This window comes from Hemicordylus capensis, chromosome 3, assembly GCF_027244095.1.
Source record: "Hemicordylus capensis ecotype Gifberg chromosome 3, rHemCap1.1.pri, whole genome shotgun sequence".
NCBI lineage: Eukaryota > Metazoa > Chordata > Lepidosauria > Squamata > Cordylidae > Hemicordylus > Hemicordylus capensis.
The window spans coordinates 88032862-88104950 of NC_069659.1; the positions used below are offsets into that span (position 1 = coordinate 88032862).

The following is a 72089-nucleotide window of genomic DNA, read 5'->3' on the forward strand; positions in this document are numbered from 1 at the left end:
TTTGCATGTATTCACATGATTTACTTATCATGGAAATGCACAGTTCACTTTAAAAAAAATTGTAACAGGCTCTGTGGACTAGGAAACTAGATATTCTGTCACATTTGCATTGGTAATGGACAAATATTAATGGAGATTGAATACACCACAGGGTCCTTCACATGACCAAAAGGAAGCCTACCTGCCTTCTCCCAGATGATCAGAGCCTGACCAGGGTCTTCTGGTTGCGCCCTGCCACATAAGTGGCACAGAAGTGAGGCAACTGGCAATTGGGGTGGGGGTGGGGAGAAAGACAGTCCTCCAGATATCCCACAATGCAGTGTGTGAGCAGTGTGGTGCATTGGGAAGGCTCCATGCTGCTTGACCACTCCTTCCCCTGCCTCTATGATAAAGATAATTGCTGGTAGCCCGGGAACAACTGCTGGTAGCGTGAGCAACCACATGACTGAGGAGTAAGGTAGAAGGCATGCGCTTGTCCTCCTACTTCACTTTAAGCCTGAGTTGAAAAGCAGGGCTGCCAAGGGAGGAGCAGTGGGATTGGGAGCAATCCTAGCACTTCACATGACTGGCCCTACCTGGGTTAGTTCTATCCTATCCCCATAGGTCTGGTTGTGTGACAACCTTTATGTTATTTAGGGATGGAAGGTACGGATTGATATGTTTCTGATGTAAATGATAAAATACAGTGAGGCTCTTCTCACGATCAGTGAGAAGAGCCTGGAGTGGGTTAGCAGGGAGAGCGGGCTTAGCCCACTCTCCCTGCACACGAGCAGGCAGTCTGCTCTGGGCGGCCAAAGCGGCCGCCCACACGACTGCCAGCTCCGTTACAGAGCTGGCGGGGGCTGGGAGGATCGGGGGTCACGTGGCCCCAGGAAGCTCCAGCATGCCCTGCGTGAGTGCGCAGGGCATGCTGGAGAGACCCCCGAGCTGGGAGGCTACTTTTAAATCTCCTGGTTGGGGGTCTACTCATGAGTTGCTGCACTGCAGAGCCATGCCGCGGCAACACACGATTAAAAAAAAAACGGGTTTGAGGAGCACTCGCTCTGCAAACCTGGTTTTAGGGCAGGGTTACTTTAGCAGGTTAACCGCTTGGAGGCCACCGGGTGGTTCTCACGGTCAGGCGAAATCAGGCTAGGCTCCCCTAGCCCGATTTCACCTGATCGTGGGAATAGCCTCAGTCTGTTGAGTGTATTTTGATATGTTTCTAACAGCATATTTTAAAGAAGAATGATGGTTGGTAGGATATTTGCCTTCTTGGTTCTGATTTTGTAAAGCTGCATTCTTATTAAACCTTCCTGAAGCCAATGGAATGATCTCCTCAAGTCAAAAACACGGTGCAGTGATTAGCTATGCCGGAAGCTTAGTCCTGTTCACTAGACCATGAAGCTATTCTCACGACCAGCAAAGACGGGGCTTGAGGTCTGAAGGCGGGGTTAGCACTACCGTGTGGAACCTCGGCATGCTCTCAAACAGGGCTCTGTCAAAAGAGGGTCACTCAGTTCCCAGCCCCTCCTCTAAAACCAGGTTCAGGAAGCAGGGGAGGTTGCCTACCCCCTCCCAGTGCCCATGTGGAGCCACGGAACGCTGTGGGACCCTGCTTGAGGCTCCCTCACCGGGGATACCATAGAGACTGGATAACAGAGTGGGCTGCAAAGCAAGCAGAAGTTTGCTTGGGGAAAGCCTGTCCAGCAAACAGCACTGAGCTTCCTTAAAGTGGCAGGCACCTTGCAAATGAGCCCAAAGGAAAATATGAACATAGGAAGCTGCCTTCCACTGAGTCAGACCATTAGTCTATCCAGCTTAGTACTGTCTTAGTACTGTCGACACAGACTGGCAGTGGCTTCCCAAGGCTTTCAGGCAGGATTCCCGCTCAGCCCGACCTGGAGATGCCAGGCAGGGAGCTCAAATCCGTCTTCCTATAGCAGCCATATTCCCTAAGGGGAATAGTTGCACAGACACATGTCATACTATTCATTCATTTTACATTTTACTAGCTGACCCTGCACAGAGCATCTGTGTGGTCTTGCACTGAGCCTGTGGCATTGCACCCCCACAACGCTCTTGCTTGCTCTCGCCGCCCCCCGCAATGCTCTCGCTCGCTCTCGCCACCCCAGCTCTCCCCCCGCAAGTCTCTCGCCACTCCCACAATGCTCTCACTACCCCCACTCTCCCCCGCAAGTCTCCACCCCGCAGGTCTCGTGCTTGTGCTCTCTGTCCTCCGTCTTTCTATCTCTGTCTCACAGTCCTTGCTTCCCCCTGCCACTGCCAGGGACTGTTGCCTGCTCGCCTGACAGCCTCCGAGTTCTCTGCCACTTCACGCTGCAGCTCAGCCAACCGTCTGCCGCCCGGAGCCCTCAGAGCCAACTGTCCAGCTCCCGAAGCTGCCCCCAGCATCCGAACTCCCTGCTGCTTCATAGCACCCCCGATCGAACTGTCAAACTGCTTTCCAGCCGCCCCGCAGGGCGCATGGCCTGTCTAGAAGAATTAATAATATAGAATATCCCACTCTTCCTCCAAGGAGCACAGAGCAGTGTACTACATAGTCAAGATTTCCTAACATGATCTTTTCATCTTGAATACGTTTCAGGTCAAAGGTTGTAGGTGCAGAATTGGGAGTGAGTCCTTTCTCTCTTACACTGGTTCTATCTCACTCACTTAGCATAAATCAGAAATTACCCAGGCTGATATTGTTTTGATTGTTTTAGTGTTGTTTTTAGAATATTGTTTTAAATTTTTAAACAGTGTTTTAAATTTCTTGCTTTTAAATTTTCTGTTTTTGTTTTTAATTAATGTTTTACTGTTTTTATTTGTTGTAAACTGCCCTGAGACTTTGGGTTAGGGTGGTATAAAAATGCACTAAATAAATAAATAAATAAATAAATAAAATATACTCTCTGCCATCTCTTAAGGTCAAGTCAGATGTCACCTTAAACCCAATTGTGCTTATTTTGTATCAGAACCACAGCATGGGTGAGAGGGGGTTAACCCTCTGCCTTCACCACTGTCCTGATCCAGATCAGGGCCCTCTCCATGGCTGCTGTTTGCCCTAGAAAAAAGCTCCCAGTGGCACCACTGAAGATTATTGCCCCACCCCCACCCCCGGACACACACCATTTTTATAGGCTGCCATTTTATTGTCCATAATGTTCCAGAACTGGCTGGGAACACTGAAAGAAAAACAAAATGGTGACCAGACCCAATCCTCCCTGGAAAGGCCCAAGAACAGGCAGTAGTTGTTAGCAAGTGGTGGTAGGCCCTGCTAGGATGCTGGGGCCCCAGCAGCTGCCCAAGGATGCAATGTGCTGATCCTGGGTCTGAGGCAGACATCTAGGGCTGGGCTGGACTAGAGTGAAAAATATTACTAAAAGTGTTCATGAAGAAACATAAAAGTACCAAGGCTGCAGCAGAACTGTGGGGTAACCTGCAGAAGGAACTTCCAAGCGCCTTTCTCTGACAGCAGAGGGTAAGCAAAACTACTGAGACCAGTGTTCCCTCTAAAGCATGCGTGTGTGCATGCACTCACACTTTTTAAATGTTTGCTCAGTTAATTTTAAAAACCACTCAGGTTGAATCAGGAAGGCCCCACTCTGTATGCATGCGCACACTGCCTTGATACTGCCTGTAGCAGGTTTAACCCAGCCTTTGTCTCAAAGCAAGCTCATGTGAGGGGAAGAAAAATGCTGAATCACCCTCTGTCTTGCTTTCACCCACAAAGGCTGTTCCTTTAAACTTAAACCACTCCTTTAGTAGCTCAATCGCTGCCACCATGCCCACTTTTTAACAGAGTTTAATCCCCCCCTGGTGTGGGCAAAATTCCAGGGAACTCTCCTCTTTACTATTGGAAAAGTACACAAAACCACCATGTGCAATCCTACACATGATGAGAAAACTTGGTAGAGTTGCTGAGGAACCAAACTGAGACGTGTGTTGCACCAGAGACAAAAGGCCCTTTCCAGCCCTGCTTTCCTGAGTTAAAAATGCACTCAAAAAGGCAGGTTAAAATTGCAAAGGACAAAAAGAAAAAAAACTTTATTTAAAATACTACAGACTGCTTCCGTCTGAGGCTCTCTCAGCTTTTAGTTACAGGTAAAAGAAACACTCAGTAACTACAAGAATACTTCAAAAAGCACCCTCAGATCATATTGGGGTGGCACACTTTAAAAATCGTGGTTACCCAGTTGCAAAGCACATAGATGTAAGAAAATACAAAAAGGCCCCCTGAGATGTCTGTTTAAAGAAACTTTTGCAACGACCTGCCAGAATGGTGCCAGATCAGTTTCTCTTAGCTTGTTATATTACAGATAAAACACAAAAGAAGAGTTATAAGGATTTTCTAAGCACACCAAAGTAAAATAAGAAGTCTAACGCAAGCTAACAAACTGTTCCCTAGACTAAACCTTTCCCCGAAGCCAAAGCCCTGGCTTCCTTCCTGAACTCACCAAAGCCATGGTAGAGACTTCAGGCCCCTACAGTCCTAACTTCCCAGGATTGCAGTAACTTCTGGTTCACTCTTTAGGGGAGGGAGGGGCCGTTCACTACACTGCCACCCAGAACTAAATTCATTCCACACACATATGAAAAAAATTAGAGAGAACACTGACTGAGACTAGCAGAAGTATGACTGAATAGAACTCAAGTCAATAGAGTGTGGTTCACTTCAACACAGTCACCGGCAGATTCCAAAGGCCATTAGGGATTCTAATTCCTCATTGTACCAGAGTAAACCAGGGCTCCAGTCCTTTATATACAATCTAGCTTTGAGTACTGATTTGGTACACCAGGTCATCTTTATTGCATATTTTTAAAATCAACTAAACATATGCTTTTAAAATGAAAATCCAGAGATTAATTTTATTTGTGGTCTTCTGAAATATTTAATAATATTTAAATATTATTAAATAATTAAGATAATTTAAAATTATCTTAAAGTATGTAGTAAGATAATTTAAAATTATCTTACTTCTGCTGGGAATTCTCTCTGGTAAGAGAAACCCTTTTTCATTATAGCAGAGTGCACAGAGGCACAACACAGCGGAATTTAGTTAGGCATGCATGTAAGCTGAGAGTAAAATAACTTGGAGCCAGTTCATAGTTTCAAATCAATATAAGTAGATTTTATTAGAGAACTCCATTCTAGATAGGAAAGTGAGGAGATAGAATCTCTAATCTATCTATCTAGCTGTATGCAGATGGAATCTGCATCTCTGCACACATGGTGCAGGGGAGAGGAGCTTGCATGTCGCAAGGTAGAAGGAACGGAAGAAAAAGGGAAGAGGAAGGAAGTGGCTGGAAGGAAAGCAGTCCCTAAGATTAGCAATCTACATATCAAAGGGATAGTGTCAAAGCAGTAGAGAAGGGATGACCAGTGTCTTGACCCTCTAGCCCTCTGACTCACTAGTCTGTCCTCCTATGTCCCTGAGACAAGAGACAGCACAAAGTCCTTCACTTCCAACACCCCCTCTCGATGTCTCATGACTCAGTTCACAAGATTCATTTTCTCTCTCAGCCTTTCAAAGCAGGGTCTTGGTAGTGGCTTAGTGAGTAGATCTGCAAGCATTTCATTTGTTGGGCAGTAGATCAGCTTGATTAGTCCATCCTTTTGCAGATTTCTCACTATATGGTACTTCACATCAATATGCTTGGTATGCCTCTTTACATCTTCCTGTTTGGAGAGTTGGATGCAGCTTTGGTTGTCTTCATACAATGGTATGGGCTGTGGTAAATCTGTACCTAGATCTTTCAGTAGTTGACATAGCCATGACAGCCCTGTGCAGCTGATACATATTCTGCTTCAGTGGTTGATGATGCTGTTATGTCTTGCTTGGTGCTTGACCAGCTTATGGCTCCATCTCGATAGAAAATTATGTGACCACTGGTGGATTTCCTTTCTGTTAGGTCTCCACCCTAGTCTGCATCTACATATGCTTCTAGTTTTGGTTCACTGTTCTTGGTTGATGAGGAAACTTCCATCTTTCTCTCTTTGTACTTGAATGCCCAAGTAGTGTGCAATGTTGCCAAGTCGCTTGACTTCCACATCTCTGTTCAGATGATGCATTATTTCCTTGCTGTCATCTGGATTCTCATAGGCAAGAATCAAATAATCAACATACGCCAAAATGTAAGTCCATTTGCCATCTCTGCATCTCGTGTACAGGCAGGGATCCGCTTCACTTCTTTTGAAGTTTGCTTGAAGCAGCATATCATTTAGTTTTGTGTTCCATGCTCTGACAGCATGTTTTAAACCATAAATGCTCTTTTGCAGTTTGCATACAAGGTCCTCTTTGCCTTTCTCTAAGAAACCTGGTGGTTGTTGCATGTAAATGTCCTCTTCTAGTTAGCCATGCAAGAATGCAGTTTTCACATCTAGGTGTTCAACATGCATCCTTTGATAGCAGCAATACCTAACAGAGTCCTTACTGTGGTGTGTTTGACCACTGGTGCAAATGCTTCATCATAATCTTCTCCTTATTTCTGTGAATATCTTTTCGCTACTAATCTGGCTTTGTAGCGCTGAATCTCACCATCAGCATCATGTTTGAGTCTGAAAACCCATTTGCAGCCTATAACTTTCCTTCCTTGAGGTAACTTAGTAAGAGTCCAGGTTTTGTTTTTCTGTAGAGCCTCAAGCTCTTCAATTGCAGCTTGTTTACACTTCTGGGCTTCTGGTTGTGGTAGCTGGGATATTTCCTCCCATGATGAGGGTTCTGGTAGTTCCGCCATTCTTGTGAGGTAGGACAGTCTCGGGGCTGGAACACCTCTGGTTGAGCGCATTGATCGCCTCACCTCACCCTCTGTGGTCCCTTCCATTATCTCAGGTGCGTCTGGTGAATCACTGGGGATCTCTGTGTCGAGCGTGGTTGGACCTGGATCTGCTGTCTCCTCCTCCTCAATTCCGCTGAGATCAGGAAGCATAATCCAGTCATCAGGGTGTTTGGTCTGGTTGCTCGATTCGGTGTAGGCCCCCTCTGAAGACGTAGCTCTAAATAAATGATTTACACCAACCCAGACAATATACAGGAGTTCATGCAATGGATGAATGAGTTTTACCCTCATCAATCCTGTATATTGACTGGATTGGTGTAAATCAAAACATTTATATGTTTTGGAGGTATTTGGATGATATTTTTTTGATTTACACCAACCCAGAAAATATACAGGAGTTCATGCAATGGATGAATGAGATTGACCCTCAGATTCAATTTACAGGCCAAATTAATGACCAGAATATTCCTTTTTTGGATACTAGGGTGCAATTAAATAATGAGGGGTATCTTACTTTTGGAGTATATACCAAACCTACTGATAGAAGATCTTATTTACATTATTCTTCATGGCACCCTAAACAAATAAAGGATAGTATCCCCTATAGTCAATTATTAAGAATCAATCGTATTGCCACTGATTCTACAGAATTGGAAAGGGAAGCCAACATTATGTTAGCTCAATTTAGGGACAGAGGTTATCCTCATATAGTTCTATCTAAGGCCATTACTAGAGCTAGATCTATGAATAGATCTGCTCTACTTAAATATTTTAGAAAACCTATTACACAGCGGCTGACATGGTCCCTAGAGTTTTCTAGGCTACCAAATTAAAAATTTGGTTAGACGACATTGGCATTTAATTGATGACATCCCAGGTTGTGAAAGGTTACCTATTGTGGCCTTTCGTAATGCTAGAAACTTAGGCAATATTTTGGTTAGAGCAGATGTTGACAGAACACCATGTCACAAAGATGATGTAAGGAGTATGTTTCCATGTGGCCATTGTAAGACTTGTGAGGTGATTCTGAATGATAAATCAGTCTACATTCCAACCATCAATAGAACGGTGCTCCTGGATTGTTTTGGGAATTGTAGTACAATAAACATAGTCTATATGATTACCTGTGCTTGTCCCATGATATATAATATATATATATCGAGAATCTCTGAACATATTTCTAGAGTTAGAAATTGTAATATAGAGGCTCCCTTAACCCCTCATTTCATTGACAAGCAACATTCTGAAAATGACTTCAATGTTTGTACTTTATTCAAATACAAATCACACATTGGCAGGAGAGAGGATGCACGGAAAGTCCTCATGCATAAAGAAGCTGAACTTATTTATAGGTATAGATCAGTGGAGCCAGGGAGCCTGAACATGTATTTGGACCTGGCATGTTTCCTCTAATGAGAGCTCAGCTCCGTTTTAGAATGGGTGATTCTGCCTCTGGTTGTTTGTTTTCTTTGATTGTTGATGGTTCTTTTTGGGATCATGTGTTGCCAGTCCTGGGTGGAAGCGGGTTGTTTTATTTTTATTTTTATTTGTGTGTGAATTTGCACTAAGAATGGATCTTTGCTGTGATTTCTTGAATGAACAATGCTGGTTGTTGGGTATTTGGTCTCCTTAGGAGTAGTATGACTCAGCTCATCTGGACTGACTGCACGCAGGAGTTTCAAGATGCATGATTGTAAATTGAAGCCCTCTGGGTGGCTTGTTAAATGTATATATAGCTTCTTTCAATGTGATTTCTTACATACAAAATGCTATCTTTAGAAAGAACACAGAGCTGATAAGGTATGAGATTTGAAATGCTGTTTCAATTTTAACAATGTTTATTCATATTGCTTATTATATAATTGATGATAACACTTTTATCCTGTAGTCCTTCTTGAGGAAGCCTCAGCAAAAAACACTGAATATCTGGACAGTTTTTAAGGACTTCTTAATGAAAGAAATATTATCACAAGCTCCAGATAACAGAATGGTATATTTTTACCATCTTCATTATTCTGTGCTCTGGGCTATTTTGTAGATTTTCTAATGTTCCTTTGAAATATGTATATTTAAAGAATTTAAGTATTATTTAAAGAATTTAAGACACACATATATAAAAGTATTATTATTTAATCTTTGAATTTGCATGTTTATATATATTTGCTGTCTGTACATGGTTTGTTGCTGGTTTTGGTTTGTTCTTTACACGTGTGGCCCTTTTGTTGGATGTTTTCTTTAGCATTTCACTTAGTGTTCTGTGTACAAAACTTCTGCACAGGTAGGAAAACTGCACCATGGTTTTTTACTTGAAGAGAGCACCCCATGGGCTTCAAGAAGGTTTCACCCTGTCTATGAGCAAAAGAGAGAGAAACTGGGAGATCTAGTCTGCTCCACTATTCTTATCCCAGACTTGATCCCTTCTGTGCTGGAAAGAAGTATCTTACCAGCAGATCCCTTTCTATATGAATGCCACTTAGTTTATGCTGGAGCATGACCATGGCTGGTAGTGGTATATCCATCTCCAGTTCCAGTATATTTCCTGCTCCTTTTTCCAACACCCACTCCAAGTGGTTTCTCCAACACCCATGCCAAGGGGTCACCACTGATATTTGCTGCCTAAAGAAAAGGCATTGTCTCTGCTTGGAAGGGTAAGGCTTTTACTTATGGGCTACAGTGGTAGCTGGAGGAAAGTAGTCTCCTTTGCACACGAAGTTGTCTTACACTGAGTCAAGTCATCAATCCATCTAGCTCAGTCTTCTTGCTTGACTGACAATGACTCTCCAGGGTCTCAGTTCCCAGTTTTGCTATTTGTCCTGCCAGGTTTCTGGACACTTTTCTAGCACTGCAGTACTGTCCCCACTCAAGATTAAGGGAAAGGTTGACAGAGCACTGCTTCCGGATGCAGATGGCTCTTGCAGGATTTGGGATTGCTGCTAAATGGTACCCGAATCAAGCAAAGGAGTTCAATGTGCAGAAGAGCAGGTTCCATGTTCACATCCTCTGCTGGATGGGGCATCAAGAGTACAACTGAGTGTTGCACATGTGGTCCCCTAACAGAGTTTGTGCATTCATGTTGTCATACTTTTTTTTTAATTTTGTGTAAATTAACTTTTTCTTTGCTTAGCACTGTGATTTCAGATTAATCTGAAAATCTGTTTGTTGCAGCCAGTTCTTTTTTGCTACTTTTGTTTCAGCCAATTCCTTATTGCTTCTTTTTATGCATACGATCTGTTCCTTATGTTTTATCAAACTTTACTAATCACCTGTGTTTTTCTAACAAATGTGTCTTTGCTGAATTATGTTATTTTAAGAAAAGAAGTGTCCATTCTCCCCTCAGGACAGTGAAGAACCATCACATAGTATGTAATGAAGAAATTTTTATTTTACTTTTGTTCTGTGAAATCCCTGGCACTTTAATGAAAATTCTGAACATTTCATTCCAGCTCCGTACACTAAAGGCTATGTGTAAGTACTGTCATTATGTATTCATTTCCATCCTCCAAGTTATGCATTTTAATCAGAAGGGGCCATATGTTCCCATGGACTATTCCCTGATAAGCATTGTAACTTACTACAAAAAGTGCTTTGAAATCCTGCATACAAGCCAACACCTCCTACTTGGTATGGTGCCACATGAACTTGCAACACAGGCATAAGCTCACAGAGGAGACCCTTTACAGATCCTTGTAAAGCAACAATGGAAAGGTGGCTAAGGAAAATTGGTAATAAGAGATAGGGATCAGAGAAAAATCCCATCAGTTCTTTCCTTACTCAGCCGAGTGGGAAAGCATAATTGGTTACAGAATACACAGCCTAATTATGTCTACTGGCAGATATAGACTGCATATTGTGGTAGCTTAAAAGGCCACTGCAGTTCCAAACACATTTGCCTGGGAGACATTTATTTGAGGATAATCAAGAAAAGTTCAGGGTGGAGTATCGGTTCAGGGCAATGGACGAGATGGCTTTTCAAGTCTTGCAAATACTTTTATCTGTGTTTAACATTCTTATGATTAGCTATGCTAAATTTAAAATGGAGATTTAAAAAGGGTCACACATGTGATAAAGAACCAAAAACAACCAAAAAACCTTGTGAATGCAAAAGACGCACACATAGACACACATACACACGAAACCTCAAAGCATAGTAAACTAAATATATAATGATGTATTTTTCAGATACAATAAATTATGATTCATAATTTACCACAGGTAAAGTGTTACCATGAAGTATATAAGTCCTTCATGAAGAAGCTATTGCGAAAACTACTGGAATCCGGACAGTTTTTAAAGGACTTATCAGTAAGGACTACTTATGAATCATCTCCAGGAGCTTCAGATGAAGTTGAAGATACTCATATCTCATCACATGTAGGAGGATGGACATTTTCAGGCTCTAGGAGACTAGATTCCTCTGTGATAAGCAATTGCTATTTCATCTACATAGTGGGTATTGTATAAGAATGTTTATATGACTTTTGGCACATTTTTGGGTTTTAAGCATTTGGATATATGAATCAAAATTTATTATATTTGAAAAATACATCATTATATATTTAGTTTACTATGCTTTGAAATTTAAAATGGAGACAATAGTCAATGCAACATGACAGCATAATGAGAGTAAAACAGAGTGCTTTCAGCACCAGGGATCTAAGTCCATACTGTGTGAAACTTTATAGAGCATGTCCAGATATTGCCATGAAAAATGAAGGAACTAGCTGTATGTGTTCTACGTTGTGCTAGGATGTTCTATGCACTTCTGCATGGTGTACTCCATGCAGTTCAAGTACCACAAGGCACATTCCCATTGTTCAGATCAGATCACAGTATTTTCTCCTCAGGCCCTGATTAAAGAAGCTTTACCAAACTTACTTAGGATGGATACACGAGATTCCAAAGGGGAAGCCATGTTAGTCTATCCCAGAAAATACACAAACAAATACCTAGTGACATGAAGAAGGTGATCACATTTATTGTGGCATACATTTTCATCAGATGTATCTGAAAAAGTGGGCTCTGGCCCAATAAATCTTATGCCACAATAAACGTGTTGATCTTTAAGGTATTTTAGTCTTTTGGTTATTCAAGGAATGTTAGCTCCTTTGTTGTATATATATAGTATATGTATGTAAGTCTGGTTCTTCCAGTCACAGGGTGATATTTTTCCAGTCAGTCCAATTGGAACTGGCCATCTGAATGGCCAATATACATTTGACGCATCGTATTTTTGATGAGCCCAAAAAGTGGAACTTATGAAAGTGTACACAGAAACTACTATGCCCCAGTTCTATATTGATCAGAGAATGAGGAAAAGGTAATCTAAGAACTAAATAAAATTATTGTGAGAACACTGTGGCTATTTAACAGCTCATCAGTAAGGTAACTCTGGTTCTTCAGTTTTGCCCTTAACCAGAAATGTCAGAAGATGACCATGAGATATGGAAACAAAGCCCCATGCTGACAATGAGATTAGCCTGTTGTGTCCACTGCCCACCATCTGCAGTGTATATGAGCAGGGACAATTGCTGCTGAGCATATCTAATCCTGAAGAATATCCCAAGCATATATACCCTTAGAGATGTTGGAGCTGCAGCTGCTGATGGCATCGACTCTTAGCACCACTAACACTATTGACTACTAGGGACCCTAGGGGTAAAGATAGTGAGCAAGTGAATCCCTTCTCTGATTACGCTTTCCTCTTCTCTACTTCTCCCTTTTTAGACTGATAGTCTTAGGTTTTATTCTCTCACCTGGAGAGAGGGACTTCCTTCTTCTGCCTCACCCCTCTTCCTATATGTAGCTAGCAATAAGGCATGTAGGCTTTCTCCATCTTCCTGATGGATTTCCTAAATCTTACTTTATTTAGAACTTTAACTCCATGTCTCCAGACAATATTAATTAGCAGTGCTCTCCTTACCTGTGCACTTCCACTGCAGCTGTAGTAAACTAAGAAATCTTCCCTCTGAGCTCTCTAACAGGGTTATGGGCCAAGAGAAACAAGAGAAAGCACCCAAAAGGCAAAGAAAGCCCAGGGAAAGCAGGAAAAAAGGCACAGTAAGTAAGTGGAAAGCCTGCTTGATTGGAAAGGAGTTAAAGGGGAAAAAAGACAGAGAGCTTTTTCACCATGGAGACAGCAGCACAGGGACAGCCTACAATCCTGAGGCTGGAGAGATTTAACTATGAGACCTGGTAATTTAGGATGGAATCATATCTGATGAGGATGGAGCTGGAAAATATTTTGCTGGAGGACAAGCAGCATGGGATGCCAAAAATAGAAAAGTCTATGGAGTCAACTGCTTGCATGTGAGTGACCCAATCATTATGCTTTTGAGAAAGACCAGAATAGCTAAGGAAGCTTGGGAATCTTTAAAACTCCTGTATGCTAGAAACAACTGATACTTGTGTTGATCTGATTGTCAGATTGTGTAATATGAAACATAGGGAGAGATAATTTAACTGAGCATGTTAATCAAATCCTGGACATTACACAAGAAAATGTAATACTCCCAGATGAAGCAATTGTTGGATTTATTTTAAATAGTCTGCCTGAGAGATTTCAAGTGATATGTTTTGTTTTAGAATCAAAAGAGGAGATTGATTTGGAATTTATGATTTCTGGACTTCAAGGTTTTGATATGAGATCAGATGCAGCTGCTAGTGAAGTCTCTGACCAAAGAGTCAGGTTACAGCATTTCATACCAAACAAAAGAGCAAATTGTATTGGCTGTGTAGGAAGCCAGGCTATTTGCAAATCAATTATCCTCAGCTGTGGCCACAGCAGAGCTGCTGAAAGTAATTTCAAGAGGGATGACTCATCACCCAGAATCTCTCCAAACCAGAAAAACAGAGCTAACAGGGATTCAAAGAAAAGGACAGAAAAAGGGCTTGGGACAATTTTTGAAACTTTTGAATTTGTTGAAGGAGATGTTGAATGTTAGTTGTTGATAGTGACACAACTGCAAATCTGTTTATAGACAAGGAACTGTTTAGTGAGTTGGACTTGAATTATAAACTCCAATAAGCATGCTGCATGGCAGAAAGATCACTGCAAAGGGAAAGCAAAAATCCGATGCAAGCTGCCAGAAGCATCACCTTGAAAACTGAGGAAGCTCTTTATGTCCCTGCTCTTGAAAATAGTTTACTTTCAGTCAAATATGCCACTCACAGAGGCTATGAAGCAAAATTCAAGAACAGTCACTGTTACATCAGAGACAAACAGGAGTTGTTAATGAGAGGCTCCTTAAGAGTAAGTGGCATGTTTGAAATTGATTGCATTAATGAGGAAAACCAATGTTGCAAAATAATGTTTTCATAAACTATGTGAAAAATTGTGGCACCAAAGATTTGCACATAGATAATTTAAAGTAATTTCTCAACTTGAGAAAGAGGATTTAGCAAGAGGCTTGAAAGTTCAGCCCTGCAAAAGTAATGACTCAAGCTGTGTGTGCTGTTTGAAAAGCAAAGGTATCAGTAGAAGCTTTCATCAGAAAACACACACACACACACACACACAGACAGAGTCACGTTGTCCCCTACAGTTGATTCATAGTAATGTCTGTGGACCAATGCAAATTGAATCATCAGGAGGAAACATATTTCTTGGTTCTCATTGATGACTATTCCAGATACACTATTACTTATATGCTAAAAGAGAAAAGTCAAGTTCTGGAGAAATTTAAGGAGTATGTTGCAATAGTGAGCAACAAGTCTGGCAGAAAACCTCAAAGACTAAAAACTGAAAATGGGGCTGAGTTTACATAAAACGAAATGACCAATTATCTAAAGGAACAAGGCACTGAAAAACAAACAATGCCTTGCACCCCACAACAGAATGGCATAGCAGAAAGAAAGAATAATTCCCTATTAGAGATGACAAGAAGCATTTTGCAGGATACAGGACTGACAAGCAAATTTTAGGGAGAAGCAGTCATGACAGCCAATTACCTACAGAACAGACTGTCAACCAAAGCAACAGATGCAACACCTTTTGAATTATGGCATGGGAACAAACCCAACTTAGGACATAGATTGTTTGAATCAAAAGCATATACATACATACAAAGAGAATATACATACAAAGAGAAAAGAAATAAACTGAACTGCAGTTGTGAAGAAGAAATACTCTCTGGATATACACTAGGAGGAAAAGGATGCAGAACTCAGTGGCCACTGGAACATTGAGAATAAGCAATGCAGTATAATTTGATGAAAGGCAAAAGCCAACCACATGTGAAGTGCCATTAATTGGACCAAAGATCCAGAAGCTTGGAGCTAAACCAGCAAACCAGAAGGGAAAGCAGAAGCTTAGCTTTTTATAATTTTCAGTTTTAATTTGAACCTAATAATTGTGGTTTTTAATTCAACTTAAAAAAAATTAGTTTTTAAAAAAACTTTTATTGTATCTGTGTCTATCTTATTTTTATGAGCCGCCCCAAGCAGTAGTGCACTGAAGGGGTGGGGTATAAATATTTTAAATAAATAAATAAGTTGAGCCACAAGTGAAACATTTACAGAGAGGTATTCCACCCTGGAGACTCTCCTACATGGCCAGAAATCCAGGAACTCTGCACATGGGAAGACATTGAAAGACTGTTAACATGTGAAGCTAAAAATTGGAGGAAAGCTGCAGAACAAGAGATAGAATCTTTACACAAAAATAAAACCTGGACACTTGTGGAACTACCTGCTGGAAAAAAGTCAGTAGGATGCAAATGGGTCTTCAAAATCAAATACAATACAGAAAGAGGCTACAAAGCCAGACTAGTAGCCAATGGAAATTCTCAAAAGTATGGTAGAGACTATGATGAGACATTTGCACCTGTCATGAAGCATACTTCACTAAGAACACTTCTTAGCATAGCTGCAGCAAGAAAGATTCAAGATGATCACCTAGGTATGAAAACTGCATTTCTGCATAGAGAAACAGAGGAAGACATCTGCATGGAGCAGCCACCACAATCTGAAGAACCTGGAAAAGAGAGTCTTGTATGCAAACTCTGGTAAAGCTTTTATAGCTTGAAGCAAGCTGCTAAAGCATGAAATGAGAAGCTGAAGCACATATTACTCAAAGAGAGATTCACGCAAGGAAAGGCTGACCCCTGTCTATATTCAAGATTCAAAAATGATAGGTGGATTTACATTTTTACTTAAGTTGATGGTTTGATCATTTTCTATGAAAAGAAACAAGACAGTCATGAGACTGTGAGGCAGCTGGAGTAGGAGTGAAAGAACTAGGAAGCATTTCCTATTATCTTGGCATTCAAATAGAAAGAGAAGAGGATGGAAGTTCTCTTCTCAACCAGAAACAAGATAAAGGATCTCCTAGAATGCCTGAAACAGACAGAAGCCAATGAGGTCAGTACACCATTGGAGACAAACTTCCAGAAGCAAGATCAGGACAGTGAGCCATTGCCAGACAAATGTTCATACAGAAGAGCAATCGGGAAACTTCTGTACATAGCAACAGTCACAAGGCCAAACATAGCTGCACCAGTGGGAGTTCTGAGCAGGAGTAAGTGTACCAACCAAGAATGACTGGACTGTAGTCAAAGGACTGGGAAGATACCTGAAGGGTACAATGTACTTCAAACTCATGACACCAGAAGCAGCAACTCCAGACTAGTGGGATACATGGATGCAGATTGAGCTGAAGACAGAGCTGATCACAAGTCCACAAGCTGTTTTTCCATGGAAGCGAAGCTATCATTTGGACTAGCCGGAAGCAGTCAATTGTTGTGCTTCCATCCACAAAAGCGGAGTACATATCAGCTGGCCAAACATGTCAAGAAGCCACATGGCTACAAAAGTTACTGTTAGACTTTCGAACTGATGAGGCAAAGCCAACTGGGATATTTGAGGACAACCAAGGGTGCATCCAACTCTCTCTGATGTAAAGGACTATGTCTCAAGCAAAGCACAAAAATGCAAAGCACCACTATTGAGAGGCCCAAGAGAATGGGCTAGTTAAGCTGAAGCACTACCCAACTGAAGATATGATAGCAGATGGGCAGATCAAGCTACCAAGAGACCAGTTCCAGATTCTTCAAGAGAAGATGGGAGTCGTGAATCAGTGCAAAAGACAATGAGAAGGGGTATTGGAGATGCAGCTCCTGATGGCATCCACTCTTAGCACCAGCAACCCTATTGACCACTAGGGGCACTAGTGGTAGAGATAGTGAGCAAGGGAATCCCTTCTCTAACTATGCTTTCTCTACTCTACTTCCCCCTTGTTAGACTGATAGTGTCAGGTTTCATTCTCTCACCTGGGACTTCTACACACAGCAGGCTTGACCACGAGTTTACTGGGTGGCTTTACTGCAAACTCGAAGTTGTCCCCCAAAATTGACGCAAATAGTGGATTTTTTCTCCCTGATATAAATCGGGCTGAACTCTAACACACAGTAAAAACCAGAATTGTGTGTGAACTGCTCCCCGATAACTCACAGGGACTTCAGGGTAATTCTGGCCGATATGTGAATGCACCCCCTCCATTCTGGAGGAGATGCGAGTAAAAGGGCTTTAAAAGCCCCATGTGAAAAACTTTCTGGAAAGAGGGATTTATTTCTTCTCCCTTCCCCCTCTTCCTGTATGCAGCTAGCAGCAAGGCAAGTATGCCATATCTATCTCCTAAATAAACTTTAACTCCATGTCTCCAGACAACATTAATTAGTAGTGCTTTCCTTACCTGTGTACTTCCACTGCAGCTGGAGAAGATAAAGAAATCTCCCCCCCAAGCTCTCTAACAAGAGATAAACTGCATTTGGTGTGTGGGTGTAGCCTAATGACTGAAAAGGAAATGCTACCTACAGAGGGGTTAACAGGGAACAGAGAAGTGACAGGGACTGAAGTGGGTGCTTAATCCATTTCCAAACACTGTTCCTCCACTCCAGATTGAGCCCATCCCAGCATCTTTCCCCCATGCTGGGTTTCAGATACACATTTAGGCACAGACCATGGGTCCGTGGCCTCATGCCTCCTGGGTGGGGCTCCAAAAGCTCGGGGGGGGGGCTCCTCAGAGTCCCGATGCTACACCATTATTTCCCTTTCCCCTCCACTGCCACCGTTCGCCTGCTCCACTCCACTCACCCACCCACCCACACTGGTGGCGGTGGCAGGCCTCCTTGGCCAGCAGGCCGGCCTCCTCAGTCTGCGCACATGTGCAGTAGGAGTTATGCAGTGTTGCATCTCATGACATCTCAGGATGCGAAACTCCATAACTCCTATTGTGCACATGTTACAACAAGCTTCCCAGTGTTGGGAGGCTCCTCAGAAGGCACTGCGCACTTGAGTGGTGCTTTCAGGGACTTCCAGGACCTGCGAGGCCCCAATACCCCACCACTCGCAATGGCTCTGTGACAGAGCTGGTAATCAACTGGGCAGCCAATCTGGCCACCCAGGAACGACTGAGCGATCATTTGCGGGGAGAGAAGGTCAAACCCGCTCTCCCCACAAACCCTCTTTAGGCTCTTCACACTGCTCGTGTGAAGAGCCTCATAATGTACTTAGAACATTCCAGATGTACAGATGATGGTACATGTGTGGCTTTTGTCTACATCAACAGTCCTGCATCTTCTCCTTCCCCCGCTTCTGATAACTGGAGGGATGCTGTCCTGGGGGTGGATAGGGTTAGTTGTTCTCCCCCTGCTAAATATAAGAGAATCACCACTTTACAAGGTGCCTCCTTGCCCAGTTACCAGGGAATTTAAATCAGTTAGCATTTAATCAGTTAGCAGAATTTAAATCAGTTAAACTCTCAATTTAAAGAGAAGGTTTTTGGATTACTAAATTTCCAAGCATTTTAAAAAGCAAAATCTATTTAGAAACTATGGGGAAGAGCTTACCCAAACCACAAAGTAGAACTTTCTGATATTGAACACCACAAACTTTGTAAAACCTTCAGCTAAGATAAGGCCACACTCCCCCCTCACTCCCCCCTCCAGAAAAAAAACACAATTAAATGAAATTAGTGGATTTAGTAATAATCCACTAATTATTACTGTGTGATCCCACCTCATGATAATTCAGCAGTGAATCAAGACACAAGAAGAAGCAGGTAATATGTGTTCACCCGTATCCAAAACTACAGATTCTCTTCCCAGAAGTTTCCTAAAAACTTCCTGCTTGGTTAAATTTCCTTCAGGATGGTCTTATCAGCAAAATAGTGGTAGGCCTTAAGCCAATCTGACTGAAATAGTAGGCCCTTAACCCTCTGAATTAGGCCTTTTAACCATATATATTGACTCACACTTTGTTTTATGAGCCCTCTAGAGAACAAAAGCACCCAAATCTTGAAACCCCAACTCTGTTAAGGGATGGAAACCTATAGGAGTCCTTGTATCCTTCTTTTTCTCCTTCCTTCACTCAGGACACACAGGCCTTGAGCAGCAGCCCTCTCCCCACCTTCCCAGGGCCTGTTCTCTGGCCACAGTAGAGCTCTGAGGAGCTGATATGAGCTCTTCTTCCTCTTTTAATAAAGTTGTATCATGTTTTAATGATACTGATTAGTGTCTGTCTCTTTTCCTTAAATTAAAAAGGGCATTAGGCATTCTTTAACAGGTTCTTTTACTTTCAGTAGGATAACTTTGAGTAATGTTCCTCATTATGACAGTCACTGAGGCATGATCGGTGTGTAGAGCCTTAAGGGGTTCTGCGGGGAGAGCGGGTCAAGCCTGCTCTCCTGAGAGACAATCTTCTGGCTAGCCCTGGGTGGCTGGATCGGCTGCCCACACAACTACTGGCTCCATCATGGAGCCGGTAGGGGCGGTGGGGGATTGGGGACCGCCTGGCCCCCGGAAGTCCCAGGGATGCCCTGTGCAAGTGTGCGGGGCATTCTGGGGAGACCTTTGAGGTCGGGAGGCTTGCTGTAGCCTCCCTACTTCCTTCTAGAATTGCAGGTTCAGTTATCAAAATTTGGAAAATGCATGTGTACTCCAGCTCAGCATCTTCTTTCTCAGTGCTCTGGTACATACTTCCAGAGAAAGTAAACTCCAGCAGGAAGGGTTTGCAGCAAGGAAACTCCAGAAACCATTTCCAGCCAGTGCCAACAACCTATTATTGTGGTGTAGACTAGGGATGTGCACGAACCGGTCCGCAGGCCATGTTGGAGGCCTGCAAACCAGTTCGCAGGTGGCCCAGTCCGGTGGTCCAGAGCTGGGGTGGCGGCTGTTTGTTTGTTTATTTATTTAATTTGTACACTGCCCCAAACTTTCGTCTCTGGGCGGTTAACAATAGTATAAAACAAGTTAAAATATATACACAAAACTTAAAACAATTTAACAATTTAAAAATCAGCCATGAATTAAAATCTTAAAATTTTAAAGAACAGAAACAGCTTGGGTGAAGATGTGGGTTATCAAATGCTTTCTAAAAATTGTCAGAGATGGGGAGGATCATATCTCAGTTGGGAGCGCATTCCACAGTCCCGGGGCAGCAACTGAGAAAACCCGTCCCCATGTGGCCACCAGCCGAGCTGGTGGCAACTGGAGATGGACCTCTCCAGACGACCTCAATGGGCGGTGGGGATCATAATGAAGAAGACGTTCTCTTAGATACCCAGGGCCTAAGCCATTTAGGGCTTTATAAGTTATGACAAGAACTTTGTATTTTTCCCAGAAACCTATGAGATGACCCAGAGACCAACCTGGCTGCTGCGTTCTGTACCAACTGAAGCTTCCGGACTACGTACAAAGGCAGCCTCATGGAGAGCGCATTGCAGAAGTCAAGTCTGGAGGTTACCAACAAATGTACCACTATTTTCAGGTCGTTCATCTCAAGAAACAGACGCAGCTGGCGTATCAGCCGAAGCTGATAGAAAGCACCCCTGACCACCGCCTCAATCTGAAAAAACAGGGAGAGGTGTGCATCCAGAAGTACTCCCAGACTGCGAACCTGTTCCTTTTGGGGAAGTGTGACCCATCTAGAACAGGGAGATCAAAATCGTCTCTAGAGTTCTGACCCCACACAATAAGTACCTCAGTCTTATCTGGATTCAGTTTCAGTTTATTCTCCCTCATCCAGCCCATTACTGCTTCCAGGCAAGCATTTAGGGAAGTTATGCCATCTCCTGAAGAAGTTGACATGGAGAGCTGCAGGAGGGGTAAGTACAACCCCCCCCCTTAACGAGCCAACCCTCCGGCCTTGGACCGCGCCTCCACAGTCTGTGCACATCTCTAGTGTAGACTGCCCTTGAACATGGAGTTTGTACATGAGAGCCAAACTGCCTGTGAATATGAAGGTTTCATTTCTTACGTATGGCCAAGTGAAGCTTCCATATCCATTGGCAGCTTGGCTTTCATGCAGAACCTCCATATTCAAGAGCAGTCTACAACAGAATGATGGTTTCTTGGTGCTGGGGGGAATGGTTTTTAGATTTTCTTGAGGTTTCTTCTTTAGAACTTCTAGCAGGGGGTCCTTGGTCCCAATATTATACATTTTTACTCAGTAGTAAGCCCCAGATAAATAAATGGGGTTCCCCCCTCAGAAGGGTTGCCTCCTTCTATTCATTGCTGAAGGCCTGGGTGGAAGTGGTGTGGAAGAGAATGAGAAGTGGTGAGGAAGAGAACCTACATTCTTGCCTAGGATTTCTGCTGGTCCTGATTCCTATGTGGGTTTATTCAGAAGTAAGCTCCAGTAGAATCAATGGACTTACTTTCTAATAATCACATGAAACTGATTGCCAAGAAATTTAGCACTGACAAATGGCAGTAGTTTTTCACACAATGCATAATTAATCTATGGAATTCTCTGTCACAAGATGTGGTGACAGCTGGATCGCTTTAAAAGGGGTTTAGATGAATTCATGGAGGACAAGTCTATCAATGAAGCTCTTCTCACAACCAGTGAGAAGAGCTTTGGGGCTAACTGCTAGGAGAGCGGGCTTAGCCCACTCTCCCCGCAGACAAGCAGCCGCTCGTAGATAGACAGCCAGACCGGCCACCCACACGACTGCTGGCTCTGTCATAGAGCCGGCAGGGGCGGCAGGGATCAGAGGCCGTGTGGCCCCTGGAAGTTCCAGGATGTCTCGCGGGAGCGCGCAGGGCATTCTGGAGAGACCCCCAAGCCCGGGAGGCTGCTCCTCAGGAGTCTACTTGTGTGTTGCCACATGCTGTGGCAACACACGAGCAAAAAGATGAGATTAACGGAGCGCTCAATCCGTTAACCCCGTCTTAGGGGAGGGGTAGTTAGGTGGGCTAGCCGCCTTGGGAGCACCGGGCTCGCCTGCAAGCCCATTGGTTCCCACGATCCCTGAAAAGCGGGCTAAGCTCCCTTAACCCGCTTTCCAGTGATCGTGAGAATAGCTTCAAAGGCTACTAGTCTGAGGGCTATAGGCTACCTCCAGCCTCAGAGGCAAGATTGCTCTGAATATCAGTTCCAGGGGAGTAACAGCAGGAGAGAGGGCATGCCCAGAGGCATCTGGGCTTCCCAAAAGCATTTGGTTCACCACTGTGCGAAACAGGATGCTGTACTAGATGGGCTGTTCTACTAGAAGGCTGCTCTTCTGTTCTTATGTACTTTTTACTTTATAAGCAATTGCATGTTCAGGGCTTATAATCACAGAATGTTGAAAACACTTCTCATCTTAATTATACTGGCACGACTGTGCAAGTATAATTATAGGGAGATGGGAGAGAGAAGGAGAGCTGGGTCTACTTTGGGTGGCATTTACTGTACATGTGTGCCACAGTATTTCATTCTAACTGTAAGATTGGTTCACCCATATCAAAAAGCCTCACAAAAACGCTACTCAGATCGACTGTGCCATGTAAAAATTGTCGTACAGATCAGCTCACAGATACACATATATATGGGAAGATTCTAAAGTTCTATGAGAAAAATGTTTCCTTACATAGCTCTACAATCCAGAGCAATCACTATTGTCTTTATGTCATTTGGTACTCTGAATAATCTTTTTGGAGATGAGCCTGTTTCATATTTTGTATAGGATTGTTTTGTATTTTAAGTTGCTATATATCCTTAATGGCAGTGGCATTGGCCTAGAAGCAAATACATTTTCTGCAGCACTTTTAGATTTGTCTTATAGATGATCCCTACAAACTGGAAGCCCCCACTTCTATCTGATTCAAAAAAAATAAATCTAGATTTATTTACTATTGATGCTTAAGCCACTAGAAATCTAACTTGTATTTCTTTCTCTTTTAGCAGTAGAGCAGAATACCGTTTTTACAAGTGCTCTGCTTCCTGGTCCAGTTCAAGAGAGGCTCGGGGTAGACGCACATGAGGTGCCTAGCAGGTGCAGACTGAAATGCCAAGCTCTGGAATGCCTTTCCCCCCAGCAGCGGCATCTGGGTTTATTACTGACAGGTTCCTTATTATTATTATTTTTGGTACAGTCCCTTGGCTGATTGCTTTGCTGACTATGTTGCCAGCCACAGCAAGCGCCTCAGGGATTGCAAAAAAGGTTTTGCTCCTCCTCCTAGTGATTGGCTCTCTTCAAGCTAGCTCAAGTTGGCTCAGTGCTTTAGAAAGCTTCTGTGCAAAATAAGATCTCCCATCAAGTCTCTTACTTAAGGGGGTGGGGGGAAGAAAAAGAAAACCACATGCCCCTGTGTCTTTTTGTAAAGTGAATGTGTATGGTTTGCAGTTATTGTAGCTTTGGACTTTAAGCCACCCCATCTGGTGGTGTTATCTGCCTATGACAGAAGGTCTACCTCTTGCTGTTAGGAAAAAAACAAAAACAAAACAAGTATTTTGATTAAACTTGCATGCACTTAAGCCATTCCTTTGAACCTTTACAATTTGGCACAGTGCTCACTGACTATGAATGTCCTCATCTGGATTCAACAAGTGGGACAATGTAATGCACTTAAATCCCTTAACTGGAAATTTCTTGCCTTTCATTTGTTTAGCCACAGTAGAGAAAAGACTAGTCACAAAACTTTCCTCTGTGCTTTAGAAGGCTTCCCCTTTGAAGTAGCAACAACAATAATACTGTAATAGAGGCAAAGTCTGCTCTTCATACCCTGAACATATTTTCTTCTGAAGAAACACGTCAAAATTGCAGTGCTAAAGAAGGACTGGCTAACTTGGACTGCTTCTCTTCTCGGCTTTGCGTTGAACTTTTCTCGGGCAGCCATAAATATGGAGATACCAAAGAGTTAATTTGTGTTTTTAAACCTCCTTCCCAATATCCTCTCTCATTCCTGCATGAAACCCCCATGTCCAGACATCAAATCAGTAAACCCTGTTGCCTGTCAGAGAATACAATGTCAGGCCATTAGTATGTTAATAAGTCCGGAGGGTGACAGGTGGCCTACTAGACAGCTCAATTAAGCTGCTCATTAAACACACGCTAACGAACAGCCAAGGCAGGGCCTGAACAGCACCATTCTGTAATGACATGATGTCAGAGTGAACAAATGAGGAAAAATAACAAAAACATTACAGCAGTGACAGACGCCACTAATAAGGCCTCCTTGCACTACATCAGCCCTCAAATCAATGAGCAACAGGGATCAAAAACCTCGACCCAATATTCTCAGGGGACTAAATGCAGCAAGATTTTGGATCACATTTTTTAAAAAATAGAAAACTAGAAATTATTACAGAATGCCACAAACTAACAGTTGGAGAGGGGGGAGAAACACAAAGAAGAGAGTTCCTCCCTCTTAGGACAGTCACCAAATAGGAAAAAAAGTATCCTTGTAGGGCTGAAAAATAATTATTTAATGGGATCATCACTGAAATTTGGATTGCATTACATCTTTTGTACCCTTGAACCTACAGGTGTGAGTCATGTACCGTACCTGCTCAACCTACTCACTTGGCAGAGGTCACACCAGCATTTAAAGAGCAAGTAGCTAACTTCTCAAGTATAGATTGCTACTTATTATTTTTTTAAAGGGTGGGGGACTTCTAGCAGCTGGTAAAGAACTCATTTTCAAGCAAGAGGCTTCCTATGTAATAAATTCAAGCACCAAGTAGTACTGATTCCAACATCGCTAAACTAATAGGCTGCTTGACCATTATAAGATCATGATCTTAGCTCTTCTACTATATGCAGAGCTGTATTAAGTTAGCAATTGTTACCCCAGTATGTCTCCAGAAAAATCTAGCTCAGGATTTACACTAATAACTGCAATATATAAGTCCTTATCACGCATCCTGGAACTGGACATAGTATACCCAGCTACCGGACAAACAGGAGTGCACCTGCTAGTCACGCCCACTGGTGCTGATGTGGTCTGTGACTACAATCTCTGTATCTTCCAGTACAACATTTGCCAGTCAAGCGTAGTGCTGAACCTAGAGATACTTTGGCCCTGTAATCTGGAATTCTGATTTGCCAGCATTCCAAATCACAGATTCAGCAGTGCCCTTACCAGACAGACGCTGTACCTGGGGGGGGACACAGAGGAGCATGGCCACAGAGTGGATCAGCATTAAAAATAAATAATTTTTTTTATAAAAATTGGCGGGGGGGAACGGCCACCACGCATGTACAAATGACCTCTGCAAGGCCCTGGGTCATGCCAGGGCTCACAGGGGCCATTTACACATGCACAGCAGTGGCCAAAATGGCCACCATGCAGACGTACATAGGCCTGAATGGGCCAAATACAAGCATTTTCCCAGGCCGTGACAGTGAATTAGGAGGCTGGCAGGGGAGGGGGAACCTTCACAGACAGACACACACCCACGGTCTACAAGAAGTCCCCCAAAGGGGCTAGAGGTATTTTTAATTTGTTTTTGTTTTTTTAAAATGTTTTTTAAAAATCACTAACTTGTCCGGACCGGACTGGGCGGGGGGGGTTCAATGGGGGCTGGACCAGACTTGGCCAGTCAGGTTCGAGTCCAGTCTGGACTCGAATCGAACCGGGCCAGCTGGTTCCGTGCACATCCTTAGTGGAGAATTGAGCAGCAAACTCACCAGGGCAGTAGACATGATTGCTCCTAAGCGTCCTCTCTGACCTGCTTCAAAATTGGCCCCTTGGTATACAGAAGAACTACGGGGGCTGAAGTGGTGAGGCAGACAACTGGAGCACAAGTGGAGGAAGACTCAACTCGAATCTGACAGATTACAACATGGAGCACATTTAAAGATCTATGCTCTGGCAATGTGGGCAGCAAAGAAGAGATTCTTTTCAGTCCGTATTGTGTCTGCAAGTTCACATCCAGCTAAGTTGTTCAGGGTTGTGAGAAGGCTAGTAAGTGCTCCTCCTGCCTTGAATCAGAACTTGAAACCATCAATTACTGGCTGTGACGTGTTTAATGAGTTTTTTGTGGATATAATCTCTCGTATTCAGGCCGACTTGGATTTAGACCACACAATTACTGCAGTGTCTGAATTGGAGGTGTCCAGTGACTCCTCTTATGTGGTCACGCTAGATCAGTTCTAGTTTGTGACTCGTGAGAATGTGGACAAGCTTCTTGCTTAGGGACTATTGTTCTTCAAAATCTGAACTTCGGTATGGTGTCCCTCAGGGCTCCTTATTGTCTCCGATGTTGTTTAACATCTACATGAAACTGCTGGGAGAGATCATACAGGGTGTTATCAGCATGTTGATGACACCCAAATCTTTTTCTCCATGTCAGCATCAAAAAAAGGCATAACCTCCCTAAATACCTGCCTGGACACAGTGATGGGCTGTATGATAGATAACAAACTGTCTAGATAAGATGGAGGTACTTATTGTGTGGGGTTGGAACTCAGGAGATGATTTTGAATTGCCAGTTCTGGATGGGGTCACACTTCCCCATAAGGAACAGGTATGCAATCTGGGGGTGCTTCTGGACACAAATCTCTCCCTGTTGCCCCAGGTTGAGGCAGTGGCTAGACGTGCCTTTTATCAGCTTCAGCTAATACGCCAGCTGCGTCCATTTGAGATAAATGACCTAAGAACAGTAGTACATTTGCTGGTCACCTCCAGACTTGACTACTGCAATGCACACTATATGGGGCTGCATTTATATGTAGTCCGGAAACTGCAGTTGGTCCAGAATGCAGCAGCCAGGTTGGTCTCTGGGTCATCTCGGAGAGACCATATCACTCCTATCTTAAAAGATCTATACTGGTTGCCGATAAGTTTCTGGGCAGAGTACAAGGTTTTGGAGATAATCTATAAAGCCCAAAACAGCTTGGGCCCTGGGTATTTAAGAGAATGTCATCTTCGCTATGAACCACGTCTCCCATTGAGATCACCAGGAGAGGTATGTCTGCAGTCTAGTGGATACTTGAGGACGGGCCTTCTCCATTGCTGCCTGAGGCTTTGGAACATGCTCTCTGCTGAGATAAGAGCCTCCCCATCTCTTACAACTTTTAAAAAAGCAGTCAAGAAATATTTTTTCACCCAGGCTTTTAATTAGATACTGTTTTAATAGTTTTATAATTTTTAATAGTTTTAATGTTTTAGATTGTAAATTGTTGTAACGTTTTAACCTTTATTTGTTTTTTGTTTTGTTGTAAACAACTTAAAATGTTTAAAGTCATAGTTTAAACTATTCTGCCAGTGGCTTGTTGTATATACTTCTGAAGTATTACATATACCAGTAGTACATTCCAGTACAGTACATTCAGCAATATACATATACTCTATTTGTTGAACAGGTACAATGTCTGTTTTCTTACTCTTTGAACTTAATGTGCACAAAACATTGGGTTTTAATTGCCTACTAAATCTGGCACAGTACTGTTTGTATAGGAATTGGATATTACCACTCTACAGATTACAGTCATTGTGAAAGATGAGTGTGATTGGAGTGAATAATGAGGCTGTTCTCATGACCAGCCTAACCCACCCTGCGGCAGCTCAGCTGGGGTTAGGTGGGTCTTGAGAAGCAGTGGGATCCTTGTGGATTCCTCTGCTCCCCGCCTGCCTAACCCTCTTAAGAAACCCAGCTGTTAGCCAAGGCTAAGGGTGTGCTTGCACCCTTACTCCGGCTACTGGGTATCGTGTGTCTCTTTGGGCTGAATTTAGAAATCAGGCTCCATGCACCCACATTTTGCCTTGATCTTTCAGTTAGACATTCAGCTGGGGAGGGATCCAGGCAGACATTTAACAGGTGCAGCTTCCCATATCACTTCCTAAAGATGAATTTCTTCCTGATACATCTCTGATCAAGGCAAAGTGGGGGTGCATGGACCCTCATTTCTGAAGCCATCATCATATACCAGACTGTACAAAGTCTTTACAGCTTGTATGGCACGGAAATTAAGATGGGCACCTTAACTTGCAATTTCCATTCTTTATAGAGCACAAGTGAAAATGTAAAGCATCTTAGCTCTTATCTTAAATGGAAGATTTTTGGATTGCTGAATTTCCAGGTGTTTTAAAAAGAGAAATCTGATTAGACACTATGGGGAAGAGCTTACCCATGCTGGTTAAGTAGAACCTTCCCATTCTTAGGCAGTATACCTCTGATGCAAAACCAAAGGCAGTCTGCCACCATCTTAAATGCCACTGCAAGGCCCTGTTCATCTCACCTCCACCTTGCATTCCCTGATAAGTACAACTGCCACCTCATTGCTGCCATACGTGCCTTCACAAGTCCATTCACCATCCTACCCCCACTGCATCATATAGCTTATAAGGACCCCTGCCACCAGCTTGTGCTTCCTCATAAGCAGGGGCAGAGCCACCATTGGGTGAACGGGTTCAAAGAAACCGGACCGCCACTAATCAGTGTGGCCCCAGACACACACCCTGCATCTGATGTCAGCTCTGACGTTTGGAACTGAAATTGGCCACAGCTGGAGTGACTCTCCCTGCCTTAAAGGCAGGGAGAGCTACTCCTGGTCTCTCTGCCAATGCAGCAGGGCCGATCAATCTCCCTCCCAAATGGGGCCACACATCCCGTGTCTGACATCAGATGCAGGGGGGGTGGCTAGCCATGCCCCCGTGTCTGACATCAGATGTGGGGATGTCATCTCCCTCTCAAACGGGGCTGCACGGCCCCGTTTGGGAGAGAGATTGGCCCATGCTGCGTTGGTAGGGAGAGCCTTTAAGGCAGGGAGAGTCACTCTGGCCCATGCTGCCCAACGCAACGTGGGCCAATTTCCCTTCCAAACGGTGTCGTGCGGCCCTGTTTGAGGGGGAGATGACGCCCCCACATCTGACGTCAGACGCAGGAGCGTGGCTGGCCATCCCCCTGCATCTGATGTCAGACACGGGAGTCAGGGCTGGGGGCCGCAGTGGTGGCTGCACACAGGCGGCTGCCAGCCTCCCTATGCTTCTGTTCACAAGCATTCACCCTAGCTTGAGCTCTTTTCCACAATCAGTAGCCTCCTCCTGGCTACTGGGAATAGTGCTGGGAAGAATATCATTCCCAGATGTCCCCATGTGCTTTCCCAATTTCCCTGTGTGAATTCACAGCCCCATGGGCTCTGCTGCTTGCAGTAGAGGCTCTTCCAGCACCCGGAATGTAGTGAACTGCACCAGAGATGGCCGTGGTGGAAGCAGCATCAGGAAGATGGAATTGCAGTGCCTAATGAACAGCCCTAGTAGCCAATACTTGTGTTCTAGTTTTGGACAATTTTTTTTTTAATCTTAGCCGCTTTCTGCACCAGATCCAGAAGGGTGGTGTCACCTACTTTATGCCTGCAAACGTTCAGGAATAGGCCAGACAATTTAGATTTTAGTACCAAGAGAATATTCAGGGCTTACAATGTTAAAATACTGAAACAACTTCCCCATCAACAGAACTATGACATAAGGAAAGGTTCTTTGGTAGGAGCTTTCTCCACCATAGAAGTTCTCTCTGTAATTGGAGGATAAATTTTCCTTTCTATTGGAAAAACTGCTGTTTTTGATCAGTATTCTTTTGAGGGTACTGTAGTATCTTAAGCTTTGTTTGACCTAAGTTACTACTAGAGATGTGCAGAACATTCTGAGGGCGGAACATTCTGACTCAGAACGGGTTGTTCCTAGTGTTCTGAGCCCTTTAAATAAAGGCCCTGTTCTGGGCTCAGAACGGAACAACCTTGTTCAGGGCAGCTGGTGAAGACCCTAAGGACAGTGTGTGTGTGTGTGTGTGAGTGTGTGTGTGTGTGTGTGAGAGAGAGAGAGAGGTACTTTAAACGTAGTTATTGCTGCAATGCAAGAAGCATTGATGAGTGGTGCCATGCTGCACAATGGAGGCCCCACCTACAGCATGCAAAGCACCACTACACATATGCAGCAGCCATTTGCATGCCCTAAGTGGGGTTTCTGCCATGCAGGATGCTGGCACAGTATGGCTCCTCACTGCTTCTTGCACTATTGCCAGTATTAGCAACTTTTAAAGGTACCTATTGCACCTCCCCGCACTGCCCTAAGGCCTCCCACCAGCCACTCGGAGTGGTGGAACATTCCAGGTCAGAATGGGCTCGTTCCATTGGCACAATTGGCTCAGCTGATTGTTTCCAATGGAACATTCTGGCACTTTGCATTCGGTTTCAGGCTTGAACAGAACACAAAATGTGTTCCATGCACACCTTTAGTTACTATCCATGCCTCTCCAGACCAATAGCATTATAGGCCTCAATAACTGGGTTGGGCACATAATTATCTTGAAGCTCACAGAATATCACCCTCACTTTAGTAGCACATATCTCTTTTTCTTTTTGACAACACATAGTTATTAAGGGACATTTTAACTCTGCACACTTGACAACACTACTCTCAGCCCAACAGAGTGATCATGAGCCAAATTGCAAAGTTTTCAAAGTTCTGTTTTGACTGAACTTCTATAAATTACCTACCAAATAATATAATCATGTGAGCTCAAACCACAAAGTAGAATTTCCTGATGTTGCACACCAAAAACTTTGTGACACCTTCAACTAAGATAAAGTCACACTTCTCAACCCCAAAAAACACAATCAAATGAAATACGTGGATTCAATAATAGTGACAGTGTGACACCTCAAGAATATTCAGCAGTAAATAAAGGCACAACAAGAAGCAGGTAATTTGTGTTCACTTTAAATTTGTACTACATTTTCCCCCACATTAAAAAAACACACTGACAAACAGCAATGTTAATAAGCTTCAGTTTATCCTCCCTTATCCAGCCCATTACTGTTTCCAGGCAGGCATTTAGAGAGGATATGCCAGCTCCTGAAGAAGTTGACATGAAGAAGTAGATCTGGGTGTCATCAGCATACTGGTAACACCCAGCTCCAAATCCCTGGATAATCTCTCCCAGCGATTTCATGTAAATGTTAAAAAGCACTGGGGAAAGTACGGAGGTACTTATTGTGCGATGTCAGAACTCCAGAGACAATCTTGATCTACCTGTTCTAGATGGGGTCACACTTCCCAAAAAGGAACAGGTTCGCAGTCTGGGAGTACTTCTGGATCCACACCTCTCCTTGGTTTCTCAGGTTGAGGTGGTGGCCAGAGGTGCCTTTTATCAGCTTTGGCTGATACGCCAGCTGTTCCTGTTTCTCGAGATCAATGACCTCAAAACAGTGGTACATTTGTTGGTAACCTCCAGACTTGACTTTTGTAATGCGCTCTACGTGGGGCTACCTTTGTACATAATCCGGAAACTTCAGTTGGTTCTGAATGCGGCAGCCAGGCTGGTCTCTGGGTCATCTCGGAGAGACCACATTACTCCTTTAGGCCCTGGGTATTTAAGAGAGCGTCTTCTTCATTACAAGCTCCACTGCCCATTGAGGTCATCTGAGGTGGTCCATCTCCAGTTACTGCCAGCTCGTTTGGTGGCTACACAGAGACTGGCCTTCTCGGTTGCTGCCCTGAGATTGTGGAATGTGCTCCCTGCTGAGATACGATCCTCCCCATCTTTGGCAATTTTTTTAAAAGATCTGAAAACCCATCTTTTCACCCAAGCTTTCCCAGATTTTAAAAATTGTCTGTTTTAATTTTATGGCTGATTTTAAATTGTTGCATTGTTTTTAACTTTTTATGTGTTTTAATTGTTTTTATGTTAACTGCTCAGAGATGAAAGTTTGGGCAGTATAGAAGTTTAATAAAATAAATAAATGAATAAATGAGTTTGGGTTTCAAGAATTGGAGGGCTTTTGTTCTAGGAGGCTTATAAAGCAGAGTATGAGCCACTATTTATGGTTAAAAGGTGCAATTCAGAGGGTTAAGGTCTACTGTTTTCAGCCAGATTGGCTTAAGGCTACCACTTTTTTGGTGATAACCCCATTCCGAAGGAAATTTAATCAAGCAGGAGAACTGTGAGGTTTATGGGAAATTTCTGGGAAGAGAATCTGTAGTTTTGGACATAGTTGTTAAAATATTTGTTAAACAGCTTTAACATTATTTTGTGACTCCTGAGGATGTGGACAAGCTGCTTGGATCGGTGAGGCCTACCACTAGGAGAGCTGGTCTTGTGGTAGCAAGCATGACTTGTCCCCATAGCTAAGCAGGGTCTGCCCTGGTTGCATATGAATGGGAGACTTGATGTGTGAGCACTGCAAGATATTCTCCTCAGGGGATGAAGCCGCTCTGGGAAGAGCAGAAGGTTTCAAGTTCCCTCCCTGGCTTCTCCAAGATAGGCCTGAGAGAGATTCTTGCCTGCAACCTTGGAGAAGTCGCTGCCAGTCTGTGAAGACAATACTGAGCTAGATAGACCAATGGTCTGACTCAGTATATGGCAGTTTCCTATGTTCCTATGTTCCACTTGTTCTCTTGACCCTTGTCCAACATGGCTTGTTCTATCTAGCAGGGAGGTTGTTGTAAACAGCCTGGTAGAAATCATAAATGCTTCTCTGAGGGAGGGCAGGATGCCTCCTTGTCTTAAGTAGGCAATCATTAGACCTCTTCTAAAGAAGCTTGCATTAGATCCCTCAGAGTTGAGCAGTTATAGGCCTGTTTCCAACTTCCCATGGCTGGGCAAGGTAATTGAGAGGGTGGTGGCCTCTCAGCTGCAGGCGGTCTTGGAGGAAACTGATTATCTAGACCCATTTCAAACTGGCTTTCGGGCTGGCTATGGGGTGGAGACTGCCTTGGTTGGCTTGATGGATTATCTCCAATTGGAAATTGACAGAGGAAGTGTGACTCTGTTGGTCCTTTTGGATCTCTTGGCGGCTTTCGATACTATCGACCATAATATCATTTGGGAACGTCTGAGGGAACGTCCCTCGTCCAGCCCATTACTGCTTCCAGGAAGGCATTTAGAGAGGATATGCCAGTTCCTGAAGAAATTGACATGGAGAAGTAGATCTGGGTGTCATCAATGTATTGGTAACACCCAGCTCCTGATGATCTCTCCCAGCGGTTTCATGTAGATGTTAAAGAGCACTGGAGAAAGTACGGAGCCTTGAGGGACACCATACTTAAGCTCAGATCTCGAAGAGCAACATTCTCCAATTGACATCATCTGGAATCTGTCCGAGAGGTAGGACAGGAACCACTGTAAAACAGTGCCTCCTACCACCAACACTCTCAGACATTCCAGAAGGATACTATGGTCGATAGTATTGAAAGCCGCAGAGAAATCCAAAAGGACCAACAGAGTCACACTTCCTCTGTCAATTTCCAATTGGAGATCATCCATCAGGCTGACCAAGGCAGTCTCTACTCCATAGCCCGCCCGAAAGCCAGTTTGAAATGGGTCTAGATAATCAGTTTCCTCCAAGACCGCCTGGAGCTGAGAGGCCACCACCCTCTCAATTACCTTGCCCAGCCATGGGAGGTTGGAAACAGGCCTATAATTGCTCAACTCTGAGGGATCTAATGCAGGCTTCTTTAGAAGAGGTCTAATAATGGTCTCCTTAAGACAGAGGCATCCTGCCTTCCCTCAGAGAAGCATTTATGATTTCTACCAGGCCACCTACAACAGCCTCCCTGCTAGATAGAACAAGCCATGTTGGACAAGGGTCAAGAGAACAAGTGGTAGGCCTCACAGCTCCAAGCAACTTGTCCACATCCTCAGGAGTCACAAACTGAAGGGATGGAAACCTATATGAGCCTTTATATCTTCTTTTCTCCCCTCCCTCCTTCACTCAGGACACATAGGCTTTGAGCAGCAGCCCTCCCCACACCTTTCCAGGGCCTGTTCTCTGGTTTTTTTAAATATCTACATGAAACAGCTGGGTGAGGTCATCAGGAGATTTGGTGCTGGGTATTATCAGTATGCTGATGACACCCAGATCTACTCCTCCTTTTCATCTGTATCATTAGGAAATGGAATTCATTCCCTAAATGTCTGCCTATAGGCAGCAATGGGCTGGATGAGGGATAACAAATGGAAATGGAATCCAAACAAGATGGAGGTGCTCATTGTAGGAGCTCGGAATTTGAGGGATAAGTTAGAGCTTCCTGTGCTGGATGGGGTTTCACTCTCCCTGTGTTCATTCCTTGAAGAGGATTATGTCAAAACAGTGGTGCATCCGCTGGTAACCCCCAGCTTGTCTATTGCCCCAGGCTTGTCTATTGTAATGTGCTCTGTGTGGGGCTGCCTTTGTACGTAGTTCGGAAACTTCATTTAGTTCAAAATGCAGCAGCCAGATTGGTCTCTGGGGCAACCTGGAGACTATATTATGCCTGTTTTGAAACAGTTACACTGGCTGCCAATATGTTTCCGGGCAAAATACAAAGTGCTGGTTATTACCTTTAAAGCCCTGAATGGCTTAGGTCCGAGTTATCTTAAAGAGCGCCTTAACCACCACACATTAGCCCTGAACGGCTTAGGTCCGAGTTATCTTAGAGAGTGCCTTAACCACCACACGTTAAGATCATCCGAGGAGGTCCGTTTTCAGTTAGTACCAGCACATCTGGTGGCAACTCAGAGGCGGGCCTTTTCTGTAGCCGCTCCTGGGCTGTGGAATGCACTCCCGGCAGAAATCCATAGTCTGAGTTCATTGTTGGCCTTCAGGAGAGCCCTTAAAACCTATCTGTCTGGCCTGGCCTTCCAGGGTTTTTATACTGTTCTTAAACTGTAGATGTTTGGCCTGGTTTTCCAGGGTTTTAAAAAAACTGTTTTGAATGTTGTGGCTGTTAATGGTTTTATGTTGTTTTTATAGTTTCTGATTTTAACTGTTAGTTGATTTTAGTTGTTTTTATTTTAATGTAAACCGCCCTGAGCCACTTTTGGAAAGGTGGTATAGAAATCAGATAGATAGATAGATAGATAGATAGAGCAGAAGAACTCTGATGAGCTTATAAGAGCTCTTCTGGCCTTGGACTTTCTTCCTCTTTTAATAGTTTTAATTTTTATTTTCACGTGCTTTTAAATTGTTTTTTATTTTAATGTAAATCGCCCTGAGCCACTTTAGGAAGGGCAGTATATAAATAGAATGAATGAGTGAATGAGTGAAGTTGTGGCATGATTCAATGATACGTATTAGTGCCTCTCTCTTTTTCCTCTATCTAGAAAGTAGTACATTTTAAACTTTGTACACAGATGACATAGCCTATGAGCACAGACGGAGTAACTTTCTTCCCTGTAAGCTTCAGCCTCCAGGTAATGGTTAATAGCTGATAGGATAATGGTTTACTCAAAGTAGTACTCATTGGAATTAAAAGGACATTAGGCATTCCTTAACATGTTATTTTAATTTCAGCAAAATTACTTTGAGTAATCATGACATATGGACTTGCTGCAGATTTCCAAATTTCAATGGTCCATGACAATGCGAGAACTTTATTGAGGCAGCTATTCTGGATATGTAATGGTGGAGGGATTTGAGCTCTGATCCTAAATATGCTATATTATGTGAGAATAGACTTATTTATGCCAGCTAATTATTTATCTTGCCTTAAAACTCCAAACTTGAGGCGGGTTTTTACAAAGGCTTGCTGTGATGTCTTACTCCCGGCTGTTTAAGATGGCAGACTTCATAACATCCCATATAGGAATAGACCTTGCCCGAAGGCTCAGAATGGAATTTGTCAAGGAAAACTGTGGGTTGATTTTCCCCGCAAACTCCATTTACCTGAATTTAGACGTTCGAGTTAGGAAACTGGAGGTGAAGGGGTCTCCAGTTTCTTGTTACATCTGAACCAGGTCTTTTTTTAAAAAAACAACAACTATTTTTCTAGAAGTAGACTCTTTTTAGGTGATGGTTTTACTAGTTGTATAATGATATACATGAATGATATTATCTCATGTTGTTTTATTGTATTTCCATAGTATGTTTATAACTACATTTGGTCTGGTCACTGACTAATAAAATGACCAACAGACTTATTTTGAGTAATGTTCCAATTATGTCAGTCACTGTCTCTTTCTTGCTATATTCTCTATAAAGTAGAAAGGATGGATTATTGGCAATTTTGTTTTAATTTACCAACAGAGCTTATGCCTTGTGGAATGCTTTGACTAATGTCAGATTCTATGAGAACAATCTATGTGCTGCGTGGGGTAGTGATGGGTTTAACTGACAGGATTTTTACATTGTTTCCCACTCATGTTTTTAAAATGACCTTTCCATTATTCTCCCCTCCCCCAAGGCCATTTATCGGGGATTGTTTAACTCTTCCCTCGTTATATGGAAGTAAGTCCCACTTACTTTAATGGAGTTTACTTCCTTCTAGGTGTGCACATAGAACTGCATGTACAGGTATCAAAATGCTTCTGGAAAAGGCATGCGTACTCCAGTCCAGTATCAGTGCTCTTGATTCCAGAAAGCTCCAGAGAAGTGCAGGAAGAAAACAACAGAAACCATTACCAGCCAGTGCCAACAAACTATTATTGTGGTGTTGTAGCATAGTGAATGGCAGATTTAAGCCCAACCTTTGTCTCAACGCAAACTCACATGAGGGAAAGAAAAATGCTAATTCATTCCCTCCATGTTTGCTCAACAAAGGTTGTTCCTCTAGTGCCACCATGCCCACTTTTTAACAGAGTTTAATCCCTCCCTGGTGTGGGCAAAATTCCAGGAAAACTCTTTCTTTTACAAAATGGAAAAATACAAAAACCTCCCACATGCAGCCTACACGTGGTGAGAAAACTTGATAGGTTGCTGAACAATTAACCTTGAGGTGTGTCTGTACCAGAGTAAAACCCCTCTTTCCTGAGTTAAAAATCCACTCAAAAGCAGGTGAAATTACAAAGCATAAAAAGAGAAAACTTTATTCAGAAGACTACAGACTGCTTCGGTCTGAGGCTCTAACAGCTTCCGTTACAGGAAAAAGAAACACTCAGTACTTTACAAGATTACTTCCAAAAAGCACTCCGGCTAGTTGGTTTTGAGTGGCACAATTTTAAAATCATAGTTGCATAGAACATAAATGCAAGGAAATACAAAATCTCCCTTGTTGGAAAGAAAGGGCTCAGGCTAGTGTTGCTCTTAGCTTGTTATGTTACAGATTAAAAAAACACAATAAACCAGTTGTAAGGGCTTGCAATGCACAAAATCAAAATAATCGAACACAAGCTGCCTAACACACAGTTCCCTAGCTAAACATTTCCCTGAAGCCAAAGCCCTGGCTTCCCTCCTGAACTCACCATATCCATGGCAGAGGATTCAAGCTTCCTGCAATCCTGTCTCCCCAAGATCTGCAGATGTCCTTCCCTGAGAGAATTTTCTAGGCTAGCTTTAACCATGAGGCGCAAAACTCCATTGCTCCCCCACTAAGCCTTCCACCCATCAGCAGAGATCCACCCAGACTCGGTGGTATCCAAACTCCATTTCCTCCTCTCCCCAGAAAGACTTGACCCAGGCTAAGAACGGCTTCAGCTGTGTACTGCCCACGCAATTGCAAACCACACAGATGGCTGAAGGCTCTGCCGGCCCCACAGTGAAATCCAACTCGCCCTCTGCCTCCAGCATCGCTGCCCCTCTCAACGATCTGGTATCGGCAGCCTCTCTGCTTACCACGGCCATGCAGCACCAGCCTTTGTTTAACTGTTAAGCTGCTTCTAACGTGCTGCTGTGTTGCGTGGTGGCTGTGCTGGGGAGTTCCTCAGTTCATACCAAAGACGACGTTCTCTTAAATACTCAGGGCCCAAGCTGTTTAGGGCTTTATAGGTTATAACCAAAAACTTGTACTCTTCCCAGAAACTTATCGGCAGACAATGTAGATCTTTTAAGATAGGAGTGATATGGTCTCTCTAAGATGACCCAGAGACCATCCTGGCTGCTGTGTTCTGGACTAACTGCAGTTTTTGGACTACGTACAAAGGCAGCCCCACATAAAGCGCATTGCAGTAGTCAGGTCTGGAGGTGACCAGCAGATATACTACTGTTCTGAGGTCATTTATCTCAAGAAATGGACACAGCTGGCGTATCAGCTGAAGCTCTGCCTCAACCTGGGACACCAGGGAGAGTTTTCTGTCCAGAAGCACCCCCAGATTGCATACCCGTTCCTTCTGGTGTACCTGTTCCTTCTGGGGAAGTGTGACCCCATCTAGAACAGGCAGATCAAAATCATCTCCCAAGTTCTGACCCCGCACAATAAGTACCTCTGTCTTATCTGGGTTCAGTCTCAGTTTGTTACCTCTCATCCATCCCATCACTGCCTCCAGGCAGGCATTTAGGGAGGTTATGCCTTCTCCTGATGATGTTGACATGGAGAAATAGATTTGGGTGTCATCAGCATACTGATAACACCCTGCACCAAATCTCCTGATGATATCTCCCAGAGGTTTCATGTAGATGTTAAAACAACATCAGAGACAATATGGAGCCCTGAGAGACACCATAGCAGAGTTCAGTTTTTGAAGAACAGTCCCTGAGAGACACCATCTGGAATCTGTGTGAGAGGTAAGAGTGGAACCACTGCAAAGCAATGCCTCCCATCCCCAACCCCCTCAGATGCACCAGAAGGATACTATGGTCAATAGTATCGAAAGCTGCCAAGAAGTCCAAAACGACCCACAGAGTCACACTTCCCCTGTCAATTCCCAATTGGTGATAATACATCAGGCTGACCAAGGCAGTCTCCACCCCATAGCCTACCCGAAAGCCTGTCTGAAACGGGTCTAGATAATCAGTTTCATCCAAGACTTCCTGGAGTTGGAAGGCCACCACCCTCTCAATTACCATGCCCAGCCACGGAAGGTTGGAGATAGGCCTATAATTGCTCAACTCTGAGGAATCCAGGGCAGGCTTCTTAAGAAGTGGTCTAATAATTGCCTCCTTAAGACAAGGAGGCATCCTGCCCTCCCTCAGAGAAGCATTTATTATCTCTACCAGGCCTTCTATAACAACGTCCCTGCCAAATAGTATTAGCCATGTTGGGCACGGGTCAAGAGAACAGGTGGTAGGCCATATAGCTTCAAGCAACTTGTCCACATCCTCACGAGCCACAAAGTGAAACTAATCCAGTCTAACCACATAAGAGGAGTCGCTGGACACCTCCGATTCAAACATTGCAGTGATTGTGGGGTCTAAATCCAAGTCGGCCCGAATACGAGAGATTTTATCCACCAAAAAACCCATTAAATACATCACAGCAGGTAATAGATGGTTCCAAATTCTGATTCAAGGGAAGAGGGGCACTCACTAACCCTCTCACAACCCTGGACAACTCTGCCAGACGTGAACTTGCGGACGCAATACGGGCCAAAAAGAATAGCTTCTTTGCCGCCCGTATTGCCAGAGCATAGATCTTCAAATGTGCTCTATGTTGTAATCTGTTGGATTCGAGTTGAGTTTTCCTCCACTTGCGCTCCAGTCGTCTATCTCGCTGCTTCAGCCCCCGTAGTTCTTCCGTATACCAAGGGGCCAATTTTGAAGCAGGTCGGAGATTGGGAGCCCTTTGGGGACAGGGATCCAGCTTATTGAATTTAATTTATTATTTCTCTATGTAAACCTGGTTTTTCAGGGTTTTAAAACTGTTTTGAATTTTTATGGTGTTTTACAGCCTCTGTTTTTAACTGCTAATTAATTTTAATTGTTTTGTTTTAATGTCAACCACCCTGAGCCATTTTGGAAGGGTGGTAAAGAAATAAAATAAAATAAATAGATAAATAAATAATAAACTACTTTGAAAACTTTTGTTGAAAAGCAGTATATAAATATTTGTTGTTGTTGTAGCCCTGCTTTGGCAGAGAGAAACCTCTAAACTACTGTACATAAATAAACTTTTGTTTTATTTTAATGCTCACTCAGTGTCTTGTGAGTTATACTTCTCCCCACACAGCCCTCAGTTATATTACTAAGAGGCTGACAGGATACAACCTAAGCAAGATAAGCTTAGTGGTGGCAGCAAGACCTTAAAAAGGGAGAAGAACATCATTCTCTATAAAATTGGCCCCCAAAGTCATATAATTATTAACCTCGCTAGTTTTGGGAACAGACCCCACTCATTAGCAGTGTCTCAGAGTGGTGAGCAGGGTGTGGCTCATCACAGCCTCTCCATGAGATTCTTGATATTACTGCCAGTTAAAATCCTATTGCTTTGCCTATTCACCTTTTTCTCTTCCTATACCCTTTTACCCTTAAATAAATCTGATATATTGCATTTCTGCCTTCTCATCATTTTCCAGACCAAAAACTTTTCTTAAATTGATACTGTGGTGGACTATTCCACATAGTCACATTGATTCCCCACATTAGCACAAAAGTGCTGTTTAGACAGCACTCAGGAGCAGTTCCACTAACACATTTAAATGGCAAAGAATGTGCCACTTTAAAATCATTACAGTGAAAGAAGCACTTGCATTACCAGGCAAGCTTATAGGTTTTATTGGTGAATACATGCTAGAGCCAGGCCCATAGCCAAAATGTTGTGGCCTTAGGGGAGGTGGAGATTCACTGCAAAAATGTCAGAACTGGGAGCTGAGTCTTTATTTTCTCTAGTACCATTAAATGACTTGCATCGTCCACAATTTACAAAATCTTGTTAAAGATAATTAAGGATGATGTTCTATTGTGGCACATAGGATATATATATATAACTGTTATTTTTGTTACCACTATTCAGCCTCATATAAGATTTCTTTACTTCATGAGCTGAGCTTCAGTGAGGGGGGGCATTTTAAAATCTTGTCTCTGGGCCCACTCCAACCTTGCTACGGCTCTGCTACTAAGTCTTGTGCAGCTGCAGATGCTACTGAGTCGCATTGCAGCTGTGATTGCCCAATGGTTAGTTGGGATGTGAACGGAACCTCGGCGGGAAGGCTCAAAGGCAGTGGGGGTCTCTCTATAAGAACAGGGAGTGCATTTACCCCTCCCACCGCTTTCCCCCCACCGGCATCTGTGTTTTACAAAGCCGATCAGGGAGGCAGCATACCTCCCTGCCGCCCCATTGCCCTCGTCTTCCAGATATGACAGGAAGATGCCAACGCGCCTGTGCATGCAGGCACATTGGCAACTTCTGATCATATCTGGAAGATGAGGGCGACAGGGCGACAGGGAGGTACGCTGCCACCCCGATCGGCTTTGTAAAACATGGACATTGGCAGGGGGAAAGATGTGGGAGGGGTAAATGCACCCTCCCCCACTCTTAAAGAGAGACCCCCACCGCCTTCGAACCGGTGAACCGTCGGTTCTTTGAACCAGTTTGGAGGCCCATAAAGGGCCTCCAAACTGGTTCTCTGCACATCGCTAATGGTTAGTAGGCATACAGCTGTGCTGACAGGCTTTGGAGAGATTCACAGCAGCGCGAGCACCTCTCTCACCCATCAGCCTTTCTCTTTGGAGAATGTCACTCTGACTAGAATTTGATTAAGTATCCGCAGGTTTGACCAGGTGACTATTTGTCAGTTATTGCCTCTGTCAATTATTGTGTAGCATCCGTCACATTAAAGCCACAACCTTGATTTGCCATTCTGCTTTCACTTCAGCAAGTTAGCAAAGGTATCACTGAAATAATCATTAAATGCAAAAGATTCAAAAATGTAAAAGTGACTCCCAGTGGCATTTCCAGTGACACTTGCAGTCTGGAGGCAGTGCAGAGCCATTTGGTGGCTCTTAAAATAAAAATTCATGATTCTTGTGTATGGAAAATAGGAGATTTGGGAATTGGTTGGGCATTGCTGGAGAGCAAGGTACAGTGTTTTATTTCTGCTTCCTCCTGCTTTTTTTGCGGGGGGGGGGGGTTGGTGGGGCTGATCAGGAACCTAAGCCTTGGATTTTCATGGGGTAAGGTGTTTTTTTTTTAATTCATGGTTTCCATGCTCATTGTTGTAGGTGAGAGTGGAACCCCCATGAATAAAAGGGGCCACCTGGACAGAGTCTAGAAGATATTCTTCTCCTAAGTTTTCTAACTTGACTGGAGATAAGAAATGATTTTTAAAAGTATCCTGAGAAGGTTTCTCTAGGTCCTTTGCTCTAAAACAGGGGTTCCCATGATGGGAGTTATAATCTAACCACAGCTGGGGCCCCAAGGCTGGGTACCTCTGCTCCATAAGATTTAAGGACATATGGATTTGCCATGTGTAATGTGGCTGGTCCATCTCTGCATTACTTTGGGAGACCCAGAGTAAGTCTGAGATAAACCATCCTCTTTACTTAGGAAAAAGATATTGCCCCTTCAAATGCCCATTTGACTTTTGATTTTCCACAGCCTCCCTCAGTATTTAGAACAGAAAGATACTTTAGAAGCCAGAATAGTGTTCACTGTCTTAAAAATGCACACTGACAAAAAGCAGAGTGAGCTTGTGGTTGCGACAGGCCAATGATTATTTGTACCTTGCATTGATGCCATTTTTGTTTTGTCTTTGCTCATTGTAATGTTTGTTTAGATTTTAGCACGCAATTAAATTCACTCAAGGAAAAGGAGCTTATTAGCTAGATTTATCTTAGAATTTCAAAATGAATCAGGACTCCTATTGGGAAAGCAGTGAAAGAACTGGGGGAAATTACCACAGATTATCAGTCTTAATGGAAAGGTTTCTATCACCCTCTAGGAAGCAAGTACCTGATCCAGAGAGATGCGTTCATTGCTCTGGGTTTACACAAAATGCATTTATACTTTATCTCTGAACCCACAAGCAGCTGTCATAAGTATAAGCACAATCCTAAGTATGTTTATTCAGATGTTAATCCCCTGGACTCTCTAGCAAGTACGTGTAAGATTGCAACCTTACGTCAATAGCACTTTAGCATAGGTAAATCATTAAGGACTGCAAGATATCCTTTCCTACTTTTGCTTTATAAGTAAACAAACAATGTGCAAGAATTCTCCTCATTGAAAACTTAGGTCAGGCAATCCTGTACTCTAGTTAGGCTAGTTTCCTAGCTATACCAGCCTAACATGGTTAGGATGCTGTATTCAGGGGTGGCTCGCCAATGAGGCGAGGGAAGGCAACAGTCTCAGGTGGCCTCTGTGCAATGGGGTGGTGAGTGAGGGCATCCTGCCCTGCCCCCCCCCAGCTATTGTCTCTCCTGCTGCTGCCTGCTACGACTTCCTCTCTCCTCACCCCACCTTCTGCATCTCCCGGTTGCCTAATCTGGGCAGTCGGGCATTTAAACTGGAGGGCGGTGAGGGAGGGGCCTGGGAGAGAAGAAGCTCTGTTCTCGCCGAGTTGCCTTCCTCACAGCCAACCTTCAGGCTGGCAGCCAGCAAGAGAGATGACTTGATGAGCTTCTATTCCCCACCCTCTCACCAATCTTCAGTGTAAATGCTCCATTCAAATCCCCGCTGGTATGTTCCCCAGACTATGGGAAACACCTATGTCAGGCAGGAGCAATATAGGAAGATGCTGAAAGGCATCATATCATACTGTGTTACCCCTGCTAACTTGGCAAAGAGGCACCTTTTAACGTGGTGATTCTCTTTATTTAGCAGGGGGAGAGTAACTGGCCCTATCCACCCCCAGCACAGTACCTCCAGTGACTGTTGCTGGTGTCTATCTTATATTTCTTTTTAAACTGTGAGCCCTTCAGGTACAGGGATCCATCTTATTTATTTATTATGTCTCTATGTAAACTGCCCTGAGCCATTTTTTAGAAGGGCTGTATAGAAATTGAATGAATGAATGAATGTGGGAGATGGCAATGGTAAACCCCTCTTGTATTCTGCCAAAGACAACCACAGGGCTCTGTGGTCACCAGGAGTTGACACAGACTTTACTTTAAGTGTGCACAACATAAGGCCAAAGAGATATAGGCCACCTTCACACATAACAGCAAACCACTGTTCCAACAGACCTGCACTGATGATCCTGATCGGCAGTCTGGGAGACTGCAAGTGGGGAGGACCTGGCTGTGTGGGCTTCCTCCTTCACATGAAAGAAAGCCACAGCACACAATGGAAAAGGAGAAAGGGAGGAGCTTCCTATCCTCAATTCCAGTTTGACACAGCAGCAAAATCTGGACGACACAATGGTGCTTCTGAACCCAAGGATTTGCCAGCGAAACTGAACTGGAACTGAAAGTTCAAATTCAGGTTTGGAGTCGAAAACCGACCTGTGGTTCACTGATGAAACTGTGGGTTCACACATTCTGACTACCACAAACCTGAACCTCTGGCATAGTTACCTCCAGTTTTGTATTATGTCCGAAGGCAGCCATAGCCACATGCTGTATGCCATATGACTATGATATGAGTCAGTTCCCAACCTTTTTAAACAAGTGTACCACTTCTGTCACAAACCTTCACCTCAGATAGCCCAAAAAGTGTGTGTGTGTGTGTGTGTGTGTGTGTGTGTGTGTGTGTGTGTGTGTAGGTGTAGTGACATGCCCCTGAACACCAGGTGCCAGGAAACACCAATGAGAGGGGGTGTTGCCCTCTTTCCCCCATTTACAGGCTTCCCAGATGCACCTGGGTGGCCACTGCATGAGGCAGCTGTCCAACAGTGTAGGGAGGCTGGCGGTGGACCATGTGTGGCCCCCGCTGTGGCCCCCTGGCCCCACCCCCATGTCTGACATCAGATGCAGGGACCCAGCTAGCCACTCCCCCACATCTGATATCAGACACGGGGGACATGGTCTCCCTCCCAAATAGGGCCACGCAGCCCCATGTGGAAAGGAGAGCGGACCATGCTGCATTGGGCAGAGTAGGCTAGAATGACTCTCCCTACCTTAAAGGCAGGGAGAACCGTTCCGGCCATGCTGCCAATGCAGTGTGGGCTGATCTCTCACCTAAATGGGGCCGCGTGGCCCCATTTGGGAAGGACATCAATTGGCCCCACTGCATTGGCAGCGAGACCAGGAGCAGCTCTCGCTGCTATTAAGGCAGGGAGAATCACTCCAGCTGCGCTGCCAATCCAGCACTGGCCGATTTTGGTTCCAAACGGGGCCTCAAGGCCCCATTTGGGACTGAAATAACACTCCCCCCCACGTCTGATGTCAGACGCAGGGAGCATGTCTGAGCTGCACTCACGGCCCCTGATTGGTGGCGGCCCGGGTTCTTTGAACCCGTTCTCCCAATGGTGGCTGTGCCCCTGCAGCTGTCAGTCACTGACCAGGAGAGAGATCTTGTGGTCGTGTTGGACAGCTCATTGAAAGCGTCCACTCAATGTGTGGCAGCTGTGAAAAAGGCCAATTCCATGCTAGGGATCTTTAGGAAAGGGATTGAAAATAAAGCTGCTAATATTATAATGTTCTTATACAAAACTATGGGGCAGCCACACCTGGAGTACTACGTACAATTCTGGTCACCACATCTAAAAAAGGACATTGTAGAACTGGAAAAGGTACAGAAGAGGGCAACCAAGATTATTAGGGGCCTAGAGCACCTTTCTTATGAGGCAAGGCTACAACACCTGGGCTATTTAATTTAGAAAAATACAACTGCAGGGAGACATGATAGAGGTCTATAAAATCATGCATGGTGTGGAGAAAGAGAAATTCTTCTCCCTTTAACACTAGAACCAGGGGTCATCCCATGAAATTGATCTCCAGGAAATTTAGGACCAACAAACGGAGGTACTTTTTCACACAATGCATAATCAAACTTGAGGAATTCTCTGCAACAAGATGCGGTGACAGCCAACAACCTGGATGGCTTTAAGAGGGGTTTGGATAACTTCATGTGGAGGAGAGGTCTATCAATGGCTACTAGTCGGAGGGCTATAGGCCACCTCCAGCCTCAAAGGCAGGATGCCTGTGAGTACCAGTTGCAAGGGAGTAACAGCAGGAGAGAAGGCATACCCTCAACTCCTGCCTGTAGGCTTCCAGCCACTGTGTGAAACAGGATGCTGGACTAGATGGGCCTTGGGCCCGATCCAGCAGAGCTTTTTCTTATGTCCGTATGTAAATGTTATAGTTATGAGACAGGCTACTCTAGTCACTGACATATCCAGACTAAGTTATTCATAAGCGCTCCCATTAATTTCAGTAATACTGCTTATGGGTAATGGTATCTGAATGTAAGCTAGTGACGGTGGTACCCCATCTCATAACCATGAAGAGAGCAACCAAGATTATCAGGGGCCTGGAGCACCTTCCTTATAAGGCAAGGCTACATAATCTGTGACTTCTTAGTTTGGAAAAGAGGCAACTGAGGAGAAATCCTTCTGATTTCAGTGGAAGCGAGCTAAGTATGCACTCTTCTCCCATTTAAGTCAATGGGACTGAGAAGTTAGGATTGCTTCACTCTTGCTGGATCATGCCTGCAATAAATAAGAAAATAAAATGACTAAGCAGGGCAACCCTTGTAAGAAGTGCCATATATGCCCTTGAGAGGCATACAGTTTCCGAACATGAGAAGATTTACTGCTTTTTCTGTCATCTTTCAATGCCCCAATCCTACAAAAGCTAGTTGTGATGCATTGAAAACAATGGAACAAGTTAGTTGTGACTAACTTAAAACTAATCAGTTACTAACTTAACACTAGGATTTAGTCATTATTCACTTTAGCTGGTTCAGGATCAATATTGCCTAGCAGGAATAAACATTGATGCCCCACCTCTATCTTTTTTTAAAAAGTCAGCATCCAACAGGAGGATTCTAAAAGGTGAGTTTTCATAGAATTAAAACCCTCCTGCCAATTTCTTAATGAACATGCTTGCTGTACCATTGCTGTTTATTTACTAAAATATGAAATTGCTGTGTTTAATTCCCAGTGTTGTCTTGTACTTCCAAAAATACTGTACTTGAAATGACAACCGTAAGTAGTGTCCTTAGCTTGCAATCAAACTATACACAGGGAGAAATAATACACCTGTTCCAAAGAAGTCACTTGCATTTCTGCAATGGGTGGTTAACAGCTTACCTCTTGTGTTTGGAAGGAGTAAATGTCACTTTCCAGAGATCCTTCTGAAAATGCAAACTGGATATTGAACTAAGCAAAATGCCTCTGAAGTTGCAACCTTTTGTGTTTATACTTTTGAAATATCTCTATTGTGATGTAAATGGTCATTTTCAATCAAAACTGGATGGGAGGAAAATGAGCCCCATCTGAAAAGTGTTGGAGGAAGTTAGCTTAACTCCTCCTTTTTTTCCTATTGAAGGTGATGTGTCCCCCCACCCGCTTCCTTGTTTTATATGTATAACAATGATGATAGCCGATATCAGCTCAGCTGATAGTCTTGAGAGTTCTTTTAACTTTCTTAACTGCTTTAAATGACCAGTACCCAAACAATATTTTTGAATAGAAAAATAGGGTGAAACTTTAGGATCCTGCAAGGATCTTTTGCTACTTGTTAAAATTGCAAGTCCTCTTAAAGACATTTTCTTGATGACTCCTATCTTATTGGTTATTACTGTATGGAAAATATTGTAATCTTTCTGGAATGGGAAAAGGATCCAAACTGAGTTTGGAGAATGATTCTATGGTTACAATAAGATTTTTAAAATGTGATACTGAAAGTCTTCAATTGCAGCAGCAGGATTTTTTTATTTTTTTTAAAGTCAAAAGTACTACTCTGAAAATTACTCTTGCTTGCGCTCTTTACTCTGAAAGTCATTCTTGCTTGTTGCCTTTTATCTGCACCAGGTTAAAAGCATTTTTACTGTATCTCTCTAGATGCAGTTCCAAAGAAACATTTCTCCTGCCAAAATACACACAGAGTCTAGGATTAAAAGGGCTGAAACCTACCACCAAGTTCTTAACGCCCTCCCACAATCATTCGACTAAATCCGCCGTCATTCCAGATTCATTTTTCCCTTATTCATCTGTCCAACTAATTCCTGCTGCATTCACTGGGCTTACATCTTAATCTTTTCTGTTACATAGAGAATACATAATGAAAAGCTGCATTTTCTGGGTACATGCACACATTTGGAGCGGATGAACCATATGTGAAGTGACATACAATACTGAATGGAGACTGAATGGTGTCCAGTGCTAAAAACACTGCAAGTCCAGGAACAAAAAGGAGCAGAACAAGAGCCCTGTGCTGGGCCTGCCTCGCTTGAACACCAGGGGATTCGCTACTAAAACATGGGTATAATTTCACTGTTTTCACTCACACAAGCTGTGGGAAAGGAGTCACCATCTGATGTTTGATTGTGCTGGATATGTTTTTGGCAGTGGCCTTGTATCCCACATTGAAAAAAAGGTGGGGGCTTGATGGGGGGCAAATACAGCTACATTTGCTGTTTTGAATTTGTCATCTTGGAGGGAGACAGCTGAAGGAGGCCCTGACTGATTGCCACCTGAAAGCAGGGACGTGGCCCATCTGATTGGATCCTTCCTTCCCCTTCAGACTGCATTCGCCTCAGAGTAGGGTGTGTGTGTGAGTGTAATTTAGTTTCAAAACCTAAGACTTCTCACAGCCTGGAGAAGCCATCTGCAACTAGACATGGATTTTGCCATTTTAACAAGAATCCATTCTCATTTCATGAGAATAATAATGCACATGAGAAATCCAGAAATGGAATGTGAGGAAACAGCAGTATGAGATCATACGACAAATACAGGATAACCCACCCTGAGCACTTGACTGAGGCTATAAGTAAAAACAAACATTTAAATATTTTTTATAGCAAAGCTACACTTGAAATCATGTAGGCAAAATGTAATGGCACAAAAGTAATATACGAAGTTCAAGACAAGAATTAAGTGGTCATTGCAGTTCAGGTTTTCTTTACCTATTTAACACACACCCCATGTGTTAAATAGGTTTAAAAAAAAACCCTGCAAGGATAGAATAAGAGTAAATGTATTACTGTTCTATTTCTATTGCATAATGCATTTGAAAGAACCAAGCCACCCAATCCTATGTAAATGTACTCAGAAGTAAGTTCCACTTCTTTCTTTAACTTCTTTTCAGACATTAACCCTCAAGATGCACTTGTTCTCACAGGCTTTTAACTGGAATTAATTTTAATAATTTAACAACTTGTTTTATGAGTGTTTTAATTATGTTTTATAGATTTTTAAATCTTTTTTCTTTTTATATTGTTTTAAATTTTGTACACTGCCTAGAGATATACATATTGGGCAGTATAAAAATATGATTAAATGCATATATATACACACACAAGTATAGCTGTAAATACATGTTGAGAGTTGTCGTTCCAGTGAACCAGTGCAGTTGAGTGGAATGCTAGACTTTAATCTGAGAAACTTGTGTGCAAGTCACTTCTCATTCTCAGGTTTTTGAAAATTGCCATCTCTCAGGCTCAGCCACGATTTCTAACATGGGAATAAAAGTGGTTTATAGTGAAGAAAAATCAAAATCAAGATGGCAAAGCATGCTTTAACATTAAAAGGTGTGCATGTAAATTATTAGGAATAGCACTTTTGAGTTTAATATGTGTTGTGCAATTCCTTTTCAAAGCTCAAATCAATACAAAATTAAAAGAATCTCAGCCCTTTCCTCTTTTTCTCTTAAAGAAACATCATAGCCATGTTTGTTACAGAAGCATATACATGTGTCTTTAACAGAGGCGTAACTAGGGAAAACGGCGCCCAGGGCAAGCATTGAAATGGCGCCCCCCCAACATACTACATTATACTTAGGTTTTTCCTCACAAGCGCCCGCTGCCGCCGCCAAGCCAGGCCACTTACTGGCCACCAGGCGCCAGCAAAGCAATGGGGGGGGGCGCGCGGGTGGCGCGGAAGGGACCACTCATGGGGGAGGGGGCACCGACGCGCTCCCTTGACTGCTGCAGTGCTGCTGCACTGAGCAGGAAACATTTGTATTAACAAAAAATTAAAAAAAAATTAAAAAAAAATTTTTTTGTCATGGCGGCGCCCCCCACGTGACCAGAAAAGATGGCGCCCGGGGCACCTGCCCCCCCTGCCCCCCCTATAGTTACGCCTCTGGTCTTTAATAATACTTCATGGCACAGGCCTCAGCCTTAGATTTTTAGCTTTTTAGATTGTGAGCCCTTTGGGGACAGGGGACCATCTTATTTATGTATTTTCCTGTGTAAACTGCTTTGAGAACTTTGGTTGAAGAGCGGTATATAAATATCCGTAGTAGTAGTAGTAGTAGTAGTAGCTTTGAGATGCTGAAGCACAGCAGCACAGCTGAAGTCAGTGGCTGACAGTGTCCTTCAAGCGTCCTGCGAGTGCTGTATTGCATAAACTGCTGCATGTTTGTAAAACTGTGTTTGACTCAGCTGCACAAGAACAAACTTGTGCCAATACATGGAATTGCGCAAACTGAATTTTGCAGTGGACGGCCATTGGAAATCATGGCCATCCATAGCACAACTCAGTTTGCACAATTCCTTGTGTTTGCATAAGAGTGCTTTTGTGCAATTGCATTACATGCAGTTTTACAAGCATGTAGCAGTTTCCACAGTGCTCATAATGCTATGTTGACCACTGATGTACTCATGCACCCCTTCCCTTCCCCTGCTAAACAGGTTATCAGCAATGCTGGATTTGAAAGAAGCACTGATACCTTTGCTGGGAGAGAGCAGCAGGTGGTAGACAAAATTATTTTCAGATCATACACACTGTTAAAGAAATATTTGAAACTAATTGCTATTTATATTGTTAACAATGCTAAAAGCAGACCCATTAGACTTGATGAAGTATTTAACATTTAATCTCTTGCTCATTGATCTACTCTAAGTAGTCAATGGCTGCAACCCGAAGATTATTGTTCTGTTTTATTGCAAGCCACTTTGCACTGAAGCCTGCTCAAAAACCAGGATAACAATCTTTTAACGAAATAAAATGGCTGGTTTTCAGGTAGTCCCACTGGAATCAGAGGGGTTACACATGTGTATCAGCTGATTCACATAGCCATTGTGTAGGGGCTTGGCAAAATAGGTTGACTTTTATTTATTATTTATTCGAAGAATGCATATGCCATTCTGTAGTCCTGGGACTCTTGGGCAGTTCACAGATTTAAATGATAAATTAACCATAATAAGTAAATTTAAAAACTAAATAGAAAAAAAATCATTAGCACAATTTAAAACAGATAAAACTCCAGCATAAAACAGATCTGCAGCATTGGTTATATGTTTAGCTTTGTGTGTGCAGCAGTACAATCACCTCTTTGTGGTGTCACATTCCCTACCCTTCTATATTTTATTGATTTCATGTAAGAATTTATTTGTAATAATCTGGTAATAATTTGGTAGTTTTCATTTCCAATGACAGTGCTATTTATTTGTGTCTCAAAATTGCTTGTGAGATCTTTGTTAATTTATATTGATCCACCGTTTTCTTCTGTAATAATTTCACCGTTGTGTTGTTAAAATGCTAATAGAAAGAATACCTTTCTTTTCTTTTTTAAAAAAGAATATTTATATTGCCTTTCAGTCTGAAAGTTTCTAAGGCAGTGAGTCTTCATCATGACAATTTGTCCCCTGCTAAATGAGCAGAGACACCTTTCAAAGTGGTGATTTTCTTATATTTAGCAGGGGGAGAGCAACTGGCCCTATCCAACCCCAGCACAGCATCCCTCCTGTGGCTGTTGCTGGTATCTGCCTTATGTGTATTTTTAGGTTGTGAGCCCTTTGGAAACAGGGGGCCATCTTATGTATGTATTATTTATTTTTCTATATAAACCACTTTGAGAACTTTGGTTGATGAGCATTATATAAATATTTGTAGCAGCACTAGCAGCAGCAGCAGTCCTGCACAGCAGAGCTTCTCCTGCACAAGAGTGCCTCAGGAGTGACTTTAAGGTCTGTCTCCCCTTAATGGTATCCAAAACATGCCACTTAAGATGGCTGCCTCATTTTGTTTCCTGGTCAGACCTCTGGTGCTAAATGACAGTGCTGAAATTGTCATGTGACCTGGTCCTGAGTGACATCAAGATGAAGACAAAACATAACCTTGTATTAGGACCGAACTTAATGTTACCATAGAAGAATCCCAGAGTTGCCACTCCTTGTCTCTTTCTTCTCTCTCCTTGATAAGGTCCAGTACAACACAATGCATATGTGATGTCACCATGCTATGTGTTCCTTGTCCCACTTCACAACACTGCCTATTGACAGAGCAGGCAGGATGAAGCAAAACGTGGTGGACGTTAGCAGGTAAAGGTGAGAAAGAGACACAAGGGTTAGGGTAATTTGTGTCTCTTGTAATGTCTCTTGCCACTCTCCGTTTGAATTATCATGCTACAGTTTCTCTACTGGGGGCCAAACTACACTGACTGCCTTCACTGGAACCCTGTACTTTTTGTCTTTAAAAAAACAGCCACAGGGCCCCCGATATGAATCAGGGCCATCCTATAAGGGGCAGCTTTGGAAGGGCTATTCAAGTTGTGTAGTTGGTGCAGAAACAAAGAAACAATGACCCATCCATACCATGACCATGATCCAAATTTTCCCCCACAGGCACTTTTTAAAGAAGAACAAATGAAGAATTCTAATTATGGCAGCCCTATGTACCTACCTACCTACCTACCTACCTACCTACCTACCTACCTACCAACCATTTATTTATTTAATGTATTTGTATGCCACCTATAGCAGCAGTCTGAAGGCAGTTCACATTAAGTTAAAACAACCAAAAGATTTAAACCCAAATGTATATAAACTCCCATTTACAACAATAAATCAATAAAATTCAACTAAAAGCCTAGCTAAACAGGTGTGTCTTCAATAATTTCCTAAATGCCAGCAGAATACCTGATAATGTCTCTTTTGAGCCTGAGGTTCCAGAATGTGTTCAAAAAGTGCAGCTCTGTAGAAGGCATTGAATTGTTTTGCTGATATCATGACATATGCCTGCTTCTGCTAATCATTCTTGATGATTTGGAGCTTAAGTGGAGCAAAGAGTGAAAGTTGTGCTGCATATTTATATTTATTTGTGTTGTTTCTTTCTTTCTTATAGACTCACCAGTTAAAATTAAAACAATTAATTAAAATAAGCTAGAAAAAATGCAATGGGAAAAAGTCTTTCCATTCCATTTATCCTTCATTTCAGAGGTACGTTTTGCTATACTTGATGCATCCAATTAAGTACTTGATGCTTTACTTGATGCTTTTGCCTATGACAGTTCATGAAACAATACATTTGTAAGTCTTTAAGGTGCCACAAGATTCTTTGTTGCTTTTACTTATTGATTCCCAAGTCACAGAATTCCCATCTGTTATCAAGAAGAATAGCTTCCATTGAAGTGATGTTCGGTGGCGGTGGGAGGGTTGCATTGTATCCCTTTCCCTCTTCTTCTTCCTAACTGTGAACCTTCCTGATGTTGGATATGCCTGCTACAATTACTACTCAGACTTATGATTTGTACCCTTAAGTATTCCAGATGCCCTTTGACTGATACTGGTAAAAAGGCAAGAATGGGAGACCAAGGCTTGAACCATATAGCAACTACTGACAAGATACATAACATTCATATTTCAATTCTAGTTGTTCTTATACAGAAACACCATCATTCAATATATTTAATATTGAACTTCTATGTAAACTGACATATATAAAATGGTGAAGAGTATTTTCCAGTGCTTATGTTATGTGTTTAGTGACCAACAAATAATTGATTTCTATTCATTTCTGTGCATTTCTATAAACTCTATTTTCTATAATTTCTATAATTTCTATAATTTCCTGCTTTCTATAAACACATGTGCTCAAGGCAGAGTACAACCGTTAAAGCAGAAACATTATTATAAAACAATAGAGCAGCAGCAAAACAGCATAAAGTAGTTTTTAAAAGTTAACTATTCAATGGCTGTTTAAATATAAAGAAGTTTCTGCAGACCAACTACAAGTGGGGAAAAAGGACATCTAGCTAATCTTTCTAGACAGTGAATCAATTCCATAATTGTGCATAATTCCAAGAGTTCTTCCCCCCCCGAATAATGGGGTAGGATTGGTGCAGAGATACCCCTAGGAAATCTTGGAGCCTGGACCTAAAGGCCTTTTGAACCCTGCCCCCCGCCCCGCTGCTGCAAGTTAAGCATCATTCCCCTACACACACACAAACACACACCATGACACACACAGTATTTTTAACATGTGGGTTCTTGAGGGCACAAACAGCAACTGAACTCCGAGAATGTAAGAATATAAAACAAGTAAAGTGTGCCATCAAGTCGATTTCAACTCCTGGCACTCACAGAGCCCTGTGGTTGTCTTTGGTAGAATACAGGAGGGGTTTACCATTGCCATTTTCTGTGCAGTATGAGAGGATGCCTTTCAGCATCTTCCTATATCGCTGCTTCCCGATATAGTACCAGTGGGGATTCAAACTGGCAACCTTCTGCTTGTTAGTCAAGCATTTTCCCGCAAATATGCATGAGCAGATACATTTAGACACATATCTAAAGGATATAAATAACCCAATATTTAAGCAAAGATGTAAAGATGTACAAGACTCTTTATGCAGATATACATTAGCAGAAACAATCCAACATGTAACTTGACATATTCCCATCCCACATATTTCTTTCCCTATTCCCCTCGCATCTCTAAGGACACAAATGCACCCAGAAACCTCGCCCCCACAGCCACTCAACCAGCCCCAAACCCCCAGCGTAACAGAACACAGTACGGCATCACTCCACACACAAACACACCCAGAAAACAGTCTGTAAGAGTTGAAGCAAGCAACAGATCCCTCTTCCCATCATGTGCATGCTCCCCCCTCCCATCCTGAACCCCACATCCTAACTCCAAGTCCCCCAAACCCCCAGCATAACAGGAAAACTCAGTACCGCACCCCCACCCCCACACAAACACACTCAGAAAACAGTTAGTAAATAGTATAGTAATAGTTGAGCAAACAACAGATCCCTTGGAGTACCAGCACCACGTGCACACTCCCTCCCTCACTCCCTCTCCCCCCCAACCTCCCCCCCAGCCATTCCAAGACTTCAACCCACAGCATAACAGGAGAACTCAGTTGACTGACTCAGTTTACCTGTTGTTGTTCAGATAAATACTGCTTTGCTGCTGCCTCTCTCCTGTCTCTCCTCCTTCACTGCTGCTGCTGTGGAGCCTGCTGCTTGAGCCTCACTGGTCGCTCTGCTGCTGTGGAGGGTGGAGCAGTGCTGCCTGAGCCTCACTGATCGCTAGCACTGCGCTGCTGCTATGGGGTGGAGGCTGCTCACCTCATTGGTCGTTGCAGTAGCCTCCTCTCCCTCTCACACTGCTCTGGGCCTCGTGGGTGTGCGTCCCGCATTCGTCTGATCATGTGCACACTCGCAGTGACTGACTGCACAGGCACACCTGGGGAGGAAGCCAGGCCCAGAAGCAGCCACGGAGGCAGGCAGGCAGACTGCTGTGGGCTGCCTTCTGCTGTGCCCCCACCACCACACAGGAGAGAGATGGGGGTGGGCTGGCATGGGCCCCGGCCATGCAGGACTCATGCACTCGGCCGCCCAGTGGCGGGACGGCGCCGGCCTGTGCTGGCAGTTGTGTCACCCACCTAGGCCCCTGGGGAAGACATTTGGGGACTTCCCTGGTGGAGGACTGGACCTTGGACTGGAGGTCTGGTCCAAAGGGCACCACTGGTCTGGTGGAGAGATTATCTAATTTTTCCACTGACATGTAATGAAGGGAAATGAATTAGGACAGAGGTTCCCAACCTGCGGTCTTCCAGATGTTGCTGAACTACAAGTCCCATCATCCCCAGCTACAATCAACTGTAGCTGGGAATGATGGGAAATGTAGTTAAGCAACATCTGGAGGACCATAGGTTGGGAATCTCTGAATTAGGTTCCTCAGAGCAGTAGTACATATGCAACAGTAGTACATATACATGTTTTACAGTCAGTGTTCCCTCTAACAGGGATTCCCAGATGTTGTTGACTACAACTCCCAGAACCCCCAGCTGCAATGGCTTTTGCTTGGGGATTATTTCCTTGGGCAAAATCAATGGCCCAGAATTTACAGCCAGCCACCATGCCTGCACTGCAGGAACATCATTGGTACAAGTTGCTTTCACACACACACACACACACACACACACACACACACAGTTATGACTCTTTATGTTCCTAGCATTGCAAAAAGTTGCTACACCAGCACCCTTACTTAGCAGCGAGCATAGCCATAATGATATTGTTCAACTAGAACATCTTCAGCCATATTTTGACTAAGTTACACCTTGCAATGCAGATTAGAACAGAGCACTGAGTGTCATGAAGCACAAGTTAGTCTCAAGCCAGACATAGAGTGCATCACCAAGAAATATCACACGCACACCCACACACACACAGAGCTGCGACTGTCCAATTCTCATCCACTATCTCACAAACAAAACAAACCACAGTTCAAGGAAAGAAGGCACTCAAGTTATGCCTTTGTCAATCTGAAATACAGCAAAACCAGGTAGTCATAGTAGCAATAGCACAGCATATTATACTTAGTGCTGAGAAAACCACAAAATCAAATCTTCCTTCCTTCCATCCTGATGTATTCTCTTCAAGAAAGGCACACTATAAGGGCTCTCTATGCTTCTCTGTCCCTATACATTGTGAAACTCCCTCCTTTTGGGTTCCCCTCCCTCACCCAGCCAATGGAGGCACAGTTGCCCATAACAACACTTGATTTGTATGATAACAAGCCAACCAAGAAGCAAGGAGATTGCAAGGCAATCAGAAGCCATTGCTAGAAAACCAACCAGGAAGGGGAAAACTTCCAAAATGGCACTCAAAACATCAAAACATTTCAACTCAAAACGGGGTTGTTTTGTTCTGAGCTTGAAATAGGCCCGTTATTTAGAGGGCATTCTGTTTCAAGCTCGAAGCACTTGAAACAACCTGTTTTGAGTCAAAATGTTTTGATGTCAAAACATTGTGCACATCCCTATAGAACAGTACATATACAAAATAGTATATATAAAAGATGTACAGAATAGAATAGTACATTTACATAGCATGACCTCAGAACAGTAGTACATATGCTGGTAACTTCCAGACTTGACTACTGCAATGTGCTTTATGTGGGGCTGCCTTTGTATGTAGTCCGGAAACTGCAGTTGGTGCAAAATGCATAAGCCAGGTTTGTCTTCGGGTCATCTCAAAGAGACCATTTTACTCCTATATTAAAAGAAATACACTGGCCACCAATAAGTTCCCAGGCAAATTACAAGGCGTTGGTTATAAACTATAAATCTCTAAGCAGCTTAGGCCCGAGTTATTTCAGAGAACATCTTATTCATTGAGATCATCTGGACAGATTCGTCTACATTTGCTATTGACTCGTCTGGTAGCTATACAGCCTTCTCTGTTGCCGCCCTGAGACTCTGGAATGTGCTCCCGGCTGAAATAAGAGCCTCCCCATCTCTGACAACTTTTTAAAAGTATCTAAAGTCACATTTATTCACCCAAGCTTTTTAACTAGACTTTATTTATTTATTTATTTATTTATTTATTTATTTGACATATTTTTATACCACCCAAAACGCAAGTTCTCTGGGCGGTTTACAAGAGAACAAAAACAACCAATAAAAGATTAAAACATTTCAGCAATTAAAATTTAAAAGTTAAAACTATTAAAACACAAAACACAATTAACTTGTGGTTTTAAATTATTTTAATTTGTGTTTTAATTTACTTTATGTTGCTGTAAACTGTCCAGAGATGGAAGTTTGGGGCAGTGTGTGTCTGTGTGTGTGTGTGTGTGTGTGTGTGTGTGTGTGTGTGTGTGTATAAGTAAGTAAGGGTAGACCCCTGCTACACAGGACTTTAGAAATCAGGTGAAAGCTTCTCTGTTTACAAGGGCTTTTAATGTGTAGATATTATTGCTGCATTCATCTTTATTGATCAGGGTCCAAAGAAATGCACAACTAGTTAAACTTGATGAAGGAAGCTTTGGACCTGTGTTTCTCAAATGAATGAGCCGACTTTCAAAAGCATGAGGGAAGAAAACAAAAAATAAAAATCCACTAGGGATGCTCTTGATGTGCTTTCAAGAGCTTTTGGGATCCTGGCCACTGCTGTTATTTTTTAAAAACTCGTTTTGAGTATTTTATTATTAAATAATTCTTATGCTGGATATTATCTTTGATAACTTGCTGTACAGACTGTGCATATGCAGTTTATAAATATCATATAACAACAATAATATCAAAACAAGTCCCAGATGCTAAATAAATATCACTATAAAAAGCTTATGCTAGTATAAAGAAACAAAACTGCAGCATTTTCAATGTTTATGTTGCGCCACCGCAAATGAATAATTTATTTAGAGTGATATCCTCTGTGTGGAGGAATGACTAATTTTTACAGGGGTATAATGGAAGCATATAATTGCTGTGTTAGTTTTAGGGAGGACTATATCAGCAATAAATTAAGGCTACTTTGCAATTAGAGCAATGAACACAGCTGTGGAGACAAATGGCATATGTGCTAATTAAATAATTTGTCACTTGACTGTTAAATAAACAATACAGCCTCTTTACATTACAAACTACCATCTCTAGAATGGCAGGATGGCCTATTAACAAAATGGAAGGAACAGATTGCATTGCTATGTTTGCCTGATAGCAGTTGCAAATGAAGGGTAAAAGGTGACATATTAAAGAAACTAACATTACTTTTCATACATCTCTGATTCTTAGACTAGAACACTTCAGAGTTCTCTGGAAATAATCCTGCTTAATACATACATAGTTGATGTAACTAATATTTATCTTTATTCTTGATGACTTGGCAATATTTTTTTCCTAACATTTTCCATCCTGTATGTCTTTAAGAATTTACGCCTAGAGTCCTATTTGTACCTGTGGGAATAAGTTTCGCTGAATTCAGTGTGACTTACTTCCCAGTAAACATTCATGAATTCGGGCTGCAAATATTTTTAAATGTTGCACAATTATGCAGCTGTGGATTGAAAGTACTGTATACATGTACTTAGTCTTTCAAACTGATGCACTGAATTTATATAATGCCAAGGATCACGGCAACATACAAGCCTCGTTCTCTAGATCAGTACCATTGGCTTTAATGGGATTGGCTGTGGATTGTACTCAAATAAGGCACAGTTCCTAATCTTGTCATTTTTAACACAAAGTTGCATTAACATTTACTGTATAGCAAAATTGCATTAACATTTACTGTATGACATAATACATGATATGGCTATCTTTACTGGCACCCTAAGTGAAATCCAAATTTACTTTTGTCAGCTTCACAATATGGTAACCCTGAAATACAACTTGTATTTATAAAAATATTTTGGTAGTTAGCAACTTGCAACCAATTTCTACTTTCCCCCTCACCAATTTAAATCTTATGGCATTATCTATACCCTATTTTCAGTAAGGAACTGAAGAACATTTGATTTGCTTAAGGAGGTTTCCATTATTTTACTGGTATTCCCTCCGTTTTAGGCAGGGGGCAGGATGAAACGATGGCCTAGATAAAAATGACCTAAACTCACAAACAGGAGGGGAAAAAATATTAAATCCAAATATGGAATTCCACAAAGAGAGAGAGAGAGTAGAGGAGGGGAGAGAACTACCCAAGGAAAAAAGGCAATACTAAAAAGGCCTAGCATAAGACAATCTCATTTACATTTACATTATAAAACATATTTTAATGTATTGAAACTTCAGAGGGAAGGAAAAAAGGGCCGTCTACATGTGGAGTAGTTTTTGTAGTCCTGATACCACAGCATGAATTATTTACTAGCACCATCTAATGTGGAAGTCTTTTGTGTCTAAGCTGTTCCTATTTCCTTCTCTCTCCAACGTCGTCCCTCCCTCGCCCTCTATGTCGCTCTGTCAGTCAGTTTGTTGGGGCTGCAGGGAGCTGTCCATTGTTAGCTGCTGAGATGCGGGTTGCAAGCACTTCGGATCTGACTGCTTTTCAATAAAGGCGAATGGTTGCAAGAGGACACTGACTGCTGCAAACTCTTTTGTTTGGGTTGTGGTTTTTTTGGTTTTGTTTTAACCCGCTTTACTACTCTTATTTAAACCTATTTATGAGCTGTGATAAATATTCGAACTAGGGATGCTAAAGATGCACACAGACAAATCAAGACTGCAGAGCAAATACACTCTGTAATGACTTTTATTTTCTGACCAAAAAAATACATATCGTTTGGGAAGAAACAATTAGAAAGAACAAAAATTAGATAGAACTGAAACACAAGATGATTTCCATATCAGCCATGAATTTGACTCAAATGTGATAATATTGAGTAAAATAATATTAAAATCCACATTCATGATCTGCAGATTCATAAAATTCAGCTAATTTGAAGAACGCATAAACAATCAGTTCTAACTCTTGCTATCAGTCATTTTGATAAGTCCAAGATTTGTAATGGGATGAACAATTCCTCCTGCCAATGTTTTCTCTCCTAAAGCTTATGTATTTAGTAATGGATATACTATGAAACACTGAAAAGCACAGAATCTGCTCCAGCTTTTGTATCAACTGATTTTTAAAACTTGTCTCCCAGGCTTTAATTATGGGGGAAAGGGCCAAGAAAAAAGCAAGAATCAATAACAAAGCTTTCATTTTCATGCAGCAACCCACAGTGAACTGATATCATAATTAATACATTTTCTCAAAATATTCAAAGCAGCTTCCAAGATACAGAGATAATAAACATACTCCACTGATCACAATACATAAAAAATATAAATGACATAATATCACAATAAACAAAAAAACCACAATGTATTCTGAGAAAATATTGTTTTTGATTGGTATTATGAGAAGTTCATGTACATTTTATACATAAAGATGTTTGAAGTTCTTACTCTGAATTTGAGATCTCAGGACTTTATGTGTTAAGAATTTCCAGTGGATATAAAAAAAACCAGTTCAAGTTGTGATGTTTTGGGTTAATCCATTCCTTGATCCAGGCCAGCTTTTGAATGGGGCTTTAGTTACTTGTATTCTAGTCCTGGAGTAGAGGCGGGGCTAGCAAACAGCCAGCAGCAAGAACACTGAATAAACAGTCTGCACTTGCCTCTTTGTACATAATAATCTATTTCATTAAACTATTAAGATTCCACTCCACTGCCTTGTCCTTGCATACCACAATTCTTTCCCTTGGATTCTACACAAGTCACATCTAGGCTCCCAATGAGGAACATGTGACATCAGAGCCTTCAATTGAATTTTCTGTAGGTGGTGAAGATCATTGTCAGACTTTAAGCAAATCTGGTCAGTGGGAATTTCTCCATTGATTTCAACATATGGTGAATTTAATTCTGACTCATCAAATTACACAAAGCAGCTCTCACTGAACTAATGGAAATGGTGCAGGCATCTATAAAGAGAATTCGCTCCCTAGACAATATCACAACTAGACAAACATGTGTTTTAAGAACTCTAGGTTTGATCCAGAGTGGTATCAAGTGCCTGTAAATCTAGCCAAACATATCACTGGCTCCAGTCCCATCTCTGATGTACCTTAAAGAAATAATTCATAATTTGCTGTTAAAAATCAAATTATTTCTAGGGAGAAAAAGCATCAGTCTTAAAGCAATGTAGTTTCTCTACACATGATTTTTTAAAATATTGCGAACTGCCCATGGACCTTTTTGTATGCGGTGGTATAAAAATGTACTAACTAACTAACTAAATGAATGAATGAATGAATAAATAAATAAATAATCTCCAGGAAGGAAATTGTGCCATGCCCTGACCTGCACCAATACCAAAAACCTTTGCTTTACAACAAACTTGAGGATCTATATCTATATCTATATCTATATCTGTATCTATCCTTCCATCCATCCTACTTCCTACAGTAGCCTCTAGTAGACTATTACCATCTGGAACTGGTTTGGTAAAAGCAAGTAAAAGCATAGCTCAGAGCCACTCGACACAGGCTGGTGTGGTGAATGGAATGGGAGGCATGAGCTCCCTATATGTCTTGCCCCTCTGCAGCTGTGTCTTGTCTGAAGCATCTCCTCCACAGGGGCGTATCTATAGGGGGCGGGGGGGCACGTGCCCCGGGCGCCACTTGAAGGGGGGGGCGCAATTTCTTAAAATTAAATAATTGTAAAAAATGGTCACCAAAAACAAAATGGCCACTGGGCATGCTCAAATGGCCTCTGTGAGGCCCTAGGGCATGCCACGCCTCACAGAGGCCATTTGAGCATGCACAGTGGCCATTTTGTTTTCAGCGGCCATTTTTAAAAATATATATATTTTAAAAAATGACCACCGCACATGGTCAAATGGTGCCTGTGAGGCCCTAGAGGCCAGTGGGAGGAGGGGGAAACTTTGCAGACCCCCCACAGCCTTTAAGATGTCCCCCGAAGGGGCTACAGGTAACTCTTTTTTAAAAAATTAATATAATATGTCACTGTACACATATTCAGATTGGCACTATGTACAGAGAATAAGGGCTTGTGAATACTGAGCTGAAGTTTATGAGCTAAGATTGTATCCATTTGCTCTTACTTTGCTTCTTGTGATAAGTGAGTTAAATGTGATGTCTTAATAATATGGCTATTAATGGTCAGTTTGTCTTTGAATCAATGTGAAATCCTTAGTATTAAGGCCCACTGGGAGTTTCTTGCTCTTTCTCTCATTTTTACTGTCTTTCTGAAATACTAGAATATATTCCAAGCAGTGACACAGTTTACTCTGCATATCATTTAATTATTTTCAGAGTACCTGGGAAAAGTCAAATTCTCCATTGATTTTTAAAACTTATGTAATCGTGATGCTACAATGCATAGCAGAGAATTAGACAGGCACTTCTTTTAGTTTTTCCAAGTACAACTCCGCATAATATTTGGGTATTTCATGAGCCCCAGCATACTGAAATTTGTCGTTTTCCAGCATTTTAACCTGAGCTATCCAAACAAACTAATGATAGCCCCACAATTTGGATAGTTTTAAAAAATAAATCTGAAGTGGTAGATAGGAGCTTGACCACATGTATGATATTGGTAATTTTTGTAATTTTTTAAATTTTTAAAATAAAAGTTTTCTGAAACATGTGTGTCAGTCAGATGTATGTTGGGGGGGTGGCGGGGGGGTGCGGCAGGGGGGCGCAATTTTAGTGCTTGCCCTGGGCGCTGTTTTCCCTAGTTACGCCACTGCTCCTCCACCAGGGCTACTATTCCAAGAGACTGAGATGAGCGGGAGAAGAGGGGCATGGTCTGCTCTAGGGTCTCTTCATCAGATTAAGGGGAGCCAGAATCTAAAATTCCTAATGTACACTTCGGAAGCACAGCTGTAAAATATTTGCACCCTTGTGCTCTTGCACAGGATTGCTAGCACTTCCTTAGATGCCTGCAGCAGTGTGGGCCAATCCCTTGAAATGTCTGGGAGAGCTTCCTGTGGACATGGCTAGTGTTCCTATTGAGGACCTGATCAATCAGTGCAATACAGAAATTATTTGGGCTGTAGACATGATTACTCCTAAGTGCCCTGTATTGCTGAGCCGGGCCCACTTAGCCCCTTGGTATTCTAGGTCACTGTATCCTGTTCTAGGTCAAATTGAGGTCAGGACCTTGACCAGTTCTAAGTAGGAACCTACAAGAGCTGGGTGTGGCAACATTGGAGGGATGTTGCTCTAGTGCCAATTGGAGCATATTGCCAATTGTGTGAACTGGCCCTGGCCCTTTCCTAGGGAAGGTCCTGTTGCTTAAAGGGAGCTTGCCTGATTTTCTAAGTACTGGCTTTGCCAGTGCTGGAGGACCTCTTCTAGGACTGCCATATCCTCAGGGGACTCCTCAGAGGAAGAAGGAAGAGAGTTGTCTTTGGGTTGTGGTGGAGGAACTGGCTTGGTTTCCTCTCATTCTCCTGGCGTGGAGGGTCCCATTGGCCTGGAGTTGCCTGGGGCCTGGGTCTCAGGGTCTTCCTACCCTGCCTCATCCACTGAACTATCTGCCTCATCCTCCAGTTGGGATGGGATCTCAGATTCAGGATCATGCCACACTATGAAGCAGTTGGGATGACAGCTTAAACCTAAGTGGGGGGAAACTGAGGTCAAGTCTGAATAAACTAGGCTAGAATGCATGAGTCTACTCTGCCGTGATGATGGTGGCAAAGAAGGAATATCTTTCTGCATTAGCACAATGTCATACAATAGAACTATTTTCAGTGGTGCAGAGCCTCCTTAATGCAAGCACCTCTACTATGTGACATATTTGCACATCTGGATCAGATGTAAACTAAAACAGAGACTCTTTCAAATTAAAACATTGTGGTCAAGATTTCAAGAACCATGTAACATGCACTGGATTTGTGGTTCTGAAACAGCTGGCATGAAACAGCTGGCATGCAACAAGCCACTTTTAATGGTTTCAAAACTAATTTGTGATATGGCATGGTAATCTGCTGTCCAAATAAAAAGTCAAAAGTACCATTAGACACAGGCAAGCTGTTGGATCAGCATCAGCAGCCCTGCAGTAGCGCTCTGTGGAGAGGCATGATATGACCCATCTTGATTACTTTTGTGGCATCAGGTTCTGCCTCTCAACTGAAAGCATCTTTATTCATAAAACTGGATAGTAAATAAAACCAAGGGCTGGCATTCTATAAACACGTTCATGAGAGAAGCCCTACCAATGCTCAGATCATGGTAGAAAAGGCAGGGGAGCCCTTAATGGGTTGTGGTGGTGTTTTAATGTAAACCGCCCTGAGCCTTTTGGAAGGGTGGTATAAAAGTTTTAATAATAAATTAATAAATTAATAAATAACAATGAAATCCACAAGCCTCACCTCCTTACTTAGACACACACACCCCAATTTTACACACATCCATACTTTCCCCAAGAGTAGCTATGCAGGATGGAACAAAGAGCAAAAGGGTCAGGGTTCTTTGCCCCATGTAATTTGAGCACTGAGCCCAGAGATGGGCAGTATCTAAAATACATGTATTTTAAAATATGTATTTTCAATACTTTTTTATTTTGTATCTAAAATACTTTTCAGAACAATATTTTGTATTTTGTATCTAAAATACATTTGTTCAGGTATTTTGTATTTTTTTAAATACATTGCCCAAACCAAAATGCATCAACCAATCATTGCTTTGGGGTTTGTGTGTGTGTGTGTTGTTGTTTTTTGCTTCAGAAGCTGCCTTTTTATTGCAAGCAAGCAGCCCATTAGCACCAGCAAGTTCTTTTACTCAAGTTCATCAGTCAATTGAACAACCCAGTCAATCTTGTGTTGTCTTTGTAGCAACTCAGCAAGCAAGTTCTTAGGAGGCACACCCTTTCACTCTAGGATTTGATTTTCTGATTAGAGGTAGTATGACAAGGAGCAAAGCAAGTGATAACTGGCTGGACCAGTTTGAAATGACCAGGCTAATGCCTTTCAATGATCAGTGAACACCCACATTGGGATGCAAATTCCACCCCCACCCCCTTGGAAGGTGGGAGGGTTTGCATACATGTGGATTAATTGAGAATTGCCTACACATTAAAGCTATTCACACAACCACTCGAAAGCAGGCTAAGGGAACCCAGCCCGCTTTGAGAAGTCATGAGAACTGCTGGGAGCCGTGCAGCTCCTGGTGGTTAGCTCATGTAAACCCCCCCCCCCTTTAAATGAGGTTAGTAGAGCGTGCGCTCTGCTAACCTCATTTTGGCAATTGTGAGGCGCCACGGCACAGCTCCGTGCCCTGGCAAATCATAAGGAGACCGCTGACTGGGAGGCTCCAACAAGCGCAGGGCATCCTGGGACTTGTGGCGGCTGAGTGGCCCCACAATCCCCTCTGCCCCTACCGGCTCCATAACAGAGCCAAGAATTGTGTGGGTGGCCGATCTGGCCATTCAGGGATGGCTCCCTACTTGTGTGTGGGGAGAGCGGGCTAAGCACCTCTAGGTGCTTCACTTTAACCGTGTGAAGCACCTCATTGTCTTTCTCTGGTCTACAATACAGCAATCAGCAAAGCCTAGTTAGGAGGGCAAGAGGTAAATAATTACTTTATCTTCTTAAAAACTCTTTGCAAACACGTTGGGCTCTGGGCGGGCTGGGAATCAAAGTCTGATTCCCAGCCAGCAGCTATCCTGTTTGTTAGATATTTGGGGTATGGGGGGCTGTTCCATCCTGGGTACTGTATTCTTTTGTAGGGTCGTGGTAGCGGAGAGAGTGGGAGATTTTCATTTGCTTCCTAATTGCAAAGAGGTGAGAGAAACTGGGAATCCTTATGTTTCTGTGGCTGGAAGAAGGTCCTATGTTTCCTATGTGTAGGGTCCAGTATACATCCAGTCCAGCATCCTGTTTCACACATCGGTCCACCAGATGCCTCTGAGAAGCCTACAGGCAAGAGCTGAGGGCACACTCTCACTTGCTGTTACTCCCTTGAAACTAGTTTTTGGAGCCATCTTGCCTCTAAGGTGCCTGGAGCTGGCTACACACAGCCTTGTAGGAATAGGAGAAATGCTTATATCTGTCGTGCTAGATTCCTGAAAATGCTGTGCTATGCTTTTTGCATTTTATGGGAAGTGTTTGGGGATCTGATCTTGTGTATGTTTTGTACTTAGTTTGTGCTATTCCTAGTATGCACTTTGGCTATGTAGGCTACATGATGAGTCAAGAGTCTAGTATTCCCCAAAACTCACTGGTGATATTTAAGTCATCCTGACTTTTAGGATGTTGTGTGTTGTCCCATTTTCAGCAGTGTCCAGTAGCAGAACACTTTCCCCACTGGAACAGGTTGCGGGAGGTGGAGAGGATGTGACAGAATGGGCCTTTGTTTGGCTTAAAAGCACATTCCAGTTTCATATCAGAGCTTCTCTCAATTCCAAAAGCCAATTTTGGCCTGGGCCCATGCCCACCACTTTTGTGGATTTATTGTCTCTCACTTGTTTGTCAGTAATCTTGTTCCTGTTGTTCGGAAAACTCTACCTTGAGGGAGAAACATTAAGCTTTTGATTGTTTTGCCTAACTCCAAGAGGAGATAGTTCACCTCAAGTTAGGTGAGGGGAGGGACTCTTGAGGTTGCTGTTTCCAAAATGCTACTTTGGTGTTAGTTTAGCTTTGTTAGCTGAGACCAGGCTGCATGGCTCCCGGGAATATGCAGACTTCACCACGATGCAAGCTTTTGTTGTCTGAACTGCAATTTGAGACCTAAGAGCTACCAAACCTCCTGTCTAACACCAGATAGGAAGAAAGGTTGTGCATTTTTACCATTTTGCTTTGGTTGCCTGTGAACTGTCTTACTTTTTATAGCTACTTAAATAAACTAGCTTTTGATTGCTTTAAACTTGATCTGGCTGGTAGTGTGCCTTGTTCTGTCTCCCTATGTGCCTGCTCCGGCTACATGCTCCAAAGAGGTTTTAAGGCATTTTGGCTATATTATTTCATTCTGGTTCTAGATAGAACAGGGAAGGTTTTGATGTTAGTTTTGTCTTATAGGAAACTGGTGGCGGCTCTACTGGAGGATTCCTTTAATTCATGTACAAAGTTGCTTGATTTTTATTTTAGACTGTGGGCTTTCAATTTGAGAGTGAAAAGTATATTCCATTTTTAAAACTTTGTGATCGATGGTTGATGAAAAGTGATTTCTAGAAATATAAGTAATGGATACATATAGATGAATAGACTTATGCCTGTCCTGGGGACTGGATTTAGCCATAGGAACATAGGAAGCTGCAGTATACTGAGTCAAACCCTTGGTCCATCCAGCTCAGTATTTTCTACACAGACTGGCAGTAGCTTCTCCAAAATTGCAGGCAGGAGATTCTCTCAGCTCTGTTGCTGCCAGGGAGGGGAGAGCACCTGGAACCTTCTGCATACAAGCATGCAGGTGCTCTTCCCGGAGTGGTCCCATCCCCTAAGGCAAACTTACTCAACTTCAGCCCTCCTGCAGATGTTAGCCTACAACTACTGTAATCCCTGGCTATTTGCTACTGTGGCTAGGGATTATGGGAGCAGTAGTCAAAAAAAAAAAAAAAAAAACCAGCTGGGGGGCCTGTTGAGCAGGCCTGCCCTATGAAAAATATCTTACAGTGCTCACACATGCAGTATCCCATTCAAATGCAAACCAGGGTGGACCCTGCTTAGCAAAAGGGAGAATTCATGATTGCTACAAGACCTCTACTCCCATGTGCCCCATGCTGGGCAAAATGAATTGTTCTCCTCCCCATATGATTTGACCATATGATTGCTTCACCACAGATAAGACTTGCTGCTCATTTGACTATGCCACAGCTATAGGATTGCAGTCTTTGTCATGACCAGCTTTCAGTTATTTCAGTGGGTCTACTCTAAGCAGGATTAATATTGGATACATCCTGTTGTGTTTTTATTTCTGTTGATATACTTTTGTATATCCCCTCACCCAGAAAAAAAGCCTACAGTCACCCATGGAGGGTGGTGAGAATGAAGAAACATAGCAAACATAGCAAAAAGAAGTAGGGTATTATTGTTATGGAATTACAGATCTCATTGAGTGTTTAAAAAGCTGGAAATACTCCAGTTTTTGCAGGACAAATCCAAGCACATTAGTATGTTGGATGGGTATCCCATTGTCCAATGGCTATTTTTAAAGATATAATACTAGTCTAACATCAAGTGGTCCTGTAGAACGGTTGTTTTCCTTTGCTGGGATAATTCACAGTCCCAGGAGGCACAACTTGAGTGATTTAATCTTTGAAAAACTTGTATTGCTTAAAGGAAATGGAAACAAGTTTGGATAAGTAACCAACATCTCAAAATTATTTTGTGGTGAACATCCTAGTTGAATTGGGACTAGCACTGAGGGCCCAAAGGGCTAAGCTTAGGCCTGTATCTGGAATTGTCATTTTGCAAGAAACTGAAGTGCGAACTTTGGCTCTGATGAGCCAAAGTAGCTGAATGGATTTGTTTATTCTATAGTCAAGGCCTGACAAGAGAGGAAAAGACTCACCCCTCCCTGCTCTGAAACTTATTTATGCATTATTATGCATTATGCTCTGAAACTTATTTATGCATTATGCATCTTAGAGAGCGCCTTCTTTTACATGATCCCCACAGCACATTAAGGTCATCTGAGGAGGTCTGTCTCCAGTTACCACTGGTTCGTTTGGTGGCGACTCAGAGGCGGGCCTTCTCTGTAGCTGCTCCTGGGCTGTGGAATGCACACTCAGCAGAAATTCATAATCTTAATTCCTTACTGACCTTCAAGAGAGCCCTTAAAAGCTATCTGTTTGGCCTGGCCTTTCAGGGTTTTTAATTAGTTCTAATCGTTTTAATGCTAACCTGGTTTTCAGGGTTTTAATTGTTCTGATTTAATGATTTGTTTTTTAAGATGCTTTTAAACTGGTGTTCATATTTGTATTTCTGTTTTAATTGTTTTTAATGATTTCTGTTTTTAATCGTAAACAGCCCTGAGCCATTTCAGAAGGGTGGTATAAAAATTAATTAAACAAACAAACAAACAAACAAACAAATAAATTGTGCTATGCCAAGAGCAATCATGGGACCCAGCTTGAAATTTGAAAATGTTGAGAGTAATCATATTTAGAAGGTCTTAGGAAACAACAGAAAAAATATTAGTACCTACATATTTTAGGGGTACACAATTAAGTGCTGAAATTCTTTGTATGTTATCTTGTAACACTATTCTTAGGACCAGAAGGCGCCAAGTCTGCTTCAGGCTGACTACAAACCTGTCAATCAGGGCAGAGACAGGAATGTTTTGAGAACATCCAAAAGGGATACAGCTCCATCTGATTCAGTAAACAAATGCTGGATGCAACCCACCCCCCAAATGGCAGACTCCTTAACCAAATATGATAAGAGAGTTCTGGGGGGAACACGAGTGGCTGATATCAGACTGGAGACACAGAGAGAAATGATATGACTGTTTCTGATATGAGATATGGATAAGGGGCCTGGAAAAAGGTATAAAGAGGCCACACACACACACACACACACACACGGTCAGACAGGGAGGAAGAAGAGAAGTAGGGTGTCTCCACTCAACCCACTCTCCAGCACCTGCTAAGGGAGAACAAGGGACGGCATTCTCTCACTCCATGGGAGGAATAGCATGTAGCCCCTCTCCTGTGAAAGCAACTTGTGCTTAACAGATTGCTGAAGTTGCTCTGGTCTAAGATCAGAGGGACTTCTCTTCTTGCATATTCAATTACTCTGCCAAGCCACCTGGACAGGTGGAAGCCTCTCTGTGCACTCGAGATCTCTATTCCTGAGTCTCACAGCTGATGTTGGCCTGCAGGATCCGGTAAATATATTTGCAGACATTGCCTTCAGCCCAGCATCTTCTAAACTAACATCCCTGCCCAACTCCCCACCCCGCACCCTATGGATCCCTTTCTTACCCCCTTCTGCTTCCCAGAAAAAACTCTGGACCAAGTCTCACGATCCATGAGACCAGGTTTGGGGTGGTGAGCAAGAAGAGCAGGCTAAGCCCGCTCTCCCCGCTCACGAGCAGGGAGGGAGCCCTGGGCGGCCGGATCGGCCACCCACACGATTGCCAGCTCTGAGATGGAGCTGATGGGGGCTGGGGAACTTGGGGTCCATGAGGCCCCCAGAAGCCCCAGTATGCCCTGCGTGAGTGTGCAGGGCATACTAGGGAGATCCCCGGAGCTGGGAGGCGGCTTTTCCGCAAACCTGGTTACCTGCTCCAGAACCACCGGGCTCGCAGCCAAGCCCAGTGGTTCTGATGATCAGCAAAAATCGGGCTAGCAGAGGCTAGCCCGATTTTTGCCGATCGTCAGAATAGCCCCGCTGTCTCTTTCTTAGCCTGTGCCTGTCAGCTTTCAGTGAGTCAGCTAACTCACTTCAGCCTGCTCTCCCCAGTCCCTCCTCCCCTTTCTCTGTTCTCATCTCATTCACTCTGGACTGTCAGTCCGAGGCCAGAATGGGCACCTCCTCCCTTCTCTGCTCTTTCCTCATTCCCCCCATTCCCCCCTACTTTTTCTCACACCTGGATTTTTGCTCTCTTTTCTCCCTCTCTCTCTCTGCTTAAAATTGAAAGTGTAAATGTTGTGTCTTAGCTAAAGAACAGCTGCGAGATAACACACACACACAGAGTTCATTGCTAGTGAGAGAAGATGATTTAACTGCTATTTATGGCCAGTGAGAGAAAATTATTTTAACTGCTACTGAAAAACACTACATTAAGTTGGAGAAGAAAACCAATTGATTGATTTTGCTTGCATGCTTAATTGCTTAGATGTAACCATTTGCCTTAATAAAATTTATGAAACTACAGTTGTGTGTGACATCTCTTCCCCTCCTCACTCCCGATTCCTCCATGACTTCAGAGCCAAACCAGGTGTTGCCTCTATTGACTAAGTTGGGAGGGGCTGTGTGCTCTCCCTTGCAGGGAGGATGTTGCAGCCTGCTCACAACAGTTTCCTTTTTTCAGGCATTGTATTCAGGGGCATATCTAGGGGGGAAAGTGCCTAGGAAAGTGCCTGAAATTGCACCCCTGTCCAAACATCTGACACCCATCTTTCAGATAACTGCTATGCTATGCTATGCTAATGCTATGTGGAGCACAGACATGATCTAGTTCCCACCCAAAAGGCTTGCAGTTCTATCTGCAACACCTCAAAGGCATAAAGACATGAAATAATTGCACACCTAAATGCCTGGTTTGGCTTCTCTCTGCCATCCCACCCCCCATCTCTAGCATGCAACAGCAAATGAAGGCAGGGGACATGAGGGGGAAGGCACTGATTCTGAATGCATCTGCGCACACAGTGCCTTGATACTGACACCCAGAACAAAACTCAATCCGCACAGAGATGGGGGAAAAACTAGAGGGACCACTGAACCCCAGCCCTCCCCAACTCGTTCCAGTACTGCCACCACCCCATTCCTGAACATTAAAGGAGAGGAAAATGATGTTCTTTCAACTAGAACATGAGGACTTCTTTCCCCAAGGTATCACACATGGATCGGGTTACAGCAGAGTAAGATCCCAAACAAAACAGGAAACCATGGGGCATGTCTGGCTCTGTTTTTTTTCCCCATCCTTGAGAGAAGAACTCATATTCAGAATCAATTTTTCTTCCTCTTGTCAAGCATTCAGGAATGGGGTCAGGGTGCTTAAAGAAACCAGTTCAGCAGGGATGCAGCAGAAGAATTCCTGCCTCTTTTGCTTGCAGTCAGATGCATTTTTACTGGAGCTGAGGAAGTTCCAACTTCACACACCCTTACCTGGGAGTTAGCCCCACAGACCATAGTTGGGTTTTCTTCTGAGTTTAAAAAAAAAAAAAAAGCACACACACACACGAATCAAGTTCAAGTCCCCTTGAAGTGATTGGGACCTACTTCAGAGTAAATATGCTGCAGCTTCAAATGCAAGAAAAAGAAGCAGATCTCCCACCCAGTTCCACCCCTGCCCTTCCTCTCACAACTTCGTTTACGTTTTTCTTT

The 72089-nt window shown here is 43.0% G+C and overlaps 1 long non-coding RNA gene across 1 annotated transcript; it reads left to right on the plus strand.

The window, feature by feature from the left end:
* The first annotated feature begins 20093 nt into the window (after positions 1–20093).
* Positions 20094–25489, plus strand: LOC128348761 (uncharacterized). The gene is made up of 3 exons (XR_008318298.1): positions 20094–20860; positions 22924–23014; positions 23631–25489. It is a non-coding gene; the product is annotated as an uncharacterized LOC128348761 (long non-coding RNA).
* Positions 25490–72089: the final 46600 nt, after the last annotated feature.